The sequence below is a fragment of the Lichenostomus cassidix genome, chromosome 17, assembly GCF_008360975.1.
Source record: "Lichenostomus cassidix isolate B80296 chromosome 17, HeHo_3.0, whole genome shotgun sequence".
Classification (NCBI taxonomy): Eukaryota; Metazoa; Chordata; class Aves; order Passeriformes; family Meliphagidae; genus Lichenostomus; species Lichenostomus cassidix.
The window spans coordinates 6,119,471-6,173,227 of NC_139497.1; the positions used below are offsets into that span (position 1 = coordinate 6,119,471).

General features: G+C 50.6%; 1 protein-coding gene and 1 long non-coding RNA gene across 3 annotated transcripts; one reads left to right on the plus strand and one right to left on the minus strand.

The window, feature by feature from the left end:
* Positions 1–267: 267 nt before the first annotated feature.
* LOC146429961 (uncharacterized) lies at positions 268–4,977 on the minus strand. The gene is made up of 2 exons (XR_014855423.1): positions 4,139–4,977; positions 268–572 (listed from the first exon to the last, which is right to left on the minus strand). It is a non-coding gene; the product is annotated as an uncharacterized LOC146429961 (long non-coding RNA).
* A 185-nt stretch (positions 4,978–5,162) lies between these two features.
* On the plus strand, positions 5,163–52,836 carry MEGF9 (multiple EGF like domains 9). 2 transcript variants are annotated; one of them, XM_085077200.1, is made up of 6 exons: positions 5,163–5,652; positions 27,834–28,020; positions 40,021–40,160; positions 43,508–43,642; positions 44,530–44,802; positions 45,875–48,227. In XM_085077200.1, exons 1-6 carry the CDS (start codon positions 5,334–5,336, stop codon positions 45,952–45,954), a joined length of 1,134 nt encoding a protein of 377 aa, XP_084933326.1. In that variant the 5' UTR covers positions 5,163–5,333; the 3' UTR covers positions 45,955–48,227. The 2 variants fall into 2 exon arrangements, with proteins under 2 accessions (XP_084933326.1, XP_084933325.1); XM_085077199.1 differs by lacking the exon at positions 45,875–48,227 and adding an exon at positions 48,234–52,836 and having other exon boundaries at positions 5,166–5,652.
* Positions 52,837–53,757: the final 921 nt, after the last annotated feature.

Below are 53,757 nucleotides of genomic sequence, written 5' to 3' on the forward strand. Positions count from 1 at the left end.
GTCCCTCAAAATCCCAGTGTCCCCAGAGCCAGGAACTGGGCAGAGGGGTCCAGGACAATTCTGGGGGCTGCACTGGCGAGGAAATATGCCCCACTTGTAGATCTGTGGGATGCTCAGCTGCAGGCAGAGCTCTTTTGGCAGCAGGGAGGATAGAAAGGGTTTCATTGGAAATGATCTTTATTGGCGAGCGCAGCTTTGCTGAAATCAACCCATTTTGTGGGAACACGTAGGAAACTATTGATGGGGGAAAAAAATCGGAACCATTCATTTTGACCTTCAGAGGGTAATTTTTTCTTCCAAAGCATGTCATTTCAACAAATTGCTCGGTTTAGTTTTGACGTTACCACTCCAATTGATACCATTTTAATCTTCCTTGTGTGTGAGCTGCTGGTTCCTGGGCTGAGCCCTGGCAGTGTTGGGCAGTGGCACCCACAGCACCTTCCCATGCCACCCTTGCAGCCACACAGCACAGCAATCCTTCCCCAGCGATGCTCCTGAAAGCCTTCTCCAGCAAACTGGGGATGGACTGCAGGATTTGGAGATGAAAACACATCTGTAAGCACCACAATTTCCTGTGGAAGAGAAATTGTACTTTCTGAACACTCTGAGTCAGCAGTGCAGAACCTGACCCTCCCTGCTCAGCCCTTCTGATCCAGCCTCTCAGAAAACAGCAATAAACATATGCATTAGCCAATTTATTCGGTGTTTTGCATTTGCAGGGCATTTTTGATGTGAAAAGGAGCTTAGCTTTAAATTTGTGTGACCTTGACACGCCTAAAGTTAAGCTGCTCTTTAAGTGTGAGTAGAACTGGGAGCTGTTAGTGGTGCACAGACCCCCACCGTGTCCTGCTGATGTCCCCCTGGCAAGAGAGGGAAGTCTTGCTGCTGATTGCATTGATCTGAGGTGACAGCAGACCTGTGCCAGTGCCAGGTTTGTTTATGCTCACATAGGAGTGGTGGCTGCAGCATGCAGCGCTTGCAGCTTCATTCACCAGGGCTGGGACTTCTGTTGATGCCTGGGAAGTTGCAAAAAGAGCAATTGCTCCCTGTTCCATCCCTGCAGTGCTTTGTGCAGATAAAAAAAGGTGTGTGAGGCTGCAGAGGCTGCGAGGGGTAAAGGGATGTCCCTTCTCATCCATGCCTGGGATCCAAGGCTCCTCCTGGGTGGATTTGCAGGGAGCTGGAGGGAGGGAGGGATGCTCAGTGCTCAGCACTGCAGTGACAGGGCTCTCCTGAGCTCACCTTTAAAGCTCCATCATTATTTCAGAGACATGCCCAGTGGTAAACTCCCCGTGAGCACAGTGTGTGAGGGAACTGGACCCAATGAAGGAGGGGTTTGTCACCTTCGGAAACTTGGTGATGCTGTGGATGCTCCTTCTGCACAACAAGGTGAGGCTCCAGGCCTCTGCCCACCCATCGCTGCCACCAGCAGCTGTAGGCCTGCAGAGACAACTCCCCAGGCTCCATTTTTAACTCACTCTCTTTCATTTATATTCAAATCAGAGGATAAATGTAGGCAATGCGTGCGCTCAGCTCAGGCAAGGCTGCCGCTCCAGAGCAACCACAGAGAAGGTGTTTTATTTTTAAAATAGATGAAGGAAGAGATGAAGACATGGAATTCTGCACTCCAGCTATCACCTTCTTGTTGCTAATGTTGCCCTGGTCATGAAAACAGAAAGACTTATATAAATTGTTTTCCAACATATGTGCTGTTTAGTCAGCTCCAGCGGTGAAAATAAATCTTCTGCTTGTGCTTTAAGTCAGTTCCTGCGTCTCATAACCAGGTTTGTAGAGATGCTCTTGGGGATTTTGACTTCCAATTCCTCTTTATTTGATGATTTAAATAAATGATAAATATGTATATGTAATAATGAAAATATTCACGGGAGAAGTGCAGCCTAAAGAATATATTGATCTCCCCTGAATCAGGGCTCTGCAGAGGGAGTGGAGGGCACCCTGCTCAGGGACAAGCCCTGCAAAAACCCACTGAGGTGGGCTCTTAAATGCAGGTGGAAAAGTTTCCAGCACTGTGTGCAGCTCAGACTCACAGGCTGTGTGCCCTGATAAGGCACATGGGATCTCACTAACAACCCTTTGCATTTAGAACAGAATTTTGCCCTAAAATATAATCCTGACGAGCTTAAAAGTGACAGTGGCCTTTTGCAGTGTGCTTTAAGCACATGTATGCTGACACCTCCATGTGTTGACCAGGCTGGACTCAGCCTTGTGCCTCACTCCCCACGGCAGAGCTGTGCTGCCTTGTCTTTTCTGGGCTCTGCCCACCCCAGAGCACACAGGACTGTCAAAAACCACTTAATACACCTTGACTTAATGGGAGTTGTGCAGCAAAATGCTGCTGGGTGCTTGGAATGCCAAGTCTGCAGAGAGGATTCATTACTTCTGCATTGCAATTAATGATAATTAAAAAAAAAAAAAGAGTTTTTGTATTGAGAGTTATGCTGGATGTCAGAATTAACATCTCATTGAATTATCAAAGCTTTCAAGCAGTGGGTGGTGGAGAGTGGCTTGGGGCTTGCAAATAGGTCAGAGAAAGAGCTGCTTGCTAAATATCTGATGGAAACTTTCCACTGGGGAAGAAAATCTTGCTGATTTGATGGAATAGGAACAATTCTTCGGGGGATGTCGATTCCCGTAAAAGTTAGGGAAAAAGCAGGCGTGGAGGCTGGGCTGCCTGTGTGCAACCTGGGCTGTGGGGCTTGCTCCCCAGGGATCCATCCTGATCACAGATGCATTACTCCCTTTCTCATTGCACAATGAAAACATGGAAACAAGGCAAGCGTGAGCATTTTGGCGGTGTGGTGCCAGCACAGGTCTGCTCTGTGCTTTTGGCACCTGCACCTGAACGCCCTTGGAAGCAACCAGCAGCTTTTCGGGCACTTGGGCTTTGGGTTAAGCCAGGGATTGTGTGGGTCCGGAGCTCGGGGCTGTGGAGCACTTGCAACTCTCTGTGACATCGACAGAGGGAGCGGCAGGTCCTGCGGAACTGTCCCTGCGCCGGGGCTGGGACATGCCATCCTCCATCCCTGCACCAGCATTTTCCATCCCTTTCCCCAGCATCCTCTATCCCTTTCACCCAGCATCCTCCATCCCTTTCACCAGCATCCTCTATCCCTTTCACCCAGCATCCTCCATCTCCTCACCCAACATCTTCCATCCCCGTTATCCAACATTTTCCATCCCCTTTGCCCAGCATCTCTCACAGCCTTTCTCCAGCTTTCAACCCATCCTTCTGGCAGCTGGGGGAGCTGGCAGTGGTTTCCACCAAGGTGGGAATTCATCCCTCAGGTTTCCCACCGTTGCTGCCATCAGGATGTGGCATTACCACAAAGGCTCCGGGTTGTGTGTACCCACAACATGTCAGAGACAGGAAATTTTATTGTTGTGGCTCTTTATAATGATTCTCATAATAACCCAGCACTGAAATCAGCCAGCTGGGTAGAAGGAGTCTCTGGTTTTGTGTGTGATCCCACCTCCAAGGAGTCCTTTTTCTTGGGTCCTACTGGGGATGCCCAAGGACCTTTGACAGGATCTTCCTGTCTCCTTCCTTTGTTGGGGTGACAGCAGAGGGCCACTTTTATTTAAAATTAAGGAATTTCTTTGTTCTGGACAACTCTTTCCCTAATCTTTGCTCTGCTCAGCTTCTTCTTCCCATTCCCATAGACAATAACCTTGTGTGAACTGCTGGAGGAGACACTGGCTCAGCAAACCCTCCTGCCCCCCTGCCAGCTGTGTTCCCCCTGATCAGAGGGACCCTCCAGTCCCGTGGGGAGCGACAGGCTGGCGGCGATTATGGAAAGCAGATCTCAGAAGGGTTTGTCTCCGTGGGGGAAATGGCACAGCAGAGCTGCCGGGGAATAATAATTATATTATTATGCAGGAATAAAGTCCCATTTATTTCTGAGAAGGGAATGGGTATGGGGGAAGAGCAGTGAGTGATTGCAAAATAATTACCCCACAGCAGCTACGCTGGGCAGTGCTTCCCTTGTAGTCAACTCCTAAATATTGTGCTAGAGAAGGACTGGCAGCCTGGACCGCGTGGAGGGTGAAGGTGGGGCTGTCCCACCCCAAAGGACACTTGTCAGCTCCTGCAGGAACCAGAGATGATGCAAACACTCACCTGGCAGTGCCACACACCTGCGGGCAGGGCCGGGCAGCCAAAAGCCACCAAGCTCCCAGCGCCCTGCACCTTCCCGCAGCGGGATGTGTCCAGGGATGCTGCTGCTGCTGTCCCAGGGCTCTGTCCGGCTCACCCGGCTCCTCCAGCCCATCCCAGCGCTCTTCCACGTGCCTTTGTGTTGATCAGAGCGGCGTTTTCCCACCGCGCGGGGCTGGCAGCGCATTCCCGTCTTGCTTCACCACCCGTGAACCAGCGATCACCCGCTTGGGTCCCGTGAATAATTAATATCTGTGTCACTGTGCTTCCTCCCCCCGCGGCACTGCCGATCGCTCCTCCGGGCCGCGGGGTTTGGCCAAGGTCACTCACTGCCGCTTCGGCCCCGGCAGGACCGCGGGCGGGGCGGCCTGGGGGTCCCCAGGTGTCATTGTCCTTGCGGCTGCCGGGTGGGGAGCAGCTCCGGCGGCGGGAGAAGAGCGGCACAAAGGGCAACGGCATCACGGCAGGCCTGGCGATGAGGGCGGCGGGCCGGGGACACGGGGACAGGTGGCTGCTGAGGGGCGGTGACACCCCGACCTGCTGCACCCCTCCGGAGAGCTGCAGCGGGGTGCAAGGAGCATCCCTGCTTTCTGGCAACCCGCTTTGTGTCCCCATGCGACTGCCGGCGCCTTCCTCCTTGTCTCCCAAAACTGAGGCCGGGGAGCGTGGGGGAAATTTAATTTTTTTAATAAAATTTAAAAAAATGTTAAGAATTTACAGACGTAGGCCCCTGTATTTTTGCAAACCGAGCAGACCTGGACCGGCACGCACACGAAAGGCGAGCCCTTGCCCTCACGGCGCTGCCGGGCTCGGTGGCTCCGGCCGGTGCCCCTCACGCCCGCACAATGCCGCCCCCTCCCCGCCGCGCCCCGCCCCGCGCCCCGCCCCCGCCGCGCGCCGATTGGCTGAGCCGCGCCGTCAGGTGGGGCGGGCGCGGCGCCGATTGGGCGCGGCGGCGCGGGGCGGGGCGGGCGCGGCGCTGTCAGCCGGGGCGCGGCGCGGCGGGAGCCGCCGGAGGGGCGCAGGGCGCGGGCGCGGCATGGCCGGCTGAGGCGGCGGGAGGAGCCGCCGCCGCCCGGCGCCGCTCCCGGCCGCGCTCGGTGCGAGTGCGAGCGCCCGCGTCAATGAATGAGTGGATGGCGGAGCCCCGCGCCGCACCATGAGGCGCCGGCCGAGCACCGCGCTCGCCCTGCTGTGCCTCGCCGCCCTCCTGGCCGCCGCCGCCGCGCTGCCCGCCAGCGCCGCTCCGCCCGCCGAGCCCGGCAGCGGCAGCGGCGGCCCCGCTGAGAGCGGCCCGGGCACGGTGCCGCCCGCACGGCCCCGCGGCACCGCCTCGCCCGCACGGGGCAGCCCGGCGCCGCCGCCGCCCCCGGAGGAGGTGCGGGAGGAGGAGGAGGAGGCGGTGGCGGAGGAGGAGGAAGAGGAGCAGCAGCAGCAGCAGGAGGAGGAGGAGGCGGCTGCGGGCAGCGGCCCCGCAGGTGAGCGGCCCGCGCGTGTCGGGGAGTGTCAGCGGGGCCGCCGGCGGGGAGCGGGACGGGGCTGCGCCCCATGCTCCGCCGGGCGGACAAAGGCGCGGCCGGGCTCGGGGCGGCGGCGACCCCCGTGCGGGCTGGGTGGAGAGACCCCCGCGCTGCGGGACCCCGGAGCATCTCCTGGCCCAGCCCCGCTCCGGCCTGCCCGCGGCTGTGCCGACGCCGGGATGCGGTCTGGAGGGGCAGCGGTGCCAAGCCCGTGCTGTGCCGGGGGTGTCACCGGTGTTTTTGGGGAGCAGCGGGGCAGGTGCTGGTCCAGGCTACCCGAAGCATCCTTCAGGCAGTGGTCCCTGGCATGCTCTCCGTGGAGGAGACGGAGACAGGTCCGTCCCATCGCCCTGCATCCAGGCAGTGCCCAAACAGGATGGATGCTGGCCTCGGGCAGCCCCGGTGGGACTCTGATGTCGAGTTGCACAAGGGTCCCCGGTGTCCCACCTCGACGTGCCGGCAGCAGAGGGAGAGCAGGGTTGGTGATGACTTGGAGTCACCAGAGCCCTTGTTCTTGCCTGTGTCAGGAGGTGTGTCTGCAGTTCAGCAGGTGCTGGGGTACTCACATGGTACCTGATGGCTTTTGTGCCAGGGCAGGAAAGAGCCACCAGCTTCATCTCTGCTGGTAATGATGCATCTCGGTGCAGCCTGTGCGAGGCCTCATCCTGCCCCTCTGGTGGTTGGGGCTTGTGCAGAGCTGAGGAAGGTGCTATGGCAACGGGAATAAATGGAATTATCAATGAAGGGTGTGAGGAGGGGAGAGGTGAAGGGTGGACGGGAGGGCTGTGGTCTCAGGTAGGCTCTTGCTGGGTGTAGCACAGAGTGACAGAGCTGGTTTCACTCTGGGAGGTGAAACACCAGTGATGCTCCTCAAAGCTGAGACTTCAGTTTACCTATAGATTAAAACTCTGCTGGAGTCTGAGGATCGAGCTTTGTCCACTTTACTGGAGAACTTGGCTTCACTCTGCATTTCCAAGGCTTTCTTTTCAAACACATGCAAATACTATAGTGCTAATTCTTTCCTGTTTTGTATTTATATTTTCACTTTGCCTGGAAGATGTTTGGTTTAAGTATGTTGAGCCTCCTCTGATGTGAAAGGGATGCAGTCTGTTCTGGTAGTGTTAGCAGTCTGAACAAGGGGATTAATCAACCTTTTTTATTTGGCTGGAAATAAAATCAGCAGAAAATCTGGAGTCGTGTGTTTTTCAGACTTTAATTCCTTTCCTTCCGTTGAGGTTTCTCTCTTTGCTTTTTCTGGAAGAAATAGAATGGCTTAAGATTGGGAATTGCTGATAAAGGTAGGATGAGTTGAGTGTTCTTAAAGCAAAAGTAATTTCCTCTGCTGTGCTGGATCAGACTGAATGGACTGTGCAACTCAGTGCAGCACAGTGTGACCCTCTGGATGCCAACCAGGGGATCCACATACACATCCCAAGCTTCCTCCAGCACATTTCCCTCTCTGACCCCCTGTGTTGTGTTTCCATCAGTATCCATTGGCATTGTGGCTCCCAGCCTGGGCTCCAAGGGCCTCATGGAGAGTATCCTGCTCATAGAGGCAGAGTGACAAGTGTGTGAGGTGACTCCTTTAGCAGTGGCTTTGGGATGCTCCCAGATGTCCATGTAGGATGCTTACATAACATCCTCTGTGTCTCCTGCTGTAGGAGCTATCAGGGATGGAAGTCTGGGGGATTTCGTGTCTAATCCCTGTGCTGCCACAGGCTGCCCTCACCCCTGTGCTTCAGTTCTCACTTGGGAAAAGGGAGCACTGAGGGTGAGCACTCCCCACCACCACCCTGGCTGTGCTGAGGCTGTAGTGTGGAGGCCAGCATCACCCTTTGAAGTTTTAACGTGCTAATTATTAATGGCTTCAGCCACTTAATCTCAAAATTGCTCTCTGGTGCCTTTACGCTGTGGTGATTGCCAGGGCAGGAGCACATGGGCAGATTATGTCTTCTCCAGGAGGCCAATTTGTTAGTCCTGAGTGTGACAGGTTGAGATTAGCCCTGGCTGATGGGGGATTGCTGGTGTTCTCCAGGGCTGGGTGGGTTTTAGGGCACCTGAGGGCAGATGAGGTGGAATCAGGAGGACGTGCTGGGCTTGGCAGCATCCCCCTGTGCCATGGGGGAGCCTGGGGAGGTGTTGTGGGTGGGTGCTACAGCCATGGTCTGTATGGGAGCTGCTCTCTGTGGGTTTTGTGGGGTTTCCTGTGCTGCCCCATCTGCCGTGAAGAATTCCTGTGCAGAGGTTTGCTCTCAAAGGCTGTTAAGCACCGAAGGCACAGCAAAGCCAGTGGACATAATGGGCTTAGCTGAAACCCTCCGTTTGCTTTAACTCAAGCATGTTTTCAACATCACTTTTCCAACTCATTAGGTAATTAATGCATTATGTGCTCTGTTGCATTGAACAAATGGGTCTTTTCTCATGCACATTATTAGCAAGGCTTCCCTTAATGTTCATGGCGTTATCACTGGTAAGAGGTTGGTGTGAGAGTCCTCAGGGTCACTGTTGTTCAGAGCTACCAAGATTTCAATTCTGACTTTGGTGCATTTCTCTTTCTGATTTAAGAAACACTTCAGCTTTCTCTGAAAAGCCTGCTTGCTCCGCTCTCGTTCTCCTCCCTTCCCCAGTTTCATGATGTTTATTTTTCTTTCCAAGCCTGTGATCGTGTTAAAATCCCGGATTTTGTTTTTAAGAGAAGTAAATTGCTAATCCTTATGTTTGTGGAGACAAGCTTAGAAGTATCCCTTGCCTTATCACCAAAGCTGCTAACACCCGCCGTGGGGACTCTGCCTCTTCCTTTTATCCCCAGTAGTCTTGTTTTAAGCAGGAGCTGGAGCTCTGCTGGGGAATCTGGCTTGGGGATGCTTGTGTTGGAGCAGAGATGCAGCTGCTGTGGCCAGCTTGGTCCTGGTTGGACTTTCTCTGCCTGCAGAACAAAAATCCTCAATTCCACCTCGTTCTATAGGGCAGTGTTGAGCAACGTGGGTCTTATTGAAGGACGTTTTGTTGTGACTCTTTCCAGCCCCATGCACAGCAGGTGGGTGGGCTGAAAAGCCCAAATGTCCTTTCACAGCCTTGCTGTGCTCAGACTGTGCTGGGTCAGCAGGAGAGCTGCACCCAAACCCTGGGTATTGGTGTCTTTAGAGTGTACTGAGTGCTTCAGATCCTGAAAGCTGTTGCCTTCTCTCCTCCCCGGTGTTTTGTCATGCTCCACCTGCCTTCCTGGGTTACCAGCTCCCAGAGGTGACGCTGGCTCTGACTCCTCACCTCTGCACCTCTTGGGAGGGGACAGTGAACAATTTCTGCTCCAGCCACAGGGCAGGAAATGCAGGTGGCTTGGAGCATTAACCACGGGAAGGTGTCACACACTGCCACGGAAATGTGTGAGAGCTGAGTCAGGGCGTGCAGAGATGGCTGATGGGGCCACCTCGGGCTGGGGTGCTGCTGCTCGGATGGAGGAGGTGCAGCCAGAGCCCCTCAATGGGTGCTGGCTGTGGCTGTGGGTGGGATTAGCTGATGGGTTTAGCTTGTGAAGAGGAGCCTGGCAAATCCCTGGGGGCGTTGGGGGTGACCTGGGTAGCTGGCCGGGCACAGGGGAGGTGACACAGTGAGGAGGGGGCTGGTAAGTCCTGGCTTCAGCTCTTCATCATCCTACTGGAGGGTTTGGCTTTTGTGCAGGGCATGTGGAGAAAGGTCTGTGCACCCTGTTCTTGCAGGAGCTATGGTGGGGGCAGGTTTGGGGGTCCCCAAACAGTATTGCTGTAGAGGAAAGACAGGTCCAAACCATGGAGCCATCAGCAGCCAGACCCTGCCACACTGGGGCTGTGCCCCTTGAGGGGTTGGGAGCTCCCAAATCCTGCTAGGACAGAGACAGCTGAGTTGTTGAAGGTAGTTTCAGGACCTTGTCACCATCCCTTTTGCAGCTCTAAGTGACTTGTCCTCTTCCCTTCTCTCATCCAGCCATTAGATCTCTTGGAAAAAGTCTTCCCACTTAGGTGTGGTTTCACACACAGCTACCTGCCTGCATGCTCCTTCTCTGCCTGTGACCCTGTGGGGAACAAGCAGGAGGAGCCAGGGAGGGCGAGCTGGAGCTTTCCTCCTGCTCATCACTTGAGAAGGCAGCTTAAGCCTTCCTTGTTTGAGGGCTCAGGATTGTGTTCAATGTGGTTACTGAGATAACTTGTGTTCGAGGTGTCAGCAGGATTTAAATTTATTTAAAAAAATGGAAATGAAGTTACGGGTGTGAAAGCTGAGGATAAGGAGGATGGTCTTGTTCCTCAGGATCAGCACAGGAGCAGCCAGGGCAGAGAGTGCCTTTTTTTCAATCAAGTAATAAGTTTGTGTCTTTGAGCTTAAAATAAAGAGATGTTGCCCACAGCAGAAAATGTCACTCCCTTGCCTTCTTCCCTGCCTCCACGCTCCCATCTGAATCATTCTTGAAGCAGATGCATCCAACTGTCTTGACTCAGGATTGAGATTCTGAGACTTAGCAATGCTCATGAAAATAAGAATATTTCTGCAAGGATCTCTAGAGCATCCAGAGTCTTGTTTGTTAGCTTCTCTCTGCTGGGATGTTGCCTTTTGGTTTTATTTTAAATGATAGCTGAGGTTCAGACATCACATCACTGAGCTGCCACTTGGAAAATGCCATCTGTAAAATGGCACTGCCACTGTGTGGTGACATTATTTATCTGTCTGCTCTTGGAAACAGCCAAACACCAGCCTGTGGGGAGGGAAAGGTACTGGAGCTCTGAAAAAAGTGGCTTTTCTGAGGCTGTGTGGTGGCAGGAGATGTCCCAGTCCCTTGCTGATGCCAGTGTCTCTCCAGGCCCTGCAAGGGTGGCTGGGACAGGTGGGACAGTGCCTGGAGTGTGACCAAAGGGACTCCTGTGACACACACTGGGGTTGGATGGGGTGCAAAGGTTGTGCCTGTGCAGGCAGCTGGGGAGTGTGTGGCCAAGTGTGGAAGCTTCCTGGACAGCGGCTGGTCCTGCCTTTGGAGCATCTTCCTGGTGCTCCTGGTCCCAGCGAGGTGCCCTGGCATTGACCTGCCCAGCTCTGCATGGTCAAGGGGCCATGGTGACAGGGGCTACACCGAGGTGTCACCTGAGGGTGTGTGACCCTATCCCAGAGGGGCCTGTGGTCCTTGTGCCGCTCTAGTGTGGCCTTGCAGGTGGCTGCAGCATCCTGGGATCTGCCCAGCGGGGTGGTGGCGATGGTGGGCATCGAGCCTGTCCCCAAATCTGTCCTCACTGCCACGGGTGAGCAGCACGAGGACAGGGACATCCAGGACATGCCACCCCCGCGGCTGCGGGCACAGAAGCACAGAACAAGCTGTCCCTGAGGAGCTGAGGCCTTGGATGCAAAGTTCTGCTGAAGTCAGGGGAAAGATTTCAGAGGTTTTTTGACGAGAGCCCTATAAATACCCAGGGCTGAGGCTCCATGCTGGTGCCATTTGTGCAGCTAATGCCAGCTGACTGTCAGGGAGCGCTGCTGCCGATCTGAGGTGCTCACTGGTGCTTCCAAGAAGCAGCCAAGCTCTTAGCAGTGGTGTGATGCATCTGCCAGCTTTGGGAATAAACCCATGCCAAGGCCGGGTGCTGAAGGCAGGGATCCTCTTACAGCCGTCTGGCTCCTTCTGCTTTACCTCTGACAAGCACTTGAAAAATAAAACAAAAAAGTAGCATCGAGGAGCTGGGTTTTTATACAGCACCTTGACCACACCTGAGACTTCACTGAGCTCTTGGATGAGGATGGAGCAAGGGCTTGGTTTGCTTTAAAAGTCCTGGAAAGCCACGGGCTGTGTTGGCCTGGCAGGTGCTGCATGTCTGAGCTCAACAGGGCTGCCTTGTGCAGCGAGGCATCGCTCGGTGGGAGTTGGGCCCCGAGGGGCAGAGTCTGGCACTTTATAATTGGTTGGGGATATTAATATGTTTTACGAGCTAAAGGCTAGATTGCAATCCAGCCATCTGCCCTGCCTTGGGGGGTCCTGTGTCTCCAGCACCCCAGGAGAACAGAACCAGTTGCGATTCAGTCTCATTAAACTGGCTGAAAACCAGATTTCTGGTTCACAGGAAATTATTTGCTTTTTTTTAAAATTTGACTGTTGGGTTGTGTCAGACTGAAATTGTTGTTCTTGCTTTGCTTCTGCTTAAGCTTCCAGTGAACTCGAGGGTCCTGTGCCTTGAGGCTGCCCTGTAAGATTGTTGTGCCTGGGGCTGAATCCATCCCCAGAGTGGGGCTGGGGGCTGCTGGGTCCCTGCCAGGGGGAAACGCTCCCAAAATCCCAGCAGGGCTTGTCTGGAAGGGTCTCTTATTGGATTAAAGCTTGTCAGTCTGGAAGCATTTCCAACAAGACATTCTAGGCTTGGAATAATTGAACCTCATTTGTCTGGCAGAACATTTTCCCCCTTATTCAGTAGGAAACTTCCCGATGGTGCTGGTCCTGGCTCGCTGCAGGAGGAGCAGGGGAGGCTATCACCTCTCCTGACAGTGTCACTCACTCCCCCAGGGCTCCCATCCCTGCTTTTCCCGAGGAGGGATGCAGGAAAAGCGGTCCAGCTCCTGCATCCCAGCTGGCTGGTGCCCTGGCGCTGAGGGCTGGAGCAGCTTGGCTGTCTCCTCCTGTTTTCTCCGGCCATTCAATAAAGGCAGGGAGCAGGGAGGGGGCTGCTGGATCCGCCTGCTTTCCCGGGATTTCGCCTAGCTGCCTGCGAAGAATAGACCCTCCAAACACTGCCGGGGCTGTAATCGCCTGGGGACCTCTGGAGCTGCCCAAAGCGGCTCTTTTGTTGGGAGCTGAATTCCTCCTCTGGCTGGTGCTCATCTGGATCTTCCCATGCAAAATTCCTCTCGCCCTCCGTCACCCGAAATGCAGCAGGGTCGTGATGCCATTGGGGCTGCCAGCCCCCGGATTTGGCAACAGCTCTGCTCCAGCCCTTCAGGGCTTTTTTCCCTCCTCCCCTCTCTGGAGGAGATTTTTGACATCTCTGCTCCTCATTCACACGCACAGGTCCTGTTTCAGTGAATGAGGAGCTTCCCCGGAGCTGCATGAACTCATGCAAAGCCTTAGTTTGGTCTTGTGCTGCTTAAAGGAGGATTTTTTTTTTTTTTTTAATTTCTGAACACCTGCTGTATGAATTAAAATTTGCCTTGTAAATGTAACCGATTCAGAGTCTGAGCATGAGCGATGGGCGTTTGCTTTTCGCCTGGAAAAAGAAAAAAGCAAAAAACCTCGAAGGTTTTTCTCCTCTGGCAGCTTGGCTTTAAAGCAGAGAAGCCCAAGACACTTCTTATTAAACCATTTTTAATTCAGTTGCCCCCTGTCCTTATAAATAAGCCCCCAGAAACATGACGAGGCAAGCATCCCTGCTATTTATAGCTCGGCTCCACATGCCTGTTTTAAAAATCAGGCAGCTAAATGGCTCTGCAGCCTTTCAGCAAAAGGCTTAATGACACAGGCATTTTCTATGCATGGATGGGTGGATGTTTAAAGGCTGTTGGTGCTGAGCCTTCACCCCGAGCAGGCAGGATGGTTTCTGCATTGGGGAGGTTTTTTCCTGGGCCAAGAGGAGCCCCTTGGCTCTGCCCTGACCCTGGGGAAGGATATCTGGGTGGGCTGCACCCCATGGCTCAGCCCTGCTCCAGCCCTGGGGATGTTCCCAGCAGGGTCAGCCCTCCCACCCATCCCCACACCTTGGCTCTTCTTGGGGTCACAACTAGACAGATAAATTGATATTCCTCAAGGTGTTTGTTTGGTTTTTTAAAAATTTAATAATTTGTTGAGGCTGCGTTAACCCTTCATTCCTTTTTGTTTTCTTTTCTTACCTCTGTGGCATCATCTCCCTCTAATGACGTGGCTGCTGGTAACCTTTACCCGTTTAACTGGTTGTGCCACTTCTCAGATGAATCTGCTTTATTCCTGGCAAATTATACAGCCACAGTTTTCAGGCAGCTTTACTGTATTTTGACTGACTGGCTGACTGTATTAACTGATAGTGCTGCTTGGGCTGCTTTGATCCTGTATTATTTATGGAAATGATGGCACATAACTCTGTGTAGCTGATTAATGCTGCATGTATTTTTAATATGCTAGTTCTCCTGTTTGATCTGTGCTAAATGATTATTCTCTGATGTGTTCCTGGGTTCATTTTGGCTCTTTATGAAAAGGAGATTGAAATGGACTGTTTGTTTTGTTGCCTTTTTTTTTCTTCCCAGTGGTCTCATCGTGGGCTGCTTTTTCAGCTTTCACAGGTTGTTTTCCCCAGCAGGGCTCTCCCTGCCACGTGGAGCACTTAGACTTTATTATTGCTATTAATTTGAGCGTTTCATTGGTGACATTACTCTAAATTCATCCCTGTGTGTGCAGTTGTGTGAAGTTTTGAGAAGACACATGGTAGAACAACAACGTTTTGGGTGATGCTCAATCCTTCCTTCTGTGCAATTGCTGAATGAGGCTGTGACTATCACTGACTGGAGCTTGGGTCCAGCAGCACCTGAATGAGGAACAAACCAGTCTGAATTGGAAAGGGCTCAATTCATATTTTCTGTGGCCTGTCACAGGATGGCTGGGACTGGTTGGTGTTACGAAGATGATTTTAATTGCCAGGGATGTGTGTGTTTGACCCACAGCTTCCTCCCCTGCGGTGTGAGAGGTGGTTGTGGCTGGGGAGGGATCTGTGGGCAAAGTTGATGTTTCATCCCAGGAAATGCCCACTGCATCCCACGGCATGCATGGCATGTGCAGTGCTGCTGACGAGGAGGAGGGAGGCTGATGTCCTTCCTCCCTCCTCCAAAATCAGCACTAGATGTGTCTGACGGGGTGGAAACCAGGAGGTTGTTCCGGGAGAACCATCTGTGAGCTGGAGGATCAGCATTTCCCCATCCCTGGGGCCAAATGGAAGGGAGGAAGTTGATTATTTTTAAAAATATATACTTTTTTTCTCCTGCCTTTTGTAATAAGTGCTCATTTTTCTGGCACAGGCAGGGGTTGTCTCCAAATCCCTGCCCTCACCCAGCACGTGGTCAGATCCACCTTCTCCCTGGGCATGCTGTGTTCCAGCAATAACAGGTTTGTGAGGATGCTTTCATGAGCAGCACTGTAAAGGTGCAAAGCAATGCTCAGAACCTTCAAATGAAAGCTTTTTTTCCTCCTCCTCTGAGCAGTCCTTTTTGTCAAAATCAGCAAAATATATATCTTTCTGCAAAAGATCCCTTTTCCTTTAATGGGTTTTTCCATTGAAAACAGTTTAAACTTGATGTTCTGTTCCTTCCCTCCAAATTTTTCAAAGCTCCTTGGGCCATGAAGACTTCAATGATTCCATTTCCCTTCTTCCCTCTATTCCAAAAAAGATGTATAGCTATAAGTATGTATAATATATATAACTTTTTTCCTACTAGCTAAAACTCTTGCCTTTTATCACAAAGCAAACATTACAGGCTGGGTTTTAGGGTGTACTTTCTCTGCCCCAAAATAGATACACACTCACCTGAGTGATTATTTGGGGGGAAAAACCAGGATGGATGCATCGTGTTGGGTGCTGTGGGAGCAGGCAGGATTTTGGGATGCAGCTCCTCCAAACCCAGCTGCCTCCCCAAAACCTGTGCTGGTGTCAGATGTGTGACTAATGGGGCAGAGGCACCCACGCCTTGCGGTGCTGCGGGTTTGGAGCATTCCTGGATGGGGAAAGGGCACGGAGCTTGTGCAATGCCTCAGCTGGCAGTGCCTGTGGGGCAGGGGGGGCACTGCCATGCACCCCTTCCCACCCCAAACTGCAGCCTGCTCTGTGGGGAGCTGGGCTGGGATGCAATCAGGATCCCAGGGTATCCTCAGGAGGTGGGGGATCTGTTTATCCAGGCTGGAAGGTTACTGGAGCTGAAGTGGAGCACGCCGACCTGTCAGCTCCTGCCTGGGCTGGGTGTTTGCTCACTTGCTGCCAGCATGGCAGTGTCTTCACCAGAGCCTTCCCAGCTCTGCCCTTCCCTGCCGAGGCCATTGGGTTTTTTTCCCAATCCCAATACTTGAGAAAGGATTTTGGTGGGGATTTGCCTTGTTTTTCAGCTCCCCCCATGACTTGGACACGAATGCAGCCATACCAGCTCCTGGCACTCCCCTCCGTGTCATGTTAAGATCTGCCCTGTGGGGTTTTCCAGCAGTGTCCCCCAGTTCCTTGGCAGGGCTGGGGGTCCCCCAGTTTGGGTCTGGGGGCTCTTGGGCTGTGTGGTGTGGCCATGGCTGGCTCAGCATCCCCCAGGCCACAGGGCCAGCTGGCACAGGGAGCAGATGGGGAGGTGGAGCTGGCTGCTCGGCCGGGTTTCAGGCTACGATAAAGCGAAGTGACGTAGAAAACTAAATACCTGTTATCAGAGAAAGGCAAACACAGCCTTCACCTGCCTGCAGCCTTTCTCCCTTCAAGGGCAGGCTGCACACCCAGCGTGTAGCTCCCTGGAAAAGATGTTCTCTTATTAATGTGCTTGCTTTGGCTTGGCTTGCCTTGTTGAGAAATCCAAGTTTAACTTCAGATAATGAATGACAAACATTTAGCTGGTCTTAACTATTTTATTCTGAGTGTTTTTTTTCCTCGTGGAAGTTTACAGTGAGTTGTTGACAGCGTGCCCTTTGACGTGGATTAGTGCTGACGCCTGGCAGTTGGATCTTCCCATCCTTTTCACATCTTGGTTGTTCCTTTTCAAGGGAGGCTTTTGTACATGTCTAATCCATTTAAAATGAAAGATAAACAAGAAATGGACCAGTCTCTGAAGGGACAGTCGGTTACAAGGGTGGTGTTTACTTGCCTGCAGAAGAAGACATGGACTGGATGGAACAACAGGAGAGAGCAGCACCCCAGCACATCACTTTGGTGTCAGGGGATGCCTAGAGCACTGTCTCTCCCTGATTTTCAGTTTACAAACCCCTTAAAAGCTTTCCAGGAGGTGTGTGGATGGTAGTTCAAGTTTATAGAGTGGAGAGCTCTCTCTGCTCTATTTCCATCACTGTGTGATCCCTCTGAGGGGATTCCCTGTGTTCTCATGGATGTACATGAGCTGTGTGCACTTTGCCCTATTGCTGATACCTCTCCCACCTGCAGATCTGTAATTCCAGGTGATATATTCAACAGTGGGTGCAATATTGACCCTGTCAAAGTAGTAGTGTCAGGGTTGTGTCAGGTACTGCAGCTCCCTGGGTTCAGCAGGATTTTGGATGCTTCTTTGCAGGTGGGACTCAGATCCTCTGTTTGCAGGTTTTTTATTTTGGCAGCAGAGCTGGTGGAAGAGGAGGCACCACTCCTCCTCCTGCAGTACCAAAACAGTCATTATGAAGCCCTCAAAAATGAGGAAATGGTCAAGATAGAAATGTCAACAAACCTCTCCTAGCTGACCCATTGGCTGCAGAGGAAGCTCTGTGGTTTTGAGCATTTCTTTGGCTTGGGATCAGGCTTGGTTTTGCCAGTCCCAGACTGAGTGTGCTGCCATTGCAGAGGGTAATTCCCCCTTGGTGATCCCAAAGGCTCAGCTCTGACCCTGCAAATCACTACTTTGGTTTCAGCATCTTGGCTCAGACTTCAGTGCCTAAGCTGTGGGTGAGATGGGGAGCACTGCACAGAGAGCCTGAAACCCTCGTGCCTGGCTGCCTCCATCCCTCCTGTCATGCTTTTAAGGGTTTTGCCTATTTACAGAGCATTTGGGTGTTCTGTGGGACAGGGCTGTTGCACTTCACTGGACAGCCTGGTATTTATTGTGGAGGTTTCAGAGAATTGGCTTAGGCTTTAAGTCACTGTTTGTTTGTGGTTGCTGAACTTGTGCTGTTTAATGGAAACATTTCCCTTTGGTAGGTGAGCTATTGCTGGAAATAAATACAGGTAATACCTTGTGGCTGAGGCAGGAGCTGGAGCTGGATGGAGCTTCAGGGTCCATCCATGGTGACTAAGGAGGGAGGAATGAAAAGCTGATGTGCAGCCCTGATTGGAGTCATTAATCTGCTGCAGGGCTTGGGGGCTCAAAGCAGAGGTGAGGGGGAGGCAGGGGGATTTATGCTCTCTAAATTCAGGAGGAATTGCTCAGCAGTTGCTGGAGGAAGGTTTGGAGTTGAGCTGCACAATGCTGGCTGCTCCCCCTCAGCAGATGATACTGGATCTGCTGCAGTCCCCTGTTTCCAGTGATAAGTGATGGCTTTCTCCATCCAGGTGTCTTTTTCCATGACGTGTCCTGGCCCATATCAGTTGTTCCCTCTTTGAAAGCTTGGCTTCTCTTCCATGGATTTGCCAGCAAATTTTGTCTGGCTGTGGCATCTGCGACCCAGTTTGGCAGTTTGGCTGAGAGCAAAGGTGTGAAACAGGTCCTTAAAGGGGGGATTGAAGTCACTCAGTGGGAGCTGGAGGTAAAGGCATCACTGTGTCCTGTGCAAGGTATAGCAGGGTGAGCACAAGGCTGCATTATAAAATAAGGGAATAAAGCGTAAGGAACAGGAAATTTCCCAGCTCGGATGACATTTTCCTTGCTCTACCCCAGCAGCTCTCCCTGCTTGCAGCACATTGTAACTTACAACTCCTTGTCTGGCAGGAGTTATGGTAACTCCAAACCAGCCCAGAGCACTATGTCATCATAACCTTGAAACAGGACGCAAATGGCAAAACCTGCCCGAAACCAGTTGTGATTACTCATGCTCCGTGCTATCCCTCTCCCCCGCTGGGCTTTCTGCTATGGTAATTCCACTTATTAAGCAAGGAGACAAAACACCTTTATTAAACTTGGAACCAAGCTCGGGAGCAATGAGAGAAGCAGGACTTGCTGGCTGCAGGCTGTCAAAGGGTTTTCTTCTCTTCAAGTCCCTCTCCCTTCCTCTGCATGGCCTTTAAAGCGAGTGAGAAAGGAACAAAGATACTTTGCTGCTTGTGATGAATAAAAGTCTGCATTTAAAGATGTTTGTTTAGAGTAGGAGAAAAATTAGGAATGTGTATTGGGAATGAATCCTGGGATTTGTTGGGGCTTTGCTTCATCTCCAAGCTTGAAAATGTAAAGAGCTGAGATGGACTGGGGTCGTAGCTCAGGCTCTGGAAAGCTTCTTTTTATTAACACTTGCAGTTAGTGTTTATTAACAGTGTGGATAAAAGGCGCCTTTGTTAACGGGTCTGTCCCTTTGCTGCTCGGCTGGAGGAGCTGAATCTTGAAAGGAACTGCCCTGGGCACCTGCTGGAGTTACTGATGAAAGTTTTCATTCCAGATTTTCTCTACAGGCTTAAACATAAAATAGCCTGAAACTCTCCAAAGCAAATCTTCCTTCTCTTTCTCATTAGAAAAAGGTAAAAAAAGTTGTAAAAATGCCTCTTGCTGCCTGTGCTGTGCTGCCAAGCTATGAACCATGGGCCCGTTCCCTGTGTAGAGAGCATCACATCTCACAGCAGTGTGACCCCCCTTGGTCCATCTTCTACCTCCTGTGGGTGTCCAGAATCTCCCTCTGAATGCATCTCTCAGCCTGGGGAATGATTAGAAGTTTAAAAACCACTCCTGCTTGCTCAGAGAGAAACCTGGGCCTGGTGTTTGTGCTACCCCTGAAGGTGAGGACCATCCCCAGAGGCTGTGTGTCCCCAAAGCAGGTTGGGGGGCTGTGGCAGCCATCTGAGGAGCAGCTGCTGCTTCCAGGAGGTGCAGAGCACTCCTCTGCCTCTGCTGGGGGAGGATGCACTTCCCAGTGTTTTTATATTGAATTATGGACTGACTGTGCCGTTGCTGTTGGCATCTCCATGCTTTCGTGCTGCCTTCCCTCCTGGTGTAAGGGTGCTGTAAATGAGGGAGAGAGGAAGGATGGCTTCCCACCACATCCATCCCAGGTTGGACTGAGCTTTGGTGACTGTTTGGGGTCAGTGAGGTAAAGCTGCAGCTCCTTTCATACACCACTGAAGGACCTGGTTACACCATGGCTATACCTGGTGTAAAGACATTGGGCTATTCTTCACAACAGAAAAAGCGCTGCGTTTTGCAGTGAGATCAGCCATGTGTGCTCACCAGCTCCCTGGGAAAGCTCCCAAGAGATCCAAGCCCTGCACTGTACACGATGTACCTGCAGGGAGGCTGTCACAGCCCCCACCAGCTCCCCTCCCTTCAGCAGCTGATGGCACTGAAGCACATGTGTTATCACCTACTCTGCTCTCTGTACTAAGCAATAAATGGCTTTCCAGCAGCCTGCACTTGGCCATTCCCCTTTCTTCTCCCAGACAGGGTGAGCACACCCAGGGCTTGGGGCAGCTGTGGCTGGGGATGGCAAACCCTGCTCAGCTGCACCTGTGGAGCTCTGGGGTGTGTTGTGTTCCAAGCTGGGTCTGGAAGGAGCAGGTTGGAGGTCACATCCATTGCTGCCAAGCTGAGGTTGATGCTGGGAGCACGAGGAGTTAATTGCAGTGACTCGGGAGAAGAGGAGCTGTTGTATCTGCAGGCAAGGTCCAGAGGGGAGAAGGCTCTGGAAGGCTGCATGCCCTGCAGTGATGGATTTTGGTTTGGAGTAACTTCATTGTGTCAGACAAATGTGCAGGCAGGACAGGAGGCAGTTCTGTGGCTGGGCAGATCAGTTCCCTCCAGGCTGGACAATGTCCCTGCTCTGCTGCATCCCTGGGAGTGCAGGGTGGCTGGGAAGGCAGGGCTGTGCTGCTGCACCTGCAGGAACTCAAACTTTTCCTTCTCAGCAATGAGAGCGAGCAGCAAACATGGCTGTTACTCAAACAAAAGGTTTGACCCTGTTTTCCCCGAGGTCTCTCCCTGAGGAGTCACTGGGAACCCTCTGGGATGTGATCAAGGGGTGTTAGCTGAGCTCATCCCCCAGCTCACCCTTTTTCTTGCTGGTTGTTCATGCAGCACAGCTATCCAGCCCAAACACAAGCAGTTGGAAGGATGGTTCCTGCTCAGGGTTTTCTCTGTAGTGCCTTAAATCTCCCCTATAAATTAACATGTTTGTTCATTAGTTGCAACTCCCCAAAGCACGGAGCAAAGTTTGTGAGTTTAATTACTTCTTGCAGGAATCGGAGCACGCCGAGCCTTCAGCAGATGATTATAGTTCATATTATTCATGCAGCTCTTCATAATCCCTTTCTCTGCTAGGGCATGGTCAATAGATACTAAAATTGGAATCCACTCATAAATTCCCAGCCCCATCCCATGTGAGGTGTCTTGATCTTCCACTGAAAGCATTTTGCTGACAAAACAATTCAGTTTCCTGAGAGGAGCCACACAAGTGCATCTGCCAGGAGGGTATGAGCTGCCAGGGTTCTCTGTGCTGCTGGGGAGGTGTTTGCAAAAGTTACTTTTCACCCTGTTTATCTCTAAACCCGGAGTTGGGCTGGCTGTGTCACATGCTGGGTGGTAAAAAAAACGGAGATTTTCAAACAGAAACATGGAATATTTATATGGTTGCAGACGTTTGTGGAAATATTAGTGGGAAAATCTAACCAACTAAAGCAAAGCGCCAACAAAACTATTTTTAAATTAATTAAAAGGCTTGGATCTACTTTTTTTTTTTTAACTGTGGAGGTTTTAATCCTCAAGCATTTATTTGGTCTATTTGAAGTTACTGTAGCTTCTTGTATCATAAACATTTTAGGGCCACATTCCTCTTTGTGCACAGTCTGCTTGGTGAGAGACCCGGAGGGTTTGTCTGCCTATGGAAATTTATTGTTATATAGGAATGAATAATTCCTCAGCTGCAGCTGTGTAATCCCTCCTGCACAGCTTTTCTGCTTTATAACCTGGATCCTAATGACTCCAGGACCCCTCCTGCTTCTCCTGACATCTCCTTGTCCCATCCATGGGAGCTCCTCAGGTGCTGTGCTCCAGCAGAGCTGTGAGCTGGGGATCTCCCAGTGCAGGGGGAATACAAAGTTAATGAGAATCTATTTTTTTTTTCTCTGATGTTTACAGGGCTTTATCCTTTAGTCTCTCAAGACAGCTTTACACCTGTGAGTCTGACTTTTGATGCAGGTTTACTGGGGAACGAGAGGGTTCAAAGCTCTGTGCGCAGGTTGCTGACTTGTTTAGCATCAAAAAGGAAGAAAAAAGCAACAAAATTGCTCTGTGCGGAGGAGCTTTCAGGAACTCCTCAGAAACCAAAAGCCTGCATGTTCCACTGCAGGTGCAGGGAAGGAACAGGAGTAACAAATCCCAGGGAGTGAGCAGCCTGTGCCTTTGGGGAGGCTCTGAGGGTCCTGGTTTACTCGGGGCTGGTGGGGCAGGAGGGCTGGGAGCTGTGCTGGGGAGCAATGCTCCATCCCTTTGGAAAGGCAGGGACAGAGCTGGAGTTTGGCTGAAGCCCCAAAGCTGTCTGCTTCAGGCTGATGAAAAGTGCTTGTGCAGCTGCTGGTGACCCCAACAGTTGGGATCTTGGCTTTGTACTGCTTTCCAAGTGATAAGTGAGAGATTTAATCTGATATAATTTTCCTCAGCAGATGTGTTTAATCTTTTAATGACATTACAAGTGATGTATAAGCATTGAGAAATTCTTGTCTTTCCCCCCTTGTTGACCCATAAAAGCCTTTTATGGAACAACACAAGTGACTCTAACACTCTTAACAGCATTCATGTGAATGATGTTCTCTTCACCACCAGCACACCTGACTGCAGAGCCTGGAGCTCGATGGAGGCTGTAAGTGCCCAGAATGTGGTGCACTCACTAATAAAGGGAATGCAAAATAACAGAAGACACTCCTATATGTATATAAATTTTTTTTTGAGGTAGGCAGAGATCTTCCTACCACTTTGGCTTTGCATTGTAGCCTCAAGTGAGAGCAAATTACAGGTCTGAGCACTTTAATGCACCTTCGTGACGCAAGAGTTGACTATTATTTTGTGCTGAGTGCTGTCTGGATGGGAATGAGTCCTGGCACTTGGCAGAGCTCCTCTCTTTGGGAAGTTACTGTGCTTCAGCTCCTCTCTGGCCTGTTCTTGCAGGAGCTCTTAGCCCAGGGCAGATGTTCCTCAGCTCCCTGGGGCAGAGCTCAGCCAGGCTGTGCCCTCTCAGAGCTGCTGCAGCCGTGGGGAAGGTTGGATGCCAAAGCGTTGGGATAACAACTCCTGCACTCACAGCAGCAGTAGAGTTGCACCCAGGTGAGCAGTGATGGAGTTGAACCCAAATACCAGTGCAGCACCACACTGAGGTGGTGCATCAGAGACGTGGAGGGGACAGGCTGGAGCTCAGGAAAGAGTTTTACAAGGGCTGGGTAGGATGGGACCTTCCCTTTGAACAGCTGGCTCGTGGATACTCTCATTATCCCATGCTGACCCTCATCCCATTGCTGGGGGAGATCTGGCACATCAGGGGATCGTACTGAGGGGATGAAATGTCATCTCAGGGGTAAGGGAAGGAGCCTGTTGAGAGGCAGGAGGGAAAGAGAGCAGTGGTGCAGCACAGCTGTGCCTTTGGCTGCAGTAAGGAAAAGCTCCCAGTGGAAAGAGCAGTGTCTGACTGTTTAGGGGGGATCTGTGTGTTTGGGGGAAGAACTGGAGCTGCCACCATCCCTGGGCAGTGGAAACAAGGAGGAAATCAGAACTGCCAGGTTGGCTCAGAGCAAAACTTCACCCATCCAAGAAAGGCCAGAAGGAGATGCCAAGAGGGCAGGACATAATCCTGACTTTTTCTGGACAGCATTTCAGGGTCTTTCCCATCAGGCTGCTTCCTCCAGATCCCTGTGTTTAACAGCCACCAGTGGACCTGTCCTTTGTGAGGTTTTCCAGTCCTCCTTTGAAGCCATAGGTATTTCTGGCAGCCAGAGCATCCCCTGACAACGAGTTCCACAATTTAATTATGAGGGGAAAGGAAATGACCTTGGATAGATTTTTAAACCTGCTGCCTGATCCCTTTATTCCTGTCTTGTCAGGAATGGTGCCTGGAGAGAGATTGAGAAGGGGAAATGGGAGAGAAGGTAGGGTTTGAATTTGGGAATGAAATATGGAGAGGAGGGAAAACTGCTAAATTAATATGGAAACAAAGCCTTTCCAGGGATGGGATGCTGTTGTGTGCAGTGGTTTAAATCCAATGGGATATCTGGGGAGTATCTGGGAGTTGAGGTTCTTGCTGGGCTGTGTTGGCTTCAGAGCTGCAGGTGCCACACTGGGGCTGCACCTCTGCTCCCAAAAACCCAACAGTGCTTTCAGGTTGGAAATGTTATTTTTTTTTCCTTCATCTAGTCCAGAGAAGAGAAAATGTCTGTCTCCTTGGGGATGCTTTTGCAGCAGAGCAATAAATAGCATCCGTGGGCCTTCACAGCTTGCTCTTGCAGCTGCATGTTCTTATAACCAAAAATGTGCACCTTGGGTTTTCCACACTGGCTCCCAGGGAGTAGGTGAGTTCATTGAGGATTTGCACTGCTTCAGGATGTCCCCAGTAATGTGGTTTCACAGAGACCTTCGTGCCTTTCACAGTGTTGGCTTCTTTAGCCCTTTGTAAATATTTCACCTGTTTTTTGAATTATTCATTCATTAAGTGGCTTGGAAGGGAGAAGGAATCATGCTTATAATATGTGTGAAGACTTAAAACACTGCAAAGCTGAAAGGATGTGAAAAAAATAATTTGAGGAAGGTTTTTTTACATCAGAACAAGCTCTGTTTAAGTACTAGAAGGGGATGGGAGATGAAAAGATGCAGGTCCTTGGTAGACCTGGCACAGGCTGGGATGTTGCTGGGATTTGCAGAGTTGGAGTTTGCACTGGGGTGGGATTTGGGGTGGCCTGGGGGTGCTGGCACTGAGCTCAAGGTGGCCACACTGAGGTCACAGGGCACCCTCAGACCTGGAGGTTCGTGGTGGTGTTGGTGCTATTTACAGCCATGGTGTGGATCCAAAACGATAAAACATAGAAACAGCTATTCTCCAGTTTATTGGTGACCTATGGCCTTTACATAGTAAAAATTAATCACTTGGGGGTTGGGGCCAACTGAAATTGGATATTAAATCTCTCTCCACACAGCAGGGTGCCCCTTGCTGTAGCAAACTGGGAACCTTTCCTTTCACTCTCCACCTTTCTCTAAGCAACAAACAGTGAAGTGTTGCTCCCAAAGGGAGAGGTGTTTGGGGTTTTTGTTTGAGGGGTAACATGGCAGTGACACACATTTTTATGGTGCCTCTGTTCTTCGACCTCAAAACATCATTTAATTAATTAAAGCCTGTCAGTCCCTTCATGAGCAAAGGTGGTGGGTTTTATCTGCAATACCCATGTGCTCTGTGGGGAAGGAAGGGGAACCTGGATGGTTTAGCAATGGGGAACAGGCAGAGACTAGCAGGGCTTGGAAGCCCTGGGGAGCAGGGGAACACCCTGAGATGGGGAAACTGAGGCAGAGCAAGCGTGAGTCAGGATAGCAAACTGGGCAGAGTCAGAGCTTGGACCAGTGCCCCATCCTTGAGAGGTGTTTGCCCTTGGCTCCCCTTGCTGATGGTGTCATCCCAACCCCAACACAACACTCCAACCATGACTGAGCAGTCTGGAGTGGGACAGTGCTTCATCCACCTTGTTCTTTGTCTTCACAAAAGCTCTCAGTGAGGTGTTTTTGAAGGTTATCTTCAAAAGCAAAACATCAGCTTGAGAAAACTGAATAAAGGCTCCAAAAAGGCAGGCTCTGGCCAGGAGCCAGCACAATGTTCCCTCATTTTCTTCTGTAGTGCTCCTGCTCTTTGCTGTGTTCCCACAGCCCAGGGCAGATGTTCGTTATCGTGTTCCCCTTCTGGCCCAGGACTGTTCCTGCCTTCTGGAATGCTGCTGCTGTGGGGACAGCAAAGTGTCCTTTGAATTGGGCCTCGGGTTTTCATAGTCTGCTACATCCTCCTGTCAGCCCCTGACCTTGACGCTGCACCAGATGATGGATTTTGGATTTCAGTGCTGCTGTCTGGGTTTGCTTCACTGCCTGACCCACAGGGCTGTGTTTTGGGGCTGTGTCCATGTGTGAGTTGGGCTGGGTGCATGCATAGTGACCATGTGTGACACTGCTCACCTGGTGGGGACCACCATCCCTCCCCAAGGATCTCTGGGATGGCTGGGGGAGGCAGGTTCTGCAAGGAATCAACCCTTTTGGGAGACAACTTCTGGATGTGCCCTGCTGCACCTCACTGTGCACTCAGGGTGATATTGCAGCAGACAGCTCAGCTCCTGCCCCCAGCACAACCAGCCTTCCCCAGCACTGCTGGAGTCAGGGCTCCACCTGCCCTCCAAAAAGGTGCTCTTGCCAGTGTTATTGTGGATTATTGCAGTATTTCTCACTCTCCTGGAGAACCAGTGTTGCCTGTGTTGCTGTTGAGTTTGGCTGCTGAGGCAGAGCCCAGCCTGAGTTGGGGCAGTTTGGATGGACTGGAGCATCAGATGGGAAGCAAAGGGTGCTACAAAGTCAGATTTCCATTCAAAGTGCTGCCATCCTGCTGGAGTGCATGGGGAAGAGTTCCATCATGCCAATGGGACCATCCTGAAGCCCTTCCCCACTCCTGCCCTCTTCACCCAGCTGTCCCTCTGCAGTGTCAGGATGATCTCATGGTGCTCCACACGAGCAGCTCATCCCCCTGTGTGGGACCTGCCCTGTCAGTGCCTCCCATGCCGTTAGAACTGACACCATGCTCCTTTCCTTCCCTTAATCAACTCTGGCAGGTCTAATGGCAGTGCGTGTAATGAGCTCTGAAAGGGAAATTTGTTTTGATGCATGTTTGACAAACTCCGGAGTGCTTTTTGCTCAACAAGTTTTCGTGGCTTCTGTTGGCAGGGAGAAGCCCAAGTGCCCAAATCGATATGGTTCTGCTTGGATAATTGAGCTGGGAATTTAGTTCGTTATGTGAAGTGGCTGCTGAAGTGGATAATTGCAGATCTTGAGGTGTTTGTCCTATTTGATAGTTTGGATTGAAGAAAATTTCGGTGCAATTTCACAGGTGTATAGGGACAACAAGGCTTCTGTGGGGATCCTGTGATGGAGTAATGAAGCTAAATAACTCACATTTCTCTGTGGGTTAGAAGGACATGGATGACAAGGAAAAGAGCTTTAAGTCAAGTTTTCTTGGGATGGGGACCTGGCCTCTCCCCTTTCCATGAAGTGCCCTGGATACTGGCTCTTCTTGGGGAATAACAAACACCAGCAATTGTATAAAGCCCCTAATGCTTGCTGCACTGTTTCTGCAAATAATCCTTGTTTATAATTCAGTCTTGGCAGAAAAAGACTTTAAATTATTAAGGCACTAAATATTTAGCAATGAAAGAACGGAGATAAAGCTCTTGGCAGAAACAAATTGCCGGGGAGAAGTTGTTCTCTTCAGAGTGTTTGGGGCTTTAAAGTATTATGAGAAATAACATGCAGGGGGACTGGGAATTCGTCACTTGATCAGAAGATTTGCTTCTCTCCTAAAAAAGCAGTTTTTCAGTGTGTGCTTTCCAGCACCCCTGTAAACACAGAGTGTCCCCAAAGCCATCCCTCTCACCACAGGGCTGAAGGTGACCTGTTCTAGGTGGTGGAGGTCTCTGTCCTGCCTCCAGCTCTACCACAGTTTTTAAACTCATTCTCATGTACTTGGTGCTCCCCTGAGGGAAGATTTTTAGGGGATTCTGTATCCCTTCTTCAGGAGTGGGAGATGCTGGTGCCAGTTTTTCACGTCAGTGTGTGTTCTGTGATAAATCAGGGGTGTTCCAGTGGTGTGGAACGGAGGATCTTATAATTAATGATTTTGCCACCTGTTGCTGATTTTATCCTGATATTACACACCTAGTGCTTGTCAGCTCCTAGAGTCAGACACTCATGAGGGTGGATATTTGTGTGCATCCAGAGACATTGTGCACAGCTACATATGTATGTATTTTAGGTAGTTACAGTCAATTTTGTAGCTCTTCTTTGGAGAGGGATTTCAATCATGAACTGTGGGATTTCAAACCCTGAGGTGCTCCCAATGATTTTTATTTCATCATCTCAACATTTTAAAGCACAAATCATCCTAACAGTGATGGTGGAGGTACACAAAGGGTATGGGGAGGCACTGGCACAGGTTGCCCAGAGAAGCTGTGGCTGCCACCTCCCTGGAAGTGTCCAAGCCAGCTTGGAGCAACCTGGTCTAATCCCTGCCCATGACAAGGGAGCTGGAACAAGACCCCTTGCAACCCAAACCATTGTGTGGTTCTCAGATCCTGTTTCTCTTTCCCTTGCAGGAGACCTGTGCAACTGCAGCTCGGTGGGCACTGCTGAATGCAACCACACCACAGGGCAGTGCCTCTGCCTGCCTGGCTACACGGGGCCACGCTGCCAGAGCTGTGCCCACGGCTTCTTCCCTGACCAGGGGCACTGCCAGCCCTGTGCCTGCAGCCCAGCTGGAGCCACCAGTGACCAGTGTGACCAGTGAGTAACATCGGACATCCTGGGCTTCTGCGCTCGCGGCGTTGGGATTTGGTGTGGTTTGGGTTTCGGGCAAGAGGGGGTCTTGTCATCTGGTGCTGGTGTTTAAAAGAAAAAAAAATAAGCAGGAAGGAAGCTGGTCTTATAAAAATTTATGAAGATTATTCTTGCTCTTTCAAGAGCTGGATTATAAAAAGATCCGTGGCTGTGGCAAAAGCCCTGGCAGCCCCCAAGGGAGTTGACTTGCGTTTGTGAGTTGCACGGAAGCAGAACCTCTCCTAATGCCTTGTGCATCTGTTAGTCCCTGTTGGGCAGGGCTGCCTTCACGCCTGAGCTGGGAGGGGAGCGCAGGCTGGGGTGGAGCAGGGGGGCTTTGGAGAGGTTTTATTTTCCAAAGGGATAGGTTTTGTGCCAGAGGCTGGCAAAGCTTTGTGCTCTGCCCTTGCCGAGCATCGGGGTGGAAGCAGCGGCCTGACAGCAGAGTCGGCTGCTGCCTTGCCTGGTGTTTGCAGTCACCAGAGCTGATGCTTGGAGCTCTTGTATAATGAATGTGTTCCTCTTCATTTCACCTCACCCACCCTCACATCTTGCCTTGTAAAAGCTGGCACGCAATTATTTTCCAAGCGGTGATCTGTCAGCTGTCACAGATCTGTGGCTGAGTTGAGATCTCTGTTCCTGCAAGATCAGGCAGAGCAGCAGCCTGACCCCTTGGGTCTCCAGTGCTCATGGGGTCAGCAAGTTTCAAGGTCTCTCCTTGGAGGAGACCTCAACAACCACCCTGCAGCAACTTCAGCCTTCCCAGGCTCCTGCTGCCTGATTGTCTTCTAGGGTTTGGTCTGGGCTCAGTGTGTGCTGAACACCTGCAGTTCCCTGCCAGGGCAGGGGCTGAGTCAGAGTCAAAATGCTCTGCAGGGACATGCTGCCTGTAATTATTTTATACATTATCTTTTCCCAAACGCCCAGACTCTCTGTTGATGTCCTTCGGTTCTGTTTCAATGCTGCATTTTTCTGCTTGCATAAGCTCTGACAATTCAGAACTTAAAAGTAATGCTCCAGTTGAGGAGAGTGACCTTCTTACTAGAAGAGGTCATTCTTGGGGGTGGAAAGTATGGAGTTTTCCACTTTTTTTTTTAATGGCTGTTTTAAGTATGGGAAGATGTGCCTGGAAGCATCAGAGTTTGCCACAAAATTGAAAGTGTGAGTTTGGTCAGATCTATTGGAAAAGCACATTGGGCAGGAAGGCAGATGGGGCAAATCTTTGGGAGCTGGGAGAGGAGGGAAAGTGCTACTGGAGCAACTGGGTTAACTGGGAGGGAGCATTCTTGTCACAGCTCTGAGTCACTGGGCAGTGGGTGAAGCATGGACATGTGTGGTGTCTCCCATGTCTCAGTGCATGGGGCGAGCTAAGGAACGCCCTGGGGAGCTTCAGGTGAGATGCTGTGAGTCGTGAAGGAGAACGAGGTGGAGTTGGAGCCATCGTGCCTCACCCCAGTGTGAGTGCAGCCAGACGCAGCAGGGACCTCCCCAGCCTCTCCTCAGCACCATTTCACAGCCTTGAGGGACGTGGGGGATGCTCATTCTCAGCCATTGAGAAGAGACAGCACAGGGCAGGATGTGGAGGGAGATTTGGGGAGGGGGGATGTTGCTAACAGAGATCGCTCTGTTTCTCTTCCCGGCTCAGAGGGGCTCGCTGCAGACAGAGATGACCTCTGGGTGTTTAAAAAGAGGAAAATTAGGTCAGTTGTCTGTGTTGTAGGGCTGGGGGCATCAGAATGGCTGCGAGATGGGCAGCCTGGTGCGTAGTGATGTGTATGGGAAAATGGGGTGGGACACAAACCCCAGCAGGGCAGATTGTCCCCTCGTTTGTGTTGTGCTCAAGTGGGCACAAGGCTGGGCACAGCTCCTGCCTGTCTGCAGCTGGGATGGCAGGGGCCAGGCACCAGGGATGTGGTATATCCCTGCTCGGGGGTCTGTCCTGATGGCTGGGAAAGCCTCCTATGCACTGCAGGGAAATGAGTGTATGAATCCAGGAATGGGATTTTGGCTCTGGTGCTGGCAGCCCTGGGTGGCTGCTGTCAGATCCCTGCAGGAGCAGTGTGTGTGTCCCTCAGGCAATCCCTGCTCGGGATGAGGCATGCAGGCATTGCCCAATACCAGCAACCAGCTACTGTTTTGTTGACATGGAAAATCCTGTACGCTGTACTATTTATTTATTTAATAAAGCACCAGCCCAGCTCGACTTGCACAAGTGAATTTCTGTGTGAGGCTTCAGAGGAAAGCCGCGGCTGTTCCAACGGGGCTCTGGGTGAAACAGCAGCAGAGATTTTGGACTCTGACCCTTTTCAAGGGTGGCTGATTGGAGGGGCAGAGTGCCCGAAGGCCGAGCCCTCGGGGCACACTAAGATGCCTCTTAGGTTTCAGTGAGCTCGCCCAGGCTTTTGTAAAAGTGCCTTTTAAAGCACCACCATATGATGATTATTAGTATTATTTCTCGGCACGCTCTCGGGCTGGCCAGATGGCAACCCAAGTCCCCTGTTTGTTAACTAGACCTCAAATGCAGACCATCAAATAAAAATAAAAAAAAACCCCTTTCCCGAGGCACAGAGTTGATTTTGGGAGTGAACATTGACCTGACATGCTGTCGCTATGAATGGGCTCCATGGCTGCTAATCAAAGGGCTGTTTTGGTGGTGGTTTAAATTTGATTATCTGGGAAGATCCACACAGATCCCTCTGTGGGATGGCAGAGGATTTCTGCGCTCTGGTTTGGGTGGTTTTTTTGTCAGATGAAAAGCTGTGTGTGGCTCAAGCTGGAGCTTGCTGTGGGGCGGGATGGAGTCCTGGGCTGCTCAGAGAGGCTGACACATCTGGGAGAGGGGGAGTGAATTGTCCCTGCTGCGGTTAACGCCTAGAAACCTCAGATTAAACCACATTTCGCTGGGTTGGATGCTGTGCAGATGCTTGCTAAAGATAGCTGTGGCCTGGAAGTGTTCATAGTCCATAGAGGAAGGGTGGAGAAAGAAACTGAAGTTTCAAGGGCTATGGTCAAGGTCAGCACAGTGGATAATGAGGCTGGTGACTCATGTGGGTGCACGGGCTGAGCTGGAAGGGCTGAGCTCCTGCTGCAGAGCTCTGGGGACACTGACAGAGTGGGGAGGGTGCCTGGTGGTGGCCTCAGCCCATGGTGATGTAGCCCCAGCCAAGAGCTGCTCAACCAGCTGCATCTCTCTCCATCTTTTGGGCCCCTCGAGGTGAAGGCTGTGGTGTCTGTGTGTCCTCTGGGGAAACCAGAACCTCCCAGCCTGGTCTGGTGGAGGAGTGAAGGTGATCAGTGCTGCTGGAGAAGGTCCCCATGCCCAGGCTGGCCAGCCCAGATCTCCAAGCCTTCCATCCCTATTTTATGTTTTCTTCATGTGAGCAGAGTCCTGTGCCTGACCTCTCATCTCTTGCTCCCCAGGGCCAAGGCAGAAGCAGCAGGGGTGGGCTGGGGTTGGTGGTCTCCAGTCCCACCAGCCAGGGCAGCACTGGGGGCTCCTTGCTGTTTTTCTGGCCCTCTGCACCCCGTGCAGCTTTGCCCAAAGTGTCACCCGTGTCCCCAGCTCAGTCATGGCAGGGTGAGCCAGCACAGCAGCCCTGGGATGAGGAGGGTGAGGGGAAAGGGCTTTGCTTTGAGGCAAGCCTTTCGTTCTGCAGCCTTCATCCCCTGGCGTGAGGAGCTGTCCAGAGGCAGCTCTTTAAACCCTCATTGAGATAACTCTCCGTGTAAACCTGCTCTCTAGCTGAGGGGTTGGAAGGAGCAGGACTGCAGGCTGGATGAGGCCAGCCTGGATGAGGCAGCATCCCCTCCTGGGGAGGAGGAGACAGCAGATGACTCTGCAGTTTTTGGGTTGTTTATTTTTACCTTGCTGGCAGCACTGCCCATCCCCACGTGGGACTGCAGCTGCTGGCCCAGGGCAGCCCAGCTGACCCAGCTCATCTGCAGGAGGGCTGACCCTGATTCACCTCCCAGGAGGTGTTTATCCCAACTTTTCCCAGCCCAGCACTGCGCCTCTGTGGCTTTTCCTTCCCTGCAGCCATGGAGGCAGCGTGTTTAGCCCACAAGCAGCTGTCTGTGTGGGTGCTGCTCTGGGTTTGGGATGTGGATGGGAGTGGAGCTGTGAAGCAGAGATGCTGCTATGAGGCACTGCTGCCTGGCAGAAGGTTCAGCCCTCAATTCCCTGTTTCTCTGGGAGGTTTTGTGGTTTTAACTCATTCTGGTTCTAGGGAAAAAAGTGATAAACCAGTACCTGTGCCAGTGAGCAAGAGGAGAGCTGTGGCTGCTGTGGGATGTTTTGAGGATCACAGAATCACAGAATATCCTGAGTTGGAAGGGACCCACCAGGATCATCCAGTCCAACCCCCGGCCCTGCACAGACACCCCAACAATCCCACCCTGTGCTGAGCATTGCCCAAACACTCCTGCAGCTCTGGCAGCCTCAGGCTGTGCCCATTCCCTGGGAACTCAGTGCTCAACACCCTCTGGAGGAAGAACCTTTTCCTGATATCCAACCTAAACCTCCCCTGACACAGCTTTACCATGTGGTTTACCTAGGCTGGGGTTAACCATCCAAACTAGGCTAGGTTTTTCCAATTCCCATAAAAAGCTCTAAACTAAACATACATATATGCTGCCATTGTCCTTAGTGCAAACAGATGATGGTTAAACTGGGGTCTGTGGATCAATTTTAGTTCCTCCCTCTGGCCGTGCCTCAGTTTCCCCACAAACAGAAGGGTGAAACCTTCTAAAGCAGAGGCTCCAAGACAGCTTGGAGGTGATGTCTGGTCTCCTTTGGTTGCTGTGGGCTGAATCCCCCTGCCCAAGGGTGCAGTGCTCTGCTCCTTCACTGATCCAGAATCCTTTCCTTACTGCTGGCTACAGAGACAGCCCTGGGATCCTGATTCCTGCATGGCCTGTGCTGCAGGCTTGGCATAAATCATATGAGAGGGAGCTCCTGTTGCTCATTTCCATTTTAAAAAAAGAGGAAAAAATGATAATGCACACATATAAATGCCCAAGTGTTAATTCAGAATGCTTTTCCCCCTCAAGGGGATCTCAGGCTTTGTGTTCATATTAAAAGGCATGAAGGCAGAGTGTCCCTGGGAGCATCTGTACATGGCTGTCCCCTGGAGCAGGGATGCTGCAGTGGCCATCCCTGTGTGCTGCCTTTGTGGAGGGATTCTGTGTGCAGAGGCTGATCCTGTGACCTCAGCTCGTGGGGCTTTGGGCTGGTGAGGGGAAGGTCAGCAGCACTGCACAAAGTGCTTTGTTGAGGCCTTTGAATAAAGGCTGGGGCTTCTGAGGGAGCTCAGGAAGCTGGGCAGGGAGAGCCACACACTGGGATTGTGGAGCTGGTGGGATGTGGAAAGATGAAAAGAGAGCATGGGGAGCAGCACAGTCTGCACACACCTTGAGCCTCAGGTGTGGCAGAATTTGGTGGGTATTTTCGGTGGTCAGGAAACACAGGTCCATTGAAATTCAAGGTTTTTGTGGAGCTTCACCAGCCTGCAGGGCTGCTGCCCATCCCAGCCCCAGGGGGTTATTTGGGGGAAGTGATGGAGCTCTCATTTTGCAGAGATAAAAATCTTCATTTTCTGTCTGCAGAGTGTCATCACACTTCTGAAATCTCTTCTTTGCGTGGGATCTGTCTTTCCATTCTGCTGTATTTCAGCAGTCCAGTAAAACCACATCAGGTGCTGCTCCCCTTTGGAGATACGACCTTGGGAGCTGAAATCCTCAAGGACTTGTGCTTTAAAAACCCCCCAAAACCAGACAAACCCCTTTTTTCCCTCTTAAAAGGCTGTTCTCCCTTTTACAGATTGGCTGAGCACAACTGGTGGCTCATTATCTCCCAGTAATGCCTTGTCAGCATCACTCTGCAGAGAACAGATCTTGTTTTGTAGCGGAAATTATTACATGTGGACGTCAGAAAAGCAGAAGAATACCCTGTTAAAGCCTATTTTTCTGCATGCTTTAATTATCTAAATCTCTTCCCTATTCCAACCTCTTGCATCCTTTACATCTGATTAGCTCTGCTCCTCTCTCCCCCCACAGCAAGGTAAATATGGTACCTGAGCCCATTTTTATTCAGTTGCAGAGAGGAATGGGAAATGAAGGAGGGACTGGACACAGCAGCAGGGAAAGGTGGATTGTTATCATCTCCCCTATGGTAATTGTGGCTTCTCAGAAATCCTGTTATTTTGTGGATTTTCCAGCAGGCTTTGCCGTTCCTGTGTTGTTTGTTTCAGACTTTGCTGCTCTGGCAAACACTGACTGCCCTCAAAAGAAATATTGGCTCAACTGTTCAAGCTTTTGTGGCTAAATTCTGGTTTGTGGGATGTGCCCAGCCTGACCTCAGGCACTGCTTGTACCCTGAGCCTCCTTCTGCTGGCTGAACAGAAGCACCATCAGAGATCTGGGTGATGGAGGGACCACTTTGGGCAAAACTGATGTGTCCAGTGGGGACCAGCCCCATCTCCCTGCCACCCCACTGATGTGTCCTTCTCTGCACTGAGGTTTCCTGTCCCATCCCTGCACTGCCATGACACCCAGGGGTTATTCTGGGAAACCAGCACCCACCAGCTGAGACAGATTTTGCAGTGATTGAGGCTTTTGCTCATGGAACTGCAGAACATCCCATCCAACCTCCCTCTCCAGTGGTCTTTCCATTACTTCCTCCCTCCCCTGCCTTTGAGGGCACCTGGAGGAAACAGCTCAGGCTGGCGATTCCCAGCTCTCCACAGCCCTGGCTGGAGATTCCTGACTTTCCATAGCCCTGCCTGGAGATTCCCAGCTCTCCACAGCCCTGGCTGGAGATTCCCTGGCGGGGGAGCTGGGGCTGTGGAGGCGGCGGTGGCCAGACAAGGTGGCCCTTTGACATTCACAGAGTGGCCTTTGAGAGCTGTGAAGTGTCCCTGCTCTGCCGAGGGCTGCCCTACAAACAGCTGCCGTCCCCCGGCACGGAGCGAGGAATGTGCCACACAATGGGCCAGTGTTGGCCCCATAAAGCTCTGCTTCTTGTGCCCTCCACAAAGGGGCTCAGAGCGGGTGGCCAAGCAGGGCTCAGCCTTGGCCCCACTGACCCTCCCACGGAGCCACCTCGGCCGCCAGCGGCTCTGGGAGGGAGGAGAACCCCAGTGTGGGGCTTTGTCCTGCTCTCCTCTTCCCCACATGCCGATATTCCAATAAATTACTTAAAGGAATGTCAGCACATGGGTTGTGAGGGTTCTTGGTGTTGTCAGGATGAGAGGATATGGTCTCAAGCTGCTCCAAGGGAGGTCGGGGTGGACATCAGGAAGAATTGTTCATGGAAAGGGTTGTGAAGCATTGGAAGGGTCTGTCAGGGAGCTGCTGGAGTCCTCATCCCTGGAGGTGTTCGGCAAACTGGACGTGGCTCTCAGTGCTCTGGTGATGATCAGTCAAAGGTGGGACTCGATGATCTTGGAGGCCTTTTCCACCTAAATGATTCTGTGATTCTGAGTGTTAACAGCGTTGGTTTTCCACCAAAGTGTCTTGGAGCGTTTACCTTTCAAATGTTAACTTTTCCACATTGCCCAGGAAGGTGTAAGAGATATTTATCCCCTGGCTGCTGTCAGACATCACAGCAAATCAGCACTAAAGGAGCCTGGCTCGCTGGAGGAACACACCATTTTTAGAGACATTTCTGAATCCTCCTAATCTTGTGCAGAATCCTTTTGTCTTATCCCATCAAAGTGTGACAAAGCCTTTTCATGGGGGTTGTTTTACAGCTGCTCGTAGCTCAACGCGATTTCCCTCATTCATACGGAGCTCTGTTGCTGCTGTTAATTGTGTCTGATCCAGAGACACCTCGGGGCCCTGCTGGGATGAGTGATGGGCATTCCTGTCACTGGGGCTTTCCAGGGGAAGGGGAGGGGATGAGGCACAGGTGAAGCTGGAGATGCCCTGGTGTAGCCCCGAGTTTCCTCTTTCTCAGGGTGGTGTGGCCTCTCCCCAGCTCTCCTGGGGCTGATCCTGGGTGATGCTGAGCTGTGCAGGGTATGGCTGGGTGCTCTGTGCTTCAAGGTGAAGGTGATAAATGTATTTGACAAAACTCTGCCTCAAAGCTGGGGTAGGTCCTGAGCTTCTCACCCTCTGAGCATGGCATGGCTTGAGACCATGGGATCTCCCTCTGACTCTGCCCCAAAATCTTACCACTCTCATATGTTTTAAAAATAAAGGCAAAAGAACTTGGTGCTGTGCTGTTTTGGCTGGTCTGACATGGCCAGGCAGTCCCTAGGCTCTGACTGGGGCATCCAGGCTTTGCTGGTGTCTGGCAATATATTTTAAATCAATTTCTCCCTTCCCTCCTCCTTGGGGGGAAAACAAAAGAAAAGGAAGAGAATAAATGATTGGAGCTTGCTGGGGGTTTTCTGTTACACCATTAACTGTGCACAGCTTGTCTCCCAACAGCCCCTAAGGCCATGGTCCTTCATCTTCCCATCCATCTTGTGCCTGTCGTGTCCCTGTTAAAATCAGGATGTTTCTGAGGAGGAGGAGTGGAGACTCCTTGCAGATGTGACTGCACATTGTGGTCTGTCTCAGATCACAGTTACTTTAATGCTTTTTTCTCCCCTTGTGATGAGGCCTTGAGTCCCTGTGCAGTCTGTGCTGAGCAGTGCAAGGTGAGGGCATTGCCTGAGACATATTTCAGGGTCTAGGCTGTCCCCTGGCCCAATATTTTGCTTTTATTCACACCGCCCTGCCCCATGTCTGTGGGAATGCTGCTGCCTGGGGTGGCTGTGTTCTGGTCCAGCCCCAGGCTGTCTCCTGCAGGCATCAAGCTGCTCCCAGCAGAACAGGGAGCCTTGAGGGATGAGGGTGATCAGGTGAACATCCCAAACCTGGCCCTTGCCCCAGAGGGTCAGATCATTCCATGCTGGACCCAAGCCTTGGATGTGCCTGTGCCCTGAGCAGTCACTGCCTGCTCCTTCTGCCAGTGCCTCGTGTGCTGCTGAGGGTTTTTATCAGTAGGAAACATCTGTAAAGCTGATGGATGATGTGATGGTGATGCACACTGCCTACGTGGTCTCCAGAGTGAATATATTCATAAAAATTTGGTAGAAACCAATGCTGGCAGGAGACTTTGGTTACTGGAAGTCTGTTTTTACCCCAACATGTAATTCTATCAGTTCTTTGTGAGAGCTAAACATTGGCTGGCTTCTGAGGGGTTAATCATCATCTGAAATGGGGTTGAGCAATTGATGTCTCTGCATCAAAACATTTCCCTCTTCCCTTCCCCCTTGTTTCCCCCACTTCCCCCCAAAAAAGAAATTCCTGGCTGATACTCAAAATCCAGTTCAGTTCTCACTGTGCAAGTATTAAACTGTGGGTCTTTTCTTTCAAATTTCTGGATTTTTATGGGCACAATTGGTCTGTTAACAGGATTTTTTTTTTTGGTGGTTTCAATGCATTTATATCATTGACCTTTGCTTTAAAAAGTGTCTGACAGACTTTGCTGGGCTGGATCTATAAAAAGGAGTGTTGTAAGGGGGCTTTATTCTGTGGAAGCAATGACCACAGGCAAAGCTTTATATTTGCTGAGTGATTTAATTCTTGCACATGCAGGACTTGGCTCTGTGCCATGTGTAACATGTTGAGAAAAGGTCTGCTCAAGAGGCATTCAAACCAAACTTTCCAAAACAGTCTTTTTTCTCTCTCTTTTTTTTTTAAGCTTTCTTTCCTGTTATTTCTAAGCTAACGAGTAAAATCAAATGCCCCAAAATGCTGCATTGAGCTCAAGCAGGGTCATTGGGGAAATAAACCTTGAAAGAAATGAAGTGGGAGCAGGGAGGAAGAGGAGGATGTCATTGAGAAAAAGGCTGGGTCAGGGACAGCAGGGAGTCAAACAGCTCCCTGAACTCCATAGGAAGCCAGGGAGGGTGAAGATGATGCAGCTCAAATGCCTGGCCCTACAACACCCTACTCATATGCTATATCCCTAAAAAATGTGTTTTCAGGCTAAATATCAGATTTTCCTCCTCACAGCAGATGCTTTTCCCTGCCTGTCCCTGCCCTCTTACAGGAATAGCAGTAGCAGTCAGGAGCAAATAATAACAAGCTGCTTTTTGTTTGCGCTTATTTTAAACACTGTGACAACGTTTGGATTAATGTTGGGTCTTGTGAAAAGCTCTTTAAAAGTCAAACATACTGAGCTGCTTACCAGCATCCCTTTGAATTCTGCATCTGCCCACTGCACTTCCAGATAATGGCCTGGAGAGCAAGAAAACATCATATTTCTTTCTTCTTCTTGTAATCAGGCTGTTAAATATGCCTGAGGTTTCAGATTCTGCAACTATTTAATTGTGTAGCCCCTTGGGTTGAGGTCCATATTTTGGTGAGTAGTTCCTCTTCCTTTGGCAAACAAACAAGCAACAGAAATACTGAATTATGCTAATTTCTAACAGAAGCAATGCCTTGCCCAAAACATTGCAATCTACTGCGTTTTAATTAAAAACAACACATCAACAGTGCATCAAACATCTATTAGTTTTAATCAGCAGATTTTTCTGGAGGCTTTTAGGAGCAAATTGTTCACCCTTGCTCACTCTTTCCCAGGAGGAGAGGGGGAGCAATGGATGAGCTTTGTGCAGGCACAGCGAGCCCTGAAATGCTGACTTTAAAAGGTATTTTAAAGGTGTTTCAAAGGTGTTTGAGCAGGGTAGAAGTGATACAGGGGAGAGCCAAGAGGTAATCCAGCATATGCAGGGCTGTCTGTGGATGGTATCACCTCCTCTGCTGTGGCTGCAGATAAATCCATCACCTGGAGGGGACCAAATGCTGTTTATTCGGGTTGCTGTCCTGGTTCCCTGCAGCAGCAGCAGGGCTGGAGGTTCCTGCAGTCTCCCCAGGGCTCTCAGGGCTGTGCAGAGGCTCTGGGTGCTCTCTGTCCCTCAGCTCAGCCATTCTCAGTGTGCAGGTGGGATGAGCCACCTCCAGCAGTGGCCAGCCCAGGGCTGGATGGGAAGGAGCATTTTATCCATTCCTGTGATTCCTCTGAGAGTTGAGCTAAATGCTGCCAGTGTATAGAGTCTCTTATGAAAGCAAAGGGTTGGAAGCCTCTGTGTGGAGAGAGTGGCACAGGAAGCCAAAGGAATGAGGGTAGCTTTTGCTTTTTATAGCTCCTGGTATTTGTTTGCTCATGGCAGCCACCAGCAATGCCCTCTGTGTTCACAGTGCAGTCCCCACCCTCCCTGCAGTCACACTGTGCCCAAGTAAACAGCTCCTGCCTGGGGTCAGCTGGAGTGGAAACCTCTGCTGGGAAAGGGAAAACCCTCTCTTGTCTTTGCCTGGCTTTACTGGGTAGAAGTCAGCTGGAGAGAGGGGCTTTGCCCAAGTGTCCATGGAGATATTGTGTGGAAGGGATCAATGGGATCATGGAGAAGTGGAGGCAGTGCAGGTGGCTGACACCTGCCCTGGCTGGAGCCAAGCAGGACACCTGAGCTGCTGCCCCAGCTCCCAGGGGAGCCAGGAGAGCAGGTGGTGAGCAGGGAATTGTCTGCTCACCCGAAAATCTGTGAGGTGCTGCTGGGCACTGATGCAGAGGGGAGGGGATGATCCACGTGGGGGCTGTGGGATTGCTCAGGTGCAGTGACCATGGGTGTGGCAGTGTCCTGCAGGACCCGGGGATGGAGCAGGGACTGCAGAGGGGCTGTGGGAGCATCTGCTGGGGCTGATGCAAGGGAATGGCTCTGGGCCAAGGCTTTCTAGAATGAGCCATGATTTCTGGTGCCCAGCTGGAAATTGCTGTCAGGGCAACTGGCTTGGCAGGCACTCATCCTTTCTTGAATTCCCCATCACTTTTTGGAAATGGCAGCCTCTGTGTTTCATGTCCTGCTTCCAGCAGAAAGGAGGAAAAGGAGGAAAGTGAGTCCAAAACCTGCCTGCAGGTTTGTACCTTGGCTGCCTCCCGGCACAGCCAGATCTCACTGTTTGTTTTTCCCTCTGCAGCTCTGGGAAGTGCCAGTGCAAGGTTGGTGTGACGGGCCTGAAGTGTGACCGCTGCAGTGAGGGCTTCTACAGGTTCAACCACAGCTCGTGTCAGCCCTGCCAGTGCAACAACCACTCCCAGACCTGCGACAGCTCCACAGGTGACCATGGCCTCTTGTGATCAGAGGGGCACAGACTTCACCTCCCTCCTCTGGCTCTGGTTTGGCTGTTCTCATTCAGCACACTCTGCTCTCATCCCCTTCACCGACATCTTTGTGCCTTGAGTGCCCAAAATCTTTACCTCAAAGCTGAAATGGAAATGCAAGGCTGGAGCTGTTCTCCTTGGAAGGAAGGCAGTGAAGGCTGCGTGATTTAGCCCAGGCTGCAGTGTAGAGCCTTAATTCAGCAGCCTGTATCAGAAATTGGGGCTCTATTGTTTTCTGCACTTACACAAACACACAACACGGGCTTTTAAAGAGCTTTTGTTCAACTGCTGTTTACCTGGAAACAAACACTGTGCTGGCACTGACGCAAGGGGACTTGCTGCCACAGATAGCAGGATTTGATCTGGAGAAAACTGGCAGCACCTAGTTAATATTGCCCACTTTTTATAAATTGGCCTTGTTTATTTTCCTTGATCATTTCTTTGACTGTCTCTCACTCAGACAGATGTTGATGGAGTGGAAATGTCGAGGCAGCTGTGTTTGAACAGCTTATGGGAGGGCAGGGGGAGCCTAATGGTTTTCCCATCTCCACTGGAAGGAGAGATCCTGGAGGACACTGTTATGGGACTGCCTGCACAAGCCCACTTCAGCCACAGCACTCACTGCAAAATCCAAATTCTCCTTGAAACTTCCAGGCTGAAAGGCAGTTCTGTAATATTTATCCAGCAGCTTAGAAATGGGTAATAATTAAAAGTAATGTTGCAGAGTTTGTTGGCAGAGAGACAGAGCCCATGAAATCAGGTACTTCTGGGCAATTTTGTTCCCTCTTGGGCTGTGTGTTTGCAGCAGAGGAATGCCCTGATCCATGGGCACCAGATCTGTGCTCCCTGAGGGTGAATTACTGCATTCCCTTGAGGCTGAATTACTGTATTCACTCCTGTACTGAACTCTGTGTGCTTATGTCCTACTAGTGTTGAAGGAATAAGGCTGTCCCTGAAGCTGTGCACACATCAGCTGTGTTACTGATTTGGAGCTGGGTGTGTGGGTTTTGTGAAGGAGGAGGATAATCTGCTCTTCTTTTTTTCCCTCAATGTTCTCGATTTTAAGAGAAAACCCAAAGAAAACCCAGCACAGACCTTGCCCTTAGGATGGGGCTGTTCTTTCTGCTGGGATTGCCCAGCATCCCACAGCATGGCAATGAAAACCCCTGGTTTTACTTAATGACCTCTTGTTGAATTGACAAAAACACTTCTTTAATTTTTTTTTTTTTTTAATTTCTTTCATCTGATTTATTTGCTGCTGTGGGTGAGGGACCCCAAAAAACCAGAGCAGGGAACCAAGCTGATTAAAAATTAGATCGGATGCCTGCTCTAGAGACTGCACTCTGTGTGACCTCCCCAGCTTTACATCAACTCTGTGTAGTCTTTGTCAAATTTTCAAGGTTTTTTCCCATTACTGCTGTACTTCGGGCTCCCTCTGCCGGCTCTGCAGCCAGCTCTTGCTTGGCATTGCTCTGTCCAAGAGGAATATTTAAAATTACTGGGCATAAATAAATAACTTGGGCAGCAGGAGCTCCCCAGGTGACAGCACTTCCTCTGCCACGACCCTTGTACCCTGTGGTGTGTCTGTGCTCTGAGGTGGGCTGGTGCTTCCCAGTTGGGGTGCTGGGAGGTCTGATCCTTCCTGAGGGCCTTATCAGGATGAGAAGTGCTATTAATTATTAAGGCTCTCCACGGCGATACCTGATTGCAAGCCTGTGCATGCTCTGCTTGGCTGAGCAGTGTGCTGACTCAGAGAAACACAGCCATTTTGCAGGGCTGGGGGAGATGGATGGGGGTGATTTCTGCTGGTGGGAAAGACATTGGTCCTGAAATGACCAAGGCAAGACAGGTGTGATTCCACATTTATGCCCCCAGTAGTGCCTGTGGAGTGCAGTCCAAGGCAGCCTTGCTGTGACCACGCAAATGAACTTCCCTGTCCAAGACATCCATCCCACTGCAGCAGCTGATCCAGGTTTGCAGCTGGACAAACCCAGCCCAGCAGATAATTTTCCCCTCTTTCCCTGCCATCTCTCCCACAAAAACCACTGGCTCGTGCCTGACAGGCTGCTGAGGGAAGAGCAAACAGTGTGTGGGAGCTGATGCTGAGCAAGGGGTGCTGGGTGGGTGAATCAGCAGCTTCCCAGGTTTGCTTCCTGTCCTTGGCACGAAGGTTGGCTGCAAGGACATGCCAGGCTGGCTGGGGATGCTTGGCTGGGGAGTCATCACTGTGGGAATTGAGGAGCAGCAGCCGTGTCGGGCTTGTGAGGGAGCCAAACTGTTCTGATATTAATAAGAAAATCTGCTGTGGGCTTTGTAACAGTCAGCATAAAGCTCAGTCAGGATTTTTTCCTGTGGTTGATGTTGATATGAGACTTTTCCATCCCCCAGCAGCACTGCTGGGTCAGTTCAGTGAATCTGTCTGTGCTCTCCCACTGCTCTGTGCCACCCTGCTTTGCAGAAGTTGCTTTTGCAGAGTGTGGTACAGGGGATTCAATCAAAGCTTCCCTCAGCTCCCTGCCATCTCACTGAGGAGCTGAATTACAGCGTGTTCCTGGTGATGGATGGGCTCTGGCTAGAGGTTGTGCTTTTGTAACTAAGGAGATTTTTCTTCTTGGTCACAGTAGTATCAAAATGCAATTTGGAGGCCATTAGGACACAGCGCCTGGGAAGACACGGGATGTTGATTTTCTGATTCAGGGGCTTCCCCAGGAAGGGCAGGTGGCTCATGTAAGCCCCACTTCTCCTCTGTTTCTCTGGGAAGGTCAGTGACTGCTGCTGCCTTGTCCTGGGGTGCAGGAGCTGGAGCCACGCTGGTGAGATGGAGCTGCCCATCCCCAAAGCAGGACAGTGGCACATCCTCACCCCTGACAGCAGCTCTGGGGTGCAGGAAGAGGCTGCACACACAAAAAACCAAAAGGTGTGAACCCAAAGCACCCCTCATGAGAGTGGGGGACTTGAATCATCAACATCCCTTCTCACTGGTACAAATGCAAACTGAAACTGCTTCCCTTGAGGAGAATTTTACCACTGAAACTCATGTTTACCTGCAGTGACCTTTCAGTGGTGAGCTCTGGGGCCTCTCTGCTGGGGCCACCTGCTTTTTCCCATTATCTGTGTACGTGTGGAGCCAGGGGATGAGCATCAGAAGGTCATAAGAGGCCAGGATCATGTTTTGGCCAGAGGGCATCCAAAACCACCTGTGAGCTCTGATAATTGAGTGTGTTCCACACGGATTCTTGCTCCAAATGTTCTGCTCCAGTTCCTGCTGCTGAATGTTTGCTTGTTCTCCTCTCCCTTCCGCAGGCACCTGCCTGGACTGCCAGGAGCACACCGAGGGGAAGCACTGTGAGCTCTGCAAGGAGGGTTTCTACCAGAGCACCCACGGCTGCCAGCACTGCCCCTGCTCCACCGTGGCATCCACTGGCACCTGCCACATACGTGAGGCTCTTCTTTTTGTCTAATTCCTCATAATGAAGGTTGCTCTCTTCAGTTCAGTTGCTTCTCAGAGTGTGTCAGCCCAGTGAGGTGTTTTATAGCCTGTGGAGCTCCTGTTTGTGGGCACTGCAATGGGTCCCTGGTGCTTGTGTTGTTGCCTCTTGTGAGAGCAGCTGTGCAGGGGAGGGATGGGAATCACAGCATGGTTTGGCTTGGAAGGGATCTTAAAGTCTAGTTCAGCTCCCAGTGTGTTGCTGCAGCCTGCTCTGGAGAACCTGCAGAGTTTTGTAGAGAGAAGCTGCTGAGCTTGTGGCAGCCAGGAGAGGGGCAGGAGATGCTCAGCAGTGCCATGTAGACCTCCATACCTCTGAGTCTGCTTCTGAACATCTCCATGACTCTCCAAGCAGAGATTCCCTAATGAGAGAAGTCAGAGCTGTAATAATAATTTGTAAGACTTTTTTGGATATTTCCTTAATCAATTTTGCAAGCAAGCTGCCTCTGGCTTTGTATGAGCCCCAAAGTTCTTGCAGGTTGCAAGCATTTCCGATATAGTTCCAGCTGTTCTCTGAAATTGCCTGTTTGAGGTGGAAATGTTCAGGAGCAAGAAGCCATTTCCTTAGCAACGTGCTGTGTGTGCTCTGTGAGGCTGGTGCGAGGTGGCAGAACTCCCCAAAGCTGTTTCTTCCCCTAGTAACAGAGAAACTGCTGCGGTTCAAAAGTTGTATTTTCAGCTCAGAAGCTGAGATTGGCTCGTACTTGGTGGCTGCTGATTTTTATCAGGATGCCTTGTGGTCAGGTCCTGGGGAAAAACCCCACAGAATAAACCCCACAGTGTGGTGTCTCTGCAAGGGGCTGTGACACATCCCTGCTTTGCTCTCTGTGTTCCACAGAGCCTGGTGAGACCATCCCGAGGTGTGACAAGTGCAAGCTGGGCTACACTGGCCTCAACTGCAACCAGTGTGACAAGGGCTACTACAACTCAGACAGCATCTGTATGAGGTGTGAGTGCAACGGGAACGTGGACCCAGTGTTGTCCCCCAGCGTGTGCCAGCCTGACAGTGGCGAGTGCATCGGCTGCCTGTACCACACCACGGGCTTCCACTGTGAGCTCTGTGAGGAGGGCTACAGCAGGGACCCCGAGGGCACCAACTGCACCAGGAAAGGTAAAAAGTGCTGCTCAAGATGGTGTTGAAGTGTCCTGAAGGATGTGCTGCTAATGGTTCACGTTGGGTTAAATTTATCTGGCCACTGGTGCAGGGAAGAAAACTAGATCTTTATGCCATGTTGGTGCCTACTGGCCTTGAAGGGTGGTTTAGAGTTAGTTCTGTAACCATCCTCATTCTAGAGCCTGGCAGGCACTGCTAGTGAACAAGCTGGAAAAACCCAATGTATTTGCAGTGTATTTAATGTACAATGAGAGAAAATGGTTCTGAAGTTGCTTCTTCACTGGTTATCTGGAGATTGGTCCTCATGGTGTATCTCCAAAACCATGCATGGGAACATTACCTGTGTGATGTATTAGATGAGAGAACCCAGAGTTCAGGAAAGCATTTGGGCACAAATTCATCCTTGTCATGGACAGAGATTCAATTCAGATCTTCCATGAGGAGCTAATGTGGTTTTCACTCCTGAGCTGCTCTCTGGGTGTGTAATCACAGAGTCCTTCCCTGCTCAGGGAGATGATCAATACAACAAAGTTGGATGCTCATTAGCTGTAACAGGGCTGGAAATGGCACTTTTGCATCAGCTCATCCATTACCTCCCCCTGCACAGCTCTGGCTTTGTGTAAGGATTCACATGACCCTGCTCTATTAAAATCCAGATACACGGATTTGCTTGCGTACTTGCAGTTTGCACTATTCAGTTTTACTTTAATGGCATTGTTACAGCCAGTTTGTGATGTGGGGAAAGCCTGTCCCTTCTCAAGGGGGCTGGGAGATGCTCCTTGAGCTTTCCTCTTTCCCTGACACTTACGTTTTCCCTTTTTCATTAAGCAATTAAAAAAATATGCAGCTTCTTTCCAGTTCCTTACACAAAAATTGCCTAAAAACTGATATGCTGAGGTTAGGGAGCATTAACTTGTTTTAGGTTAAGATTTTCATAAATCACCAGTGCATTTGAGTGGCTTCTGGAGTGAAATCATCACCCAGGCTCTGTTTCAGTGGTCGCAGGTGAAATGAGACAGCAGGTTCTGTACAGCCTGTGCAAAGCTTAGCCCAACCCACATATCCACAGGGACCATCCAGAGCCTTAAGCTGACCAGGATTCTGGTGCTTTCAAGGCGGATGGAGAGGATACTCAAAGGACCACAGTGAGTGTTTCCAGCCGCATAGGGGTGGTGCTCCTGCTGCCAGGGTGAGGCACAGCAGGCCCTCGGTGGCTCTGTGCCACCCAGCCAAGCACCGCAGCCTCCCCGGGCACAGGCGCCTTGGGCTCCCGCCGGAGCTGCTCCTCTGTGGGAGGCAGCAGCAGCTCTGCAGAGCTGGCGCTTCAATCAAGCAGCTGGATGTGAGGCTCCCGCCAGAGCTGCCAAAGCAGCCCATTGAGGGAGCAGCTGCCGCTCTCAAGGAGCTGCTCTGGGACATCTGGAGGGCTGGCACGGCCCGGGGAGCGGAACAAGCAGCGCCGTGTCACGGCCCGGAAGCGGCGCGGGGCCAGAGGTCCGCACTTCACCGTGACGTTCCCGGCAGCGCCAGGAAATGTCTTCACCCCAGGCCTCCGTGCCAGCTCTGAGCTGATGCTGACTCACAAATAAAGCCCAGAAAAGTGCTGTTTCCTTGCTGGTGAATCAGCCATTGTCTCGGTTCTGTTTTTTCCCTACTTATAGCTACTTGCAGGGTTTGCCAGGGATTGAGTGTTGATGAAGGAATTTGGAAAGGATGACTGAATTCCTCATGCCCTTTTCCCAAAGCCAGAGGTTTTCCAGGAACCTTTTGCTCCTATCATGTTGCTTCCTATTGCAAAATTTTGCCCGTTATCCCATAGAGAAATGCCTTCTAGCATTCAGCATCCTGAGTGTCCTTATCAACTTAAGGCAGGACCTGCAGAGAACAGAGGAGCTGCTGCAGGGAGGGGATTCTGGGAAGGAACCTCAATTAGATGTGTGATGCCCCTTCCAGATGAATTTCTTTCTCTGCTGCCTGAACTGGGAACGTGACAGCCTGAAGTTAACTTGTGGGAGTTCCCCTGAGGGCCTGTGGCAGGACATGTGCTGAATAATTCCAGCTCCTGTTGCCATTGGAGATGCAACTTTGTGCAAAATTAGTCCTTCGGAAGTGACTCTCCTCCTCAATCATAATTAGTAGATGTTCAGGAGAGCTGGATCCATACAGCGTGGCACCATCAGCTGTAATTGCTGCAGCTGTATGTGGATTTAAAATGAAGTTGCTTTTCTGTTGGCAGGAAGAGAGTGGGAAAGAGGATGCAGAGAGTCCTGTGCAGCAATAGGTGCAGAGAACATTCTGGCTGATTGAGGCTTCAGCTTGTTGCCTGGACTTGAGAACCGAAAATAGATCAAGTTATTCATGTGAGGAAATGCTTTATTAGTTACATTTGTGAGCTTAATACTCTGGATTTATGGTGCTTTCAGAGGCCTGGAACTCAACAGGTTTGATCTGGGCATAATGAATTTGCATCCCACTTCTGAGATCTCAAGGTTAGCTTGACTCCTGAAGTGAGAAAGGAGTTATCCCATGGCTTCTGGAAACAGGGCAAGTTCTTGGCTATTCAGTGCCAAGGAAAAGGCAGAACACAGTCTGGTAGTTCCCATGTTCTCATCCTTCCTGTGTGCACATATGCCAGTAGCTGAAATCAAACCAGGATCCCAACTGGCCTCTGCTGTGTTCAAAAGCTTCTTAAGAGCATCCACAGTCTTTTTTTTTGTTGTGATTTGGTGACCTTCTGCTTCTGGCTGTGCAGACTGGGGCTTTCCATGTGGTTTGTGTACGACTTCATTTGAAAGCAGAACTGCTTTACTTTGCCCTTTTACCTAAAGCAGTGCAAACACTGAACCTGCTGCTGAATGCTGGGACAGTGGAATGCTTGTGGTTCAGTTTGTCAGTTTTGATCTTCTTGTTTGTACAAGTAGGGCGGAAATAATGATATTGTGAACAAAGTCCTGCATCTGGCACGCTGGTTGTGAAGGGTTTGAGCTCCTGGAGTTGCTGTGTCTGAGTGCAGCCCACGCAGACACCAAAGGACACGTTGGTTCAGAGTCCACACTTGCTGAGTTTGGTAAAGTCCCATTTTCCTGGGCTGAACAGGAGCTGGGGACCTGCTGGGGGACCTGCTCTCATCATGAGCTCCTGTATTGAACCCTGAATCCTGATTACTGCACCTCCAGCTGCTCTCTCCAGCACCAGACTTTTCAGAGGAATCCTGTAGTCCTTGGGCACTTAGCACACAGAATTATATAAAAATCCCCCAAACACAACCCTGGACAGCCATTTTCTAAACTGCTTTGAAAAAATACCAGCTTTAACAGTGTAGCCTTAATTGCCATAATAACTGTGATATAAATGTCACATCTCTTACGTTTGTGTTTGATTTCCATCTTAGCAGATTTTTATTGATCATTTTGTAATTTGTTTTGTAGAAGCCACTCCTGGCCCAGAACCAAGAGAGTTTACAACTTCTGCTCCAAATACCACCAAGGCCACCTCCTTTTCCACGGCAGTGCTGAACAGTACTTTGTCACCAACAACTCCACAGACACTATTTCCTATAAGCTCCTCTGACAACAGCACCGCTGCTTTCGCAGATGTTTCATGGACTCAGTTTAACATCATTATTTTGACAGTGATCATCATCGTTGTGGTCCTACTAATGGGCTTTGTGGGTGCTGTCTACATGTACCGTGAGTATCAGAACCGAAAACTTAACGCTCCCTTTTGGACCATTGAACTCAAAGAGGACAACATCAGTTTCAGCAGCTACCACGACAGCATTCCCAACGCTGACGTGTCGGGGCTGCTGGAAGATGATGGCAATGAGGTGGCCCCGAATGGACAGCTCACGCTGACGACTCCCATGCATAACTATAAAGCTTAGAAGTCATCCAGCTGTTCCAAAGTTTGCTTCTCAAAAAGTTACAGGGCTTGTGGAAGGGGTATCAGGATCCGGGCCAAGGCTCCACGCAGAGGAATTTGCTCTTCAGATAGTCTCTGGTGCTGGGCGTCCTGTAGCTTTACAGGTGAACAGAAGACAGTGTAGTACATCTGAATTTCAGGTAATGTGGTGAAATGCGTTCAGTGTCCAGTTCTCCATCATAAAGATCCATAGCATTCACTGTTGTTATAAACTGGGTTACGCTGAATTTAAACATTTTTTTCTGAAGAGGTGGTGGGGTGGAGAGAGTAGAACCCAATGAGGAATCAGAAGCTACTTGGTTTCCAGCCAACCCAACACTTGTGTCTTCATCCTTTAGTCTGTGAAGTAGCTCATGAATTAACAGTGGAATGTCAGGAAACAGATCTTTGGAAAGGCATCATATTAGTTCCTGATAAAAATCTGTTTGAAAAGGAGGACAAAAAACTGGGAAGTGATTGTTCACTGTACTACCAAAAGGCAAGTAGAGGAGTGAGTTGCACACTTGAAAAAAGTCACCATTATCTGTTCCCACTGAGCAGGGAAACAGAAAAAATACCATGAGAACATTTGAGTCAGGGAAGAGACTAAGCTTTTCCCTTTCTGAGTATTTATACAGGGTGATGATGCTATTAAAACATAGCAATCCGTTTTTTTTCTAGAAGGAGTTAATGAACTTGTATAGTTTCTGTGCAAGGGAAGACGACAGGACATCTCAGGGTTGCCATGTAAAAATAAAAGCCAGGCTTAATACCCTACCCTGATAGAAATGGTGTGTTCTGTATATAAAATGTAATATATCTTATTGGAATTGTATTTGTAATTATTTGTAAAAAAGACAAGCAACCAACTGACCAACCAAAAAATCCCCAACAACAAAACCATGAGCCCCTCTCCCCAACCTCCCCCAGTCCCCTAGGTCATGTTTTATCCTCTAGGTTTTAACTGTACAGCGGTTAGTGATGTTGTTTAAAAAAGAAAAAAAACATGAGGATTGTTTAAAATACTGTAAATGAGATGGCAATATTGTTGGAGCTGGGCCTCTGGCAAACACCGACTGCTTAAAGCTTTTCTTCCACTGTCATTGAATAACTTTCTTTTTTAGAGAAAATGTGAGTGCTCCCTACTTGCACCTGTCACATTTTGCCATTCCTTTAAATACAGAGTGAATACCAGTGTTGCCATGACTAGGGCTGTGTAGGTGTCCAAAAATTGGATGCACCAATCTATTCCTTGCTTTGAAGTCTCTATACAAAATGCAAATACACTGTCATGAACACACTGAGAGCCTGGGCTCTGTGGCTGAGGTTCTCCCTGGTGGGTGCTCATCATCTGGAGGGATCCCATTGCCATCCCTGCTGAGCTGACAAGGCAGGGGGATGTGCTGGGGGGCTGAGCTCAGCCCCCTTGGCCTCCTGAAGGGCAAAAGCAAAGGTATCCTGGATTTGGGTGGAAACAGCTTTGAGATGAAGAGCTCACAGGAGCAGATCAGCGCTTCGAGGCTCAGAAGGTGAAAGGCTGTCTTTGATGGGGCAATGGTGATGCAGGAGTTGGTGGATGCATCCTCAGCGCCAGGCAAAAGTGGGTATGTCTCCATATGAGAAATGGTAGAGAGAACATAGGGGTTATTTATTTGTTTTCTGGTGCTGTGAGGAGGGTTTTTTAACCTTTGGAAACTTGGGAGGGGGGGAAGTAGGTGATTCAAGCACATGCTCAAAGGTGCCATTTCTGCCTCATATACTTGCTGTCTGATCTAAAGATGAGGTATGGCAAGTCAGAAAGAAAACAATTGAGGATGACCAAGGGAAATGGTGAGGGCAGAATGTGGAATTGCATATAGGCCCAAGCTGGTGGGAAAAAGCTGATGGAAGAGCTCCTGTTGCCTGGGGTGGGCCTGGGTGAGGTCCCATACTCCAGGTAATAAATCTGGCTCCTGTCATTCAGAGCAATGTTGCTTTTAGTTATAAAAGAGGGGAGGACTGGAGGAGAAAATCTGGATATTGGTGATCCTCGAGTTACTCATCAAACTTTTAAGAGTAGGGTGGTGACAAAATAGAAAATTTCCTAAGAATTGTAATTATTTAGAGGTGCTGATCTAGCGATACACTTGCACTTGGTCACTTCATGGGGTGGGGAAAAGTAATTAGGAAGTGTTGGCTTCTGGGACTGATGCTAGCAAGCAAAGCGAAGGACAGATTGTTCACTTTAATATTTCTGAAATACATCGGTAGATTTTTTTCATCTCTGCCACAAAACACCTCTTCCTTAAATTTTGCTATGACTGTGGGCTGCTTTGTAACAGGAACAGGCTTGGATTTTTGTCTCACTGTAGAAATAAGGACCATCTGCTCAAGCAGATCCTGGGCTCAGGTGCTGAGCCCTCCTAGTCCCTGCCTGCCACAGCACAGGAGGTGTTGGCACCTGGGCTGCTTCTGACCTCCAAAGTCCTCCGAAGGCTTTGTGTTTGGGAAGAGAAGGAGGTCAGGATGCTCTGCAGTCAGGCTGCAGGGGAGGGCAGGACAGCTGCTGCCTGTGGACTGCACATCTGGATGAAGGCTGGAGACAGCTGGCAGATGGGATGGGAAGCTTGGTTGGGCAGGGGGGACCTGACTGCCCAGATTTGGATGGCACAGGATGTTCCTGAGCAGGGAGCACAGCGAGGATGTGGCACTGGCACCGTGCTTGCCACATGGCAGAATGACTCAGCAGGGACACAGCAGCCACCTCCTGCTACCCAGGCCTTGGCACACAGGAATAGCAGTTATAAAAGGAGATCGATGCCTTAGCAGGCAAAGAATAAACAGCTTTGTGTTTGCCTTTGATGACATGAGATCAGATCCTCTGTGCTCTTACCAATCGTGCAGCTTCCCCTGGCCCTGCAGGAAGAAGCTGAGCTGGCTCTGTCTCCAGTCCCCTTGGGTTGGATGGTATGTGCAGGGGGTGGAGAGCTCAAACACCTGTGCCAGGGTCCTGAGGGCCACCAGCACCCTGACGTGTGCCATCGCTTGTCACGAGGCTTCCCAGGTGCTGAGGTGTGCCCTGAGGCTGGGGTAAGGGCAGGTGAATCAGAAGGGGACTCTCAGGGCTGCTTTGAGGCCCAGCTGAGCAGCCAGGGAGGGCATCTTGGTGACTTCTGGGGCTGAGCTGGCAATACAGGTACATATGGTATTCTGATGGGCAGCACCTCCTGCCTGGGAATGCTGTCCAGCTGCAGTGGTGGGGCTGTCATGGAGAAGGGACTCATGGCAAGGGACAGCAGCTGCAGGGCACAGAGGAGGTGTGACAGGGCAGGGGCTGGGTGGATGTGGGCAGCTCCAGGCACAGTCCTGGGCAGTGTGAGGGCCTGGCTGGTCTGGCTGGGGCAAGTCCTGCTCGGCAGGAAAGGCAAGAGGACAGAGGGAGCAGATAAAGGGCACAGAGCTGGGCTGGGGCAGGGCACGGGACAGGCTGGAGGGCTCAGGCTTGGGGGAATATTTGGTGAGCACAGAGTGCAACAGACAGGCAGAAAAGTGCTTGGTTAATGAGGAGAGATGATCTCGAATCTCGTGAAGCACTGTAGCTGGAAATAGCGACAAGGAGCACCAGCCCTGGGGAGCTGTCAGGAGATGTCAGCCACTGGAATGATAATTCCCTTGGACCAGGCTGAGCAAACTTAGCAAGCATTTGGGAAAGAGGAGGGGATGTATCCAGCATCCTTCAGGTATCCTGGGCCGGTTAACCACTGCTGTGCAGCATCGTCATCTTCTATGTTACAGGCAATGGAAATGTGGAAGAAAGTTTGCACAGTCTCCTTTAAATAAAGGATACAAAAATAGTTTTCTCTTTAAAGTGAAGTTTTAGAATGAGCTCCCACAGGACTCTGCTCTTTATGTGTCAGAGGAATGGATTAAAATAAGAAAAATGTGGGCCTTAAAAGTTGTACTTGCTCCCAACTGAAACCCATCAGTCTCACTCTACATCCAAATACGGCATCTCCCAAGCATTGCTATGCTTACAAATGCATTTCTAAAAAGAAAAAAAAAGTGTATGATTTGAATATATGTCAGAATTTATACAGAAGAATGTTATTTAAAATGAATAAAAATAAATGTATATAATTTGTATCTATGCCACTTGGATTTTTGCATTTGTGTTTGTGTTCATTGAATTTCAGCAAGAGGCTTCCCAGTGACAGAAAGGATTGAATCCAATCTCATCCCAGTAATAACATTTGTTCCAAGAGAATTATTCCTTCATTATGCCCCTGTATGCAAGACAAGAACCCAGGCACAAAAATGTTTTCTAACATCAGATATTCATAAGCACGGTTGACATTCTGTGTTGGATAATCCAGATAAAAAATGAGCCCTGTGATCTCTTGTGTCTGCTCTGAACCATCCCAGCCCTCAGCTGTGTTCGGGAGCTCCACAGGCAATGGCTGTTTTCCCACTGTTTTCTGTATCATTCACATGGACACATTTTATCAGAGATGTGAGTCACTAGCAAAGAAACCCTCAGAGCAAAGCTGGAAATGGGTTGGGGATATTGTATCAGATTTTTCTTCATGACCACAGATGTCTTTCAAAGGCCCTTTTTGTTATAGATACTTTGAAATCCACATCTGTGCCATCAGTCTGAGAGTGTCTGCAGAAGGGCCTGTGGAAAACTTGCATTTCCTTCTCACTTGGCAGAGTTAGGAAATAGATTTTTATTTTGCAAATACAACCACTAAAGGCTTTTTTCTGTGAAAGCTGTGCCTGACTCTTCAGCCCTTATTTAGCAAAGAACTTGGTGAGGTAAGGCTTCATACATTAGGCAAGCACGTGGGTTGAAGTGTTCATTCAAATGTTTGACTGAGCCAGAGCTGTGTAAGTAAAAGCCACACTGCTGAAATTCCAGGGAGTTTATTGAGACCTGATTTGAATTAGCAGAGCAGTTGGGTTGTGGATGACTTAACTCAGGAGGAATCTTGCTGTGAGCTGGCCGAGGAGGAGGCAGAAGTGAGTCTGAAGGAGGTCCCCAGGGTGGGGAGTGAGAACAGGAGGGTGAGGGGG

What these genes read in the sequence shown, in the direction of transcription:
- MEGF9 (XM_085077199.1), top strand. Translation starts at nt 5,334, where the DNA reads ATGAGGCGCCGGCCGAGCACCGCGCTCGCCCTGCTGTGCCTCGCCGCC. An exon ending in GACCTGCGACAGCTCCACAG is followed by an intron (nt 40,161 to 43,507) that starts GTGACCATGGCC and finishes TCCCTTCCGCAG; the next exon opens with GCACCTGCCTGGACTGCCAG. An exon ending in CACCAACTGCACCAGGAAAG is followed by an intron (nt 44,803 to 48,233) that starts GTAAAAAGTGCT and finishes TTTGTTTTGTAG; the next exon opens with AAGCCACTCCTGGCCCAGAA.